The 72,089-nt window shown below is 38.1% G+C and overlaps 1 protein-coding gene across 1 annotated transcript; it reads right to left on the reverse strand.

Annotated features, from left to right (window-relative positions):
• Positions 1 to 19,000: 19,000 nt before the first annotated feature.
• LOC114266771 (Polynucleotidyl transferase, ribonuclease H fold protein with HRDC domain-containing protein) lies at positions 19,001 to 44,799 on the reverse strand. Its single transcript, XM_028207691.2, has 14 exons — positions 43,932 to 44,799; positions 40,413 to 40,562; positions 38,397 to 38,555; positions 38,237 to 38,320; positions 36,401 to 36,480; positions 36,235 to 36,285; positions 35,193 to 35,301; positions 32,984 to 33,066; positions 32,771 to 32,816; positions 32,209 to 32,296; positions 31,932 to 32,101; positions 21,083 to 21,307; positions 20,559 to 20,660; positions 19,001 to 20,054 (listed from the first exon to the last, which is right to left on the reverse strand). Exons 1-14 carry the CDS (start codon positions 44,607 to 44,609, stop codon positions 19,299 to 19,301), a joined length of 2,781 nt encoding a protein of 926 aa, XP_028063492.2. The 5' UTR covers positions 44,610 to 44,799; the 3' UTR covers positions 19,001 to 19,298.
• Positions 44,800 to 72,089: the final 27,290 nt, after the last annotated feature.

Consider the following 72,089-nt stretch of genomic DNA (forward strand, 5'->3'; position numbering starts at 1 on the left):
CACTCTCTTCACCCTCTCTTCCGCCATCGCCCCCAGTCTCGACTCCATCGACCTGGTTGGCACCTTCCAGATGGTGCGCACCCCCATTCCCCCATTAACTGACACGTAGAACCACCGCGGCCGCCACCCCTTGATCGACGTAGGCAGCCCCGCCACCAATCCCCTCCCCATCACCGCTTGTAGGGTAACCCAAGTTTCTTGCTGCCCCGATGCCTTGTAACACGAAAAGAACTCGTCTATCGTCATGGCCTCCCCCCATTCGCCTTAGGCCACGCACTCGCACAAGCCAGCAGAATCTTCCACGCATTGGGCATCAATTGCCCCGGCGCTACCTCCAGGCGATTCAGTACGTCAACCACCACTTGAGGTAGTGGCAACCTCAGCCCACCTTTTAGCGCCTCCTCGTACAGGGAAAACTCCCCTGGCCTCGCAGTAGACGGCCTTTCCCTTGATGTTGGCAGCAGTAACTCTACCTTCGCCGGAATCTGGTACCGTTCCCTGATAACCTCCAAATCCGCCGCCGTGAGTGTGGATTTATCCGCCTTAGTGTGCCACTGATCTGGCTCTACCTGTGATTCTCCCACCGCTTCCCCCACCCCCGCCCCCACCATCCGTGTCTCCGCCCTGTATCGCGCTGCTAACTCCTCCGCATCATCATCCCACAGCGGGTCCACCCTCACATTGACTACTTCTTCTTGTGCCATTGCTAGGGTTTGCTTACAAATCACTTCTGACGCAGGAGCAAGGAAGTTGAGAGAATGCTACACAGGTGCGTCGTACGCAGTGAAGGAATTAACACTTGGATATTTTGAGTTTCTGAAAAAGGTAGGTGAAACGCATTATACCCAACACCCACGGTTTATCCGTATTCCATGGATCCACATTAATTTTCACCCGTTTCAAAACCTTTCAAATCAACCGCCAAAGCCGCCTTTTCAAAACCCCACTCGTGACCTATCGTTTCATTTCTGCTCCAACGCTTCACTTCCCCCACGATATTACCACGTGTATGGCCACGATGCACTGTCCCCTCCCCTTCCCCTGTCCTTTCCCTTTCAAATCATCACAGGGCCCCACCCTACCCCCTCTCCCTTTTTTTTTTGAGCCCCGCGCCGTCCTGGTCGGCACGCCTCTCGGTCGACTCCTCTCGCTCGGCCACCCTCGCGGTCGACACGCCTCTCGGTCGACCCCTCCCACTCGGCCACCCTCGTGGTCGGCACCCCACTCAGCCACCCTCGTGGTCGACACGCCTCTCGGTCGCCCCTCCCGCTCGGCCACCCTCGCAGTCGGCACGCCTCTCAGTCGCCCCTCCCGCTCGGCCACCCTCGCGGTCGGCACGCCTCTCGGTCGACCCCTCCCGCTCGGTCACCTTGGCGACCGTCACGGCTTCCCGTCGACCTCTCCACTCGGTTCGAACTTCCCTTCCTTATTACTATTCCCTTCGTTGGACTAAAGCTGCACTCGAAAATGGGGGACTACTGACACGGACAGGCCCACGAGGCACACGGCCCACAGCAAACCACCCCAAACCCATTGCTTAGGACCAATAGCATAACCCAGTTGGCAAAGCCCAGGACAGCTGGAGACCATCTAGACATGGGGGGCCAATGGCATTTGGGCACATGGCAGGTGGAACACGGGCCACATCAGCAGACAAAGATCTGCAGAGTTATTACCACAACACATCACCATTAATGCATCCCATCACAACATTTATTACGACAACACCTCCCCGTCGGGATAGAGCCCCCTCACCTTGAACAAGGTAAGCTACGGCACAGGCTTTCGGCGGTAGGGGGGCACGTCACAAGGGGCAGTGAAATGATTACCAAAAGATATAAACAAGGATAGAAAGACAAGAAGAAGGTTAAGCTTTTTATCTCTCCATCTCTCTCTCTATATTTCCTGCTTCCTCTACTAATTCTCACGCCGGAGGGTTCACTGGGGGACTGCCCCGTTCCCCTTTGGACTTGCATGCAGGTCATTTGACGGAATCATCATCCTAAACCGGAACCTGAAGAGCCTGGACCAGACCGACCCATCCACCCGGGACGGATAACATCATCAAAGTCAGAAACCAATATGCACTACTATTCTGAGCATAACCAATAAACACACAATCTACTGTTTTTTGTCCAATCTTAGTCTTTTTAGGAACAAGAACTTCAACTTTTGCCAAACACCCCCACACTTTTAAGTATTTGTAGGAAGACAGTCAACCTTTCCACAATTCAAAAGTAGTGTTGTTGGTTTTCTTATAAGGTATTCTGTTAAGAACATAATTAGCAGACAATATTGCTTCCCCCCACAAGTTCTGTGGTAAGCCTGAACTTAGTAACATGGCATTCATCATTTCTTTTAGGGTTCTATTCTTCCTTTCAGCAATTCCATTTTGCTGTGGAGAATAAGGTGCTGTAGTTTGGTGAATAATGCCATGTTGTGCACAAAATTCATTTAATGGTGCATCATATTCACCACCCCTATCACTTCTAACCATTTTAATAGTTTTACCAAGTTGATTTTTAACTTCTGTTTTTTAGAGTTTAAACATTTCTAAGGCTTCATCTTTACTTCTAAGTAAATAAACATAACAATATCTTGTGCAATCATCGATAAAAGTTATGAAATACTTTTTGCCTCCTCTAGTTTGAATAAATTTTAAATCACATACATCAGTATGAATTAATTCTAGAGGTTCGGTTTTCCTTTCAACCGATTTAAATGGAGCCTTAGTTAGTTTCACTTCTACACAAACTTCACATTTATGATTAGGATTAATTTCAAACTTTGGTATATAATCCAAACCAATCAATCTACGCAAAGCATCATAATTTACATGTCCTAATCTACCATGCCATAAATTTGACTCAAGAATATAAGCAAAAGATGTGTTACTCTTATTCATAGCAACTTTCGGTACAACTGTCATTACATTTAACTTAAAGAGACCATCACTCATGTATCCCTTACCAACATACATACCACTCTTTATTAATACAAAGTTATCAGACTCAAATACAAGCCTAAAACTATTTTTACTTAACAAAGACTCGGAAACTAAATTCTTCCGGATGTCAGGTACATGCAGTACGTTGTTGAGGGTCAGTTCTTTCTCTGATGTCATCTTCAAGATCACTTTCCCTTATCCAGCCACAGTAAAAGTAGAAGAATTTCCCATAAAAAGTCGTTCACCATTTGCAGCCTCATTGTAGGTAGTGAACATCTTCTTGTCCGCACATATGTGACGAGTTGCTCCAGTGTCAACCCAGCACTTTTTGAGATTTCCAACCAAGTTAACCTCAGACACCACAGCAGATAGGTTGATGTCATTCACTCCGTCAGAGATGTAATCCAATTCTTTTACATTGGCCTGATTGGTGGTCTTCTTACTTGTACTTCCATGATCCTTCTTATGGCGGCGGCAGTCAGAAGCGCGATGTCCAGTCTTGCCACAGTTATAGCATTTTCCTTTGAACTTCTTGTTGCTATCGCCTTATTTAGGACCATCTCCAGTAAACTTCCTCTTTTTGTTATGTAGTTTATGAACTTGTTCAACCACATTAGCCTTGGACTCAATGGGATTTTTCTCATTCCTCTTTTCATCCTTTCGGTTATCTTCCTCAATTCTTAATCTTACAATCCATTCATCCATAGTCATCTCTTTGCGTTTATGTTTTAAATAATTTTTGAAATCTTTCCAAGCCGATGGTAACTTTTCCACTAAAGCAGCGACTTGGAATGACTCGCTAAGAGACATACTTTCTAAATGAATATCATTGTAGACACCCTATTTTTGACCGTCCTCAAGACTTGGACGTCACCGCTTGAACACTCGGTAATCATCCATGTTTGTGTTCGTCTTGAGTTCCCGGAGGTCTCGGCTATGCGCCTTGCCTCAGGATCTCTCGACTCAACTGTTTTGTGTCTGGTTTTGCACCAAACACTTGTGCTTTGCCTTGGAGGGGCAGGGAATGGCTTGTGGGCCATCCCCACACTCCACCGGCCATGGCTTGAGGCCACCGGCTGTGTTTTGTTGCCACCGGCCAAATGATTGGCCGGCCGGCACTATAGATGGCCGGCCGGCTATCTTTTTTTGGTCAATTGTATTTTTGGCCGGCCGACTACTGTGCATCTGCTTTTGCAGATATTTTCATGCAGCTGGCATGCACTTGCCTCCTCTCCCTCTTTTAGGGGTTAGAAAATTTAAACAGCATTTTCAGAGGGGTTTGAGTTTTAGGGTTAGGGTTCATATATCCTCCATCTCTATATCTCTCTCTCTCTTGTGTTTTGTGTGCGTTTTGTCTTAGTTTTGCACACAAACACCCACCATCACACCTTTTCTTGGAGCTGAGGCCCTTGAGGGTTGTTTTTGGAGTTGTGTAGCTGGTTTGAGCTTGAAGAACTAGCTAGTTCACCATTGGTGAAGAGGGTCTACAAGGGTAAGAAACTTGTCCCTTTATTCCCCTTTTTTGCATTGCATTTTTTCCTACCATGCATCTGTTTTTGAGCTTTGTATATAACATATAAAAGTTCTGATTTTTAGTGCTCTAAATAGTTGGTTAAGGTTGCCTTAAGCTTTGAGGTCGTTTGAACCCTCTTAAGGCTTGTTTGGCCTTTGTTTTGTGCCATTTTGGTTGAGCTCCGGGACCATTGTGTTTGGGCCTCCTCACCACTGAAATCTTGAGGGATTTCAGAGGTGAGGATGGTGCCTTAAGGTCCTAGGAAAGAGAGGGCCACCCCCTCTCCTTGTTGTCCTTGAAAAGGGTCATTTTTGCCTCTTTAGTGAGCATCACGTTTAGGTTCATGTTGGCCATGCCTTGACTGATATTTATGCTTATTATGTCATGATATAGCTCTGTTTTTAGTTGGTTTTGGTACACCATGCTTGCTTAACATACATGCCGTGTAATGCCATGTTTAGGTCTTAACATGCTTTAGGTTTTGATCCTTGTTCTAGCATGATTTTGGCCAAGCTTTGTGAAGCTTTTGTGTTTGTTTTAGCATGCTCAAGCTCTGTTTTTGATTGTTTTGGTCGACCATCACATGCTTAGTATAGCCACCTTGCATTTTGGCTTGTTAGCCTTGGTTGTGTGAGTGTGTAGCATGCATTACTTGCAGTGTTTCAGTGGTTTGGAACCACTTTCCATGTTATTTCAGTCCTTATAATATGCTTGCATGCTTGCATTTAGTCCTCTTTTGATGCTTTAAGAGGTTGTGTTGTATGCTCCATGTTTAAGCAGTTGTGCATGCCTCCATGTGTAGATCATTTAGATGCCATCTAGGTGGTTTTTAGAACTTGCCTTAACATGATTTAGGACTGTTTTGATCTATTTTGGTCATTTGCTTCATGTGTCGTATGATCATGCTTTAGGTCCTTGGACCAATTACATTCTTTGCTTGCTTTGATTAGTTGTTTAGCACCTCTTTTCTATGCAATTTCAAAGCTTAAGGTGCATGCCATTTGTCCATGATTGCATCCTCTTAAGTGTGCTTGAGAGTTACTTTTTGATGTTTAAAGTTTTAAGCCATGTTTGCATGCATGCTTATATATGTAGATACTTGGCTCATAACACATTGTTGCACACTTTTGTGTTGTTGCATTTGGCATGTTTTGTATCCAACATGTTGTCCATATTGCACCTTGCATGTGTGCATGTTGTTGTTACACTTTGCATGCTTGGTTAGTTGCATCTTCGCATTACTTGCTTGCATGCCCATATTGCACACTTAGGCTCACATGCTTAGGATTGCATTGCATTGGCGTGCATGATTCACCTCTTGATCAAGCCATGATAGAGGTTGAAAGCCCCTTGGTTTGTTTATGTGTATTGCATTTCATTTGAAATCAAAATGCACACTTGATTCTTTGGGCCATCATGCATGGAAATGCGCGATTGGTGGTCCGAGAATCGAGAATCATATCCCTTTAAGTCATGAATATGATAAGGGGTGTAATTGGTGCATACATTGCTTGAAATGCATTGCCATGCTATGTTTTGCCCTCTGCTGCTGTCAAAAACAGATTCAGCAGGAAGATTAGGCCGGCCGGCAGTGTTGAGTGCCGACCGGCAAAGAATGTTTGGCCGAGAGCGTAATGTTTAGCCGATGACCATTCTCCATGGCCGATGACCAATTCCTTCAGCCAGTGGTGTTCCACAGCATCCAGAGAGCACACTCTGGGATTTTGGCAGTCTTCAGAGGAGTATAGCAGGGCAAAGCAAAGGCAACTTGTGCATGGCAGTGACTTTCCGAGCGGAGCCGAGCGCGCATTGCATTGGGCCCTCTTCCCGAGGCTATTTACTGCTTTCATTAGATTACTTAATTTGTTAATTAATTAATTGGTCTGTAATATTTAATTAGCTTGTAGGTTAATTAACTTGTATTATTCTTTCGGTCCCTCCGAGCGAGGGCAAATCTGTAATAAGTGTGGGTGCGTGTGTGCATGTCTTCCAACCCCCACTTCTTTCTCCCTTTTACTTACCTGCTTTTGATGGTTAGTATTAGGACATGTTTACTTTAGCATACCTTATGCTATGCATGCGTGCATCATTCATTAGTCTTGCACGCACCAGGCTCGGCTCATCATGCTAACTGCATAAAGTATTTCAAAGCTAACTTGAATACATGCTACTTATGCATTTTCACATGTCATTTATAGACTAGCCGAGCCTACTCTAGCGACATTCTGTATGCGTTGCATTAGGCATTTAAACATGGACTTGGATCATGCATGATTGCTAACATGTTCATGTTTTGGCACGGAGTACTAGGTGAGCACTTTATGCTTTAGCATCTCACATGAGTGTGAACGTTAACATGATAGCATGATTACCATGAGGCTAGATGCTTATTTGATGAACTGCTTGAATGCCTGTGGGTGAAGGTTGGATTGTTTGAGTTGGGATAACTCATTGAAATCCGTATTTTAGCCTACTTGTGAGTAGCAAATTCCAAAGCGTTTTCCAAACAAACGAATATGCAATGTTTTGTTCCAAATTAGGCGATCTAGTCTATACTTGTTTGCTGTGCGCATAATGTAGTAAATCTAGGCTAATAACCGGAATAAGAACACATAACGTTTTCAAAAACGGATATCACGGTTAGTAGAGGCCGATCTTCGGATCGGGCGAGAGGGGGTGCTCATAGCTGACCTTCCCCAATCGTACCCAAGCTCCCGAGCCGAGGCAACTTTGGTGATGACGGACACGTGGCCTTTGGCACCGAGTCAGGGTTTCCTAAATTTCCCAAAACAAAATATTTAGGTGGCGACTCTGTATCTGGCAAAGCAATCCATGTTTGGCACTTCTTTTCAAAAATCTGTTTTCTCAAAACGATTTGTCGGATTTGGACTCTTTTGTTCAGATTAAGGACCGTGACAATTTGAGAGTCCGAACTGTAGTGAACCCAAAAAACGAACAGAACGGGGGCTCACCCTCCCGGGGCGTTCGGGGACGTCTACAACCATGCAAAATTATTTGAAAACTTTGAACTTGAGAAATTACCGTTTGGGAGTCTACCATAACAAAGTCCAGAAATTTACCGACGACAAATTTCTTCGTGCCGGCATCCTTTGTCTTGTATTTCTTCTCCAAAGAATCCCACAATTCTTTTGCTGTTTTCAGAGGACTGTATACATTATACAACATATTGTCAAGGCCATTTAGGATGTAGTTTCTGCACAGGAAATCTGAATATTTCCAAGCATCTACAGCTGCAACAACTTGCCGATCACTTTCACCCTCTTTAAGTGCTGGAGCCTCTTCATGGAGAAACCGGGCCAAATTAAGAGTTGTAAGATAGAGCAGCATCTTCTGCTGCCATCTCTTAAACTCGGTACTATTAAATTTTTCCAGTTTTTCTCCATGATTGATTGGTACATGAACATGGTTCTGGACCGATGTTGGTGTAACAATAGGAGTACCACTACCAGATGCAGTTTCAGTTGCAGTAGCCATAATCTCAGATTACAAAAATCAGAAAAAATTAAAACATAAATTAATTTTCTAGTTACTAAAACCAGAAAATAAATTATAACAACAAAATAATTTTATTTTCCTTGTTACTAAAACTAGAAAAATAAAATATCACAATAATTTTCTGTAACACAAATTAATATTCTGCAATTGTTAATGACACCAGTATATTACTACTAGTTGTCAAAGAAAAGAGACAGTATATTACTACTATCTGTCAAATAGCATAAACACTATTTGTTTTTCCAACCAGAATATGTCTTTATAAAATTACAGAAAATTAAATACAATGAAGATTTCAAAAATGGATCTGTCTTAAGATTGTAGAACAATCTTCACTGTATTTAAATAAATTAAATTCTGTTGTGTACTAAACAACAACCAGAATATAAAGAAATAAAGGAAATGAGAGGATTTGTTTAATTACAAAAATCAAACTCGAAATAAATAAAAAAATAAAAACAGATTTTATTTTGTTACAAAAACAAAATTAAAATCTGATTTAAATAAATAACAATAACACTAAAAATAAATTAAATAACTTACTTGATTTAATTTCTTCGAATTATAATATGATCAAGTCCAGTGTTTGACACTGTGTCCTTAAGACAGATTCGTCCTCTCCACGGTGCTTTCAGAATTTCGACGTCTATCTCCCAGGATGAAATGATCTACTACAAACAATAGCAGCACTACAAATTGTTTGCCCTACGAACACACTAAGTGTTTACACTCTTTCTTTCAGAAATTAAATGCAACAAAATGCAGAAATTTATAGCAGAGGATGGAGTACGAAAATTGGAGTAAAATCCAAATAGGAGGCTAGTCTATTTGTAGATGTAAAGGTGGCTGCTGGTTTTGATTTGACCATGTATGAAACCTGTTGGTTTTGAATTCAAATAGATTTGAATCTGTTGGGTTCATAATTGAAACAGATACAAAAACGGGAAGGGCCCTGTTTGGATGTATGTTAAAAACCAAACTAGTTTATTTCGGGAAAGGCCTTGTTTGGATGTACAGTAAAACCAAACCAGTTTATTTCCGGTTTAATTTGAATTCTGGATTTTATTTTACCAAAAAATAAAATTAAATTCTAATGTTTTTGGCCCAAAAAGATTAGTGTTGGGCCGAACAAACCCAGGCGGACGGACGGCGGCGGCGCGCGCGCGTGTGGTGATTTTTTGGTCCAATGGGTCTAGCCCATTTTGCCCATAACCTCTCCCTTTAAAACACTTGGGTACCCCTTGGGGCACACCCCAAGTACCAAACCCAAGCTTTATAAACCTATTCAAAACTTCTCACCAAATCAATGTGGGACAAGCCATTTTACAACCTTAAGGAATTTCCACCAAAACTCCATTTCTATAGAGCACACTTTGGCTTCAATTTCCCATTCACTCGATAATGGTTTTGAGCAACCAAATATACCACGTGAATTACAGCGCGGCATAGAACGTGTTACCACTTTGACCCGTGAAAATCGACGCACAGGGCCCACCTAAAAAATAGACCAAACATAGGAAAAAATTCTGATTTTATCCAGAATTTTATAACCATTTCCAACATATATAAATAGTGATAACCCATGCTATGCACGGCATATAAAAAAACGTAATAATATATTTTTATACAAAAATACAAATAGTTAAATTTTTGTATGCAAATTATGAAAACAAAAAAGATTAAAATTTACAATTTAAGTCCCACAATTTTATCACAATTTATTTATTACTTTTTAATTTATCACAAATTTAATCATGTAAATTTCAACTCTCCTTATTAAAATTACAAACTTAGATGAACTCAACCCAAGCAACTTGAATCGAGTTTAAAATTTTTTAAAGATCGAATAACATAGTTTGTAATTAAGTGAGAACTTATGCAAAAATTCAAAAATTCAAATTAAATTTGAGTGAACTTGGGCAGAAACACCAAATAACCTGAGCAACCAAAACAAAATTATATATATAAATATGTAAATTATTTGCTGATTTATTTTTTAAAATAATAAATAAAATTAATTAAAAATATAATATTAATGAACAAAAAAAAAACAATATATTTAAGATTTCCAATAAAATTTTTCTTGAAAATATTTAAAAAATACACTTTTAGAAAGGGATCATCGAATTTAATTGATATTAAAAAAAATTACATTTTATAATGGCATAAATAATTTAAATATGATTTTTTACAAATTATTTTTAATTTAAAAATTAAAATAAAATATTAAATAGAATAAAAACAAATTTCTTACAAAATAAAAGTATTTGAATAAAAAAAAAGTAAGAAGAAAATTTAATATGGCATTTTCATTTAATCTAAAAATAATTCTAAATGAACAATAAATTATCACCTATAATCCTATTTTTTTCAAATAAAAAAATTTTAACGAACCATCACTTTTAATAAAAAAAACATTAATGTTGTTTTCTAATTTATTTTAGAAAAAGTAACTTTTTAACAATTTGAATCAAAGATATCTTTATTCTTTATTTTAATTTTTTTAATTGACAACTGAGATAAAACATATATATATATATATATAAAATAATAATCTAACAAAATCCACCATATTTGGTAAGTACTAAAAAAGTTATGTTTTGTTCTTTTGTTTTAAAAAAAAATTATATTAAAAAATATTATTATTCAAGTCCTTATAGTTTAGAATGATATAATTGTTTTTTTATAAAATTTAAAACAAAAAAAGAAAAAAAATAATAGCGATTAATAATTTGAACACATGTATTTAAAACAAATTATATTTAGACCAATAATATTATGACACATGTGAATATTAATCTCATCCTAATTGTAAGGCTTCGTTTGGGAAGCCATGGTTTGGGCTTTTTTGGCTATTTTAGCCACAAAAAACAAAATAGACTATTTTAGCCATAACAAACAAAACATCACATCCAACCCATAATCATTACATTCTTCTCTCACAAAAAAACTCAAAAAAACCAAAAAGCCAAAAAACCCTTTCCAAACCAAGCTTTTAAGCCCAGGCTAAAATAGCCAAAAAAACCAAAAAGCCAAAAAGCCAACCCACTTCCCAAACGGAGGCTAAATAAGAATTTAAATTTGAAATTTTATTTTATAATTTAATAAAGGATGCAAAATTTAAGAAATGAATATTGATCTCATTCCAATTATAATAACATAATTTAAATAAGAATCCAAATTTGAAATTTTATTTTAAGAATATAAAATTAATTTATAAACCAATCATATTGTAACACATATAAGCAAAAATTTAAACAAAATAAAAAAATGAAGAAAAAAAAAAAGAATTATAACTTTCAACCTTAATGAAATGACAATATTTTACAATTATAATAGTACGTAGATATATAGATATATAGATATATATATATATAGAGAGAGAGAGAGATAAATTATGGAATAGATCATTTATTTAAAACTTATATATTATGGGATAAATCATTATATTTTTAAATTTAAATTAATGGAATGCTTTCTATATTTAGTGTCCCTCAAATTTGAATTTTGAAATGGATTAGTATACTTTTTATTTTTTATTTTATATATTTGATATACTTTCCATTTGAAAGTCATATATCAAAAATATTAACTTATTTTTATTATTATTTTTTTGTTTGAATGAGAGTTATAGAGGATTTTTTTTAATTATTAAAAATCAAAAAATTAGAAATTTTAGTTTGAGATATTGAAACTCCCACAAGACTTTTGGTTAGAAACATTTTTACTTATATAATATATAGATAAATAGATAGATTTAATAAGAATATGTATTTGTTTTAGATATTTTTTTCATATACAGATTATTTTTTTTTTGATTTTTTATAAAAATAATTTAACAATCTTATTACTAACCATAGTATATCGGAGAAGTTGAAAATAGTGTAGCAGTGATATGGGAGAAGTCAAAAAGACATGTGAATTGGGAGAAATCAATAAATGCTAAGATTTGTTTTTAAATCAAAAAATTACAATTGAGATATTAGAGTTCCGATAAGACTTGTGGTTATAAATCCTTTTTTTTTTATATAATACTAGCCTATTACCCATGCTATGCACGGGATTATTATAGATATTTATATTTGTTTTAGATTTTTTTAATATATAAATTATATTTTTTAAGATTTTTTATAAAAATAATTTAACAATCTTATCACTAACCATAGTGTACATGAGAAGTTGAAAAGGGTACTGCAGTAACTACACACAGATTGTATCTATAATTATTTGTTTGAGGGGATTTTAAATGCTGATAAGAGGATTTTGACCAAATCAATAAATGCAGACATGTAGAAAGATATGTGGATTAAATGCTGAGTTTTTTTTTCTAAAAATAAAAAATTTAGAAAATTCAGATTGAAATATTGGACCTCCCACAAGTTTTAGGAGTTAAAAATCTCCTTTTATTTAATATATAGTATAGATAAATAGATAGATGTCTTTTATCAATTCTCTTTTCATTAATTGAATGATTTGATCACCTTAATGGGTTTTGTGAATAAACTTTTCATATACTTTATATATATATATATATATATACAACCTATGAAGCACGGATACTTCAAATAGGGTGACGTATCCGTATCGTATCTGTATCGGATACCGATACTCCTTGGATACTCGCGGATACGTATCGGATACTTATTGAAAGTATCGGATACTTTTTAATTATTTTTTCATTAATTTTGAAGTATCGGATACTTAATTTTGAAGTATCGGATACTCCAAGTCATGTTTACTTGTTTTATGAAATTAGAATTGTAACATTTCTTGCATAGTAATATAATATAATACAATATAATTGCAAGTATAAAAATAAGAATATTTTTCTAATACTTTGTTAAGTCTTTCGATAAGAAGAGCATAGTGAGTTGAATAATAAAATTTATCAAATTGATGTATCCTAATTATTTCATTCATGTCCCCTATAACTACATAGAAAGTAAGAATTAATAAGAGAATATAACAATAGTAAATTAATTATCAATAAATAAATAAGCAAGTAAACTTGAATATAATATTTTTCACTAGTGTCAAAGGAAAAAGTATAGGGACAAGTTGTGAATTGTTCTATTATTGTAATATAAATATATTAAACTTGATATTGAAATGAAATATTTGCAAGACCTATTAAAAATTTAAGAAGTAAACAAGCTACTAGCTTAAATTAATACAAAATTCTTAAAGGTTAATATTTTGCTTTATAAAATTATATTGTGGTTTCTCAACGTTCTTTAGCTTATGTGTAACTCACTATTAATAATTTTAAAAAATATATTTTTCACAAACGTATCCTAACCGTACTGATATCTTATTTTTTTCGATTTTGTCGTATCGCCGTATCCGTATCGTGTCGTATCCGTATCTGTGCTTCCTTGTATGCAACTAACAAGAATTATATAATCATATTTGGACAAAGAATTTTGTGCTGAGATTGACCTAAAACTTATGGTGCCCAATGCCCATCAATTTAAAGGGTTCGTTTGGGATGTGTGTTGACTGTGTAATTTTTTGATTTTTTTAATCTGAAACTAAAAGGTTTCATTTGGAATGAGTTTTTTTAATTTTTGTAAGAGAAAAAATATAATAATTATGAGTTAGATATAATATTTTATCTTATTAGACTAAAAAGTCTATTTTATTTTATTTTATTTTTTTGACTAAAATAGCCAAAAATTCCAGACTTTTTCTTTCCAAATGAACCCAAAATTAGTTGCAGTTGGTGTGTGGCAGTATTAAGGTGGGTGTGGAAGTGGGTTTGGTGAGAGAAAAACTAGGGGGAGAGGAAATTGATGCGGTTAAATGGGTTAGGGTGAGGGAAAATAGAGAGAGTATAGAGAGGAGGAAGAAGAATGACAATTAAATGAATCAAACAAAGCAATTAAATCAACATACAAATACTACATATGAATTTGTGAATATTGAGATCGATTCAGATACAAATTCATCGATAAATCTATGAACATTGATTCCACAACTGTGGTTGATTCTCGAATTACATACACAAAAACACTCTTATTGTTTTCTCCCAACTTCTTACCCATGATAACTATATATATATATTATAATTATTATTATAATTAAATTAAAATTACTTTTATAATAGTAGAAAGAGGAAATAGAGTGGCAGGATTATCAGTTAATGGGGATTTTCATTGGATAGAAATAGTGAGAGAAGGAAAAATGATAGAGAGAGAAAGAGAAAGAAGAATGATAAACTTCTATAAATTTAACGATGTGCAAAGGGTATTTTGATCTTAAAATATAGTTTACTCACTTCATGAGTGTGTGAACCTCATAACCTGTTAATTTAAATGGAAAAATAGACGGTGCACTTTGATTCACAAATCACGTGAGGGTTCTGTGATGATTTTCAAATGTCAAAGGATAATCTACACCCAACCTAAAGCATATGGATAAAGTGAAATTTGCCCTTTGAAAATTAAAGTTTCACATTTTGTTTACTTAAGGGAGTTTGGTAAAGTTTACATTTACTGATTTTAGTTTGCAAGAAAAATATTAAATATATTTTAGATTCATTTGTGGTAAATCAAAAAATAACGAATAAGTATGTTTGACAGGTTGGGCAAACGTCTAATCAATCTGTCCAACTTGATCACAAATGAGCAATTTTAATATAACGAGTGAACAAATGCAAATCTAACAATTTTAAAGAAGTCAAGTTTCAATTGAATAGCATATATATAAATTTCAATTCGCAAAACCTCACCTGACCATTTGGAATTAAGAATTCTTATAAACACTTGTATATGTGCATAAGAATAAAGCTTGAGAGCTCGAATTGGCGTCCCCCCGAATCCCCCGAATTGTTGAAACGACGTCGTTTCAGCAATTCAAATTTTTTTTTTTTTTTTTCTTCCTCCAGTCTGAAACGGGGTGAGGGTGAGGGAGAGGGAGAGGGAGAGGGAGAGAAAGAGAAAGAGAGGGAGAGGGAGAGAAAGAGAGAGAGGGGAAGCAGATCGCGTCGCCTCCACCGCCGATCGCGTCGTCTCCGCCGATTGCCGAGCCTCCGCCTCCGTCGCCGATCGCCATGCCTCTGCCTCGCCCCCGCCCCCCACCTCCGCCTCCAGCCCCATTTTTTAGGCCCCCTCTAGTCCTTCTTCCTCCTCCTCCCCCTCCTCCTTCCTCCCCCATCTTCTTCTTCCTTCTGCTGTCTTCTTCTTCCTTCTGCTGAAAAAAAAAAAACAAAACAAAACAAAACAAAAGCACAAACGACGTCGTTTTTGTTTTTAGGGGCATTCGGGGGAGCTCAGTTTCGAGCTCCCTAGCACGACTGATGTGCATAAATAAAGTATTGAAACTTCAAAGTATTCTTTTCACACTTTAGAAAAGCAGAACTTTTACTCCTCATTGTTCAGTTTAAAAAATTAGATTTTTTTTTTCCCCCTCTGAAATTAAGATTTCTTCAATCCACCAACCCAATCCGCATCCTTTGGCCAATCTGCCCCTCTCAGTTGGTCGATTTCGAAACCATAAATCGGATTTTCTCAACCCGAACCTCATTTGGTTAGGTGGTGTATGACTTGCAATCCACCTAAACCTAACATACGAACACCCCTAATGTTTGTTACAATAACGTGTTTTAAAAACTTATTTTGAAAACAAGTGAAACGGATGGCCAGTGGAAGGTAGTTGTAGACAATTAGAGATGGTGATCAAAAGTAATTATTGACCACTGAGAGAGGAGTTTTGGACCGGACTGTACGGCCGAGCTACGGTAACGCAGGTTGGTCAAATCTCATGGCGCCGAGCTGTGTTCTCGGTTGGCGCGGCCCCCGGCTTGTCATGTTCCGAGGGAACCGGCCGATCAGGCATGGATTGGGGTCTAGCCAAGCAATGACCTGGAGGGCATTCGGCTGGATGCGAGATGACGTGAAGCAACCGAGCTAAGGGCAGCCCGGGCCAGACTGAAAACAGGCGAGGGCCGGCGCGCCCTACCTGTCAGCCGTGGTGGCTGGACTGCATATGATTTAGGATGAAGGAAGACCGGAGAAGGGCTGGCACGCTTCATGACCGGTCAGCCAGGATGGATCGGTCACGCGCAGCTCGGTTATGGGAATCCGACTTTCGTTTGTTCCCAAGGGATAGGTCGGCAAGATACAGCTCAGTTGTATGGCTTGTGATGGCAATTCTTCTTAAGAGATAGACCGGTCGTGATACTCCGGTTACGCATGCCACCTGGGCCAATGGCGTGAGGGAGAGGAAATCTGCTCCAGGCAAGCGTCAATACCCTTTGGCGGCTCTGCATGTACTGGTTGGAGGACTAGGCCTTTACACGCGTAAGGTGGTGAGATGCGAACACTGCCACTTGTCCAGGGAAGGACAGTAGAGGTATTGCGCGCACAATCCTGAGGCTGCATGGCCAGCCTAGAAATAGGAAGGGAAGATGAACGTTAGAGGTAAGCAACTTGCACTATCTGAGACATTCTCTCTCTCTCGAATAGCCTCCTTCTTCCTCAAGTGATCTGACTTGATCGTCGGAGGGTCTATCCGGCACACCACCGCCGGGCAGCTCACCGTTCTTTGTGTTGTCAGGTTAGACGCCGTCACGTGAAGCTTGAACTCCAAGGAGTACGGAAAGCAGAGGAGATTTCGCCCCCGTACAACCACCAAATATGATTGTCACTGATGGGAGGCGGTTAGCGATTGACCAAAAGAGTCTCTTATTTTCTCATCAAAATTCTCTCTCCATATTTTGGTTCATGAGTTGACAATATTACTGATTATTGGCTGTCAAATGCAATTGCCACTGATGGGAGGTGGTTGGTAGTGGAGCAAAGGGGTTGTTTCTCTTATTTTCTCATAAAAATTCTCTCCCTCCATATTTTGGTTCACGAGTTACTCCCTCAAAATAGAACACCAGCACATAAACAATTAGTTTCAGCAAGTGAGCCAAAAAGGGTGTTGGTTCTTGTTAGACTCAAATCCAAAATCAAACTAATCTTTGATCAGTTCTAAATTTTTGAACTTGAAATTGAATTAGTTATATATTGAAATTAAACTAACCTAACTCAAGTAAACTTTGATTGAAACTATGATCACACATTATTATTATTTTTTTCTTTTATATATACACGTTACGAAACAATTTTAGAAAATTTGCTTTTATAGTGAAATTGTCAAAGTCCAAATTCCACTATAACTAGGGGTGTGCGCGGTGCTGTTCGGGTAATTTGAGAATAAAATTACAAACCGAATGGCGGATTGACAAATTGCGGTTTGAACAGTTTCTGACAGATTGACAGATTAAAGAATAGTCTAACTGATTATCATACATTTGTATAATATATAATACTAATTTGTATAATATTTTTTATGAAAAATGTTTGGTAGCTCAAAATTTTGTGGCTCAAATGGCTTAAATATGTCAAAATAACGTCGTTTTACACTCATTTACACTCAAAACGACGTCGTTTTGAGTGATTCGAGCCATTTGAGCCACAAAATTTTGAGTTACCTAGCATTGTTGATTTTTTATATATATAACACAAAGTAATTTTACATAATATGTTTCATATATACAACTACTAATTTGTAATAAATTCTATATCTTAAATCTCTCTCATATTCATTTTTACTTTGATATCTCATTAAAAGTTAGAAAATATATATATATTAACTATAGCAGAGCGGTTTGGAAGGCAGATTATAAGTTTTAAAGTTTAAACCGCGGTTAGCGGTTAACGCAGTGCGGATCAATGTGAATCGGTGCAATTTTAACGGATTAGACAGTATTTTACACAACCCTAACTATAATCATGAAGATATCACTAGAAGAAAAAAATTTATTATTATAATGTTGCATTGTATATTACAATATAAAATTAAAAAAAAAACGTGGTAAATTTCCTCCATTAGTGTTTGACTTGTTAACAGGAAACTTTAAATTAATTTTTTTTACCCATAATAATAATTCATTATGAAGAATATGATTGACTTTTTGACAAAAATAAATCATTAGTGACTAAAATGGGTTTTCTGGTGAAAATATATTTGCAATGAACTGGACTACTTTCAATCTCATTTGTATTTTAAGAGATCGACATGATCAATTGAAAAATTATATATAACCTTAGCATTTTCAATTTATTTTTTAACATAATTTGAAACATTGATACGAAATTTTTAAAATTACATGATAAATACTAATATATTAGTAACAATCTCAAGGAAACTAGCAAAATTTATCCAAAAGTATATATATATACCTATATCGTCAAGTTTTCAAGAACCAAACCAACCCAATACCAGTATAAAAATAATAATAAGAAAAAAAAAACCAGAGAAAGACCCAAAACGGAGTGCTGGAGAGCCTCACCCTCTCTCTCAAAGTAATTTTCGGCATCCCTCTGATGACTTTCTGATGTGTCTCCGCCGAGCTCCCAAAACACTTTCAAGGTGCAGATCTGGATTGCTTATATCTAGCAAGAGGGGTTCGAGAGTTTCTCCTCTAATTTCAGTATAAATTTTTAAATTTTCAACATCTACAATGTTTCCATCTTCTTTCAATTCTCCTCCCATATATATTGTTGTGAGTACTCTTACTCTTTAACTCTAATTTCTGACAATGACCAAAGTACTATAGCAGCAGCAACAATGACGTGGCAATGGCAGGTTTGATACAAATCTTACTTTTTAAAACCATATCAGTGAAAAAATCGTTGATTTTTTCTAAGTTGTTTGTTTTCCCTTCCTTTTTTTTTTTTTCAGCTTTGTTTTTTTGTTGTTTGTTTAGCCTTTTTAAGTTTTGTTATTTTTTATTTTTCCAGATCAGTATGTTGTTTACTTTTATTTTAATATATTTACTTTATATCTTTCTCAAAAAATATTTATAAAACTAGGGGTAGTCATGGTATTGTGTTCAAGCCCATTTTCAAGTAACAAACCCAGCCAAGCCTTAAAAATATCATATTGGGTTTGGCATGCCACACCCAATCAATATGTTTTTTTGGGTTGTTTGCCTACCTGGAAAACTGTGTCATCAAACATGGACATCAGAGGACTCAAACAAGAAACAACTTCACCGCATCTCAATTTCAGAATCCAAGAAATGCAAGCCGCCCCGTGGCAGGAGAACTTTAGTGCCTCTACAAAATTATCATCTCCACATAAGCAACATTATGACCATTAACGCTAATTAAATGGTTACCAGTGCACAAGCTTAAATTCTTTTGATTCATTGAAGCGCATAAACTGCTCGACAGATCTTAAAAAGGATTTCAATTTTCATTTTGCAACAACGAATCAACAAAACATACTCATCCTTTTTCTTTTTCTGATGAGTGATTATCATGAAACTAACTACGACCTGCTGCTACGAAAAGTTGCACTTCGGTTCCCGGTTGCTGGAAAAGCCTGGCGCCTTCTACCCTGCGCAAAATCTCCAGTTCGTTCATCATTACGGGAATGACCAGCAACTGAACTCTTTTTCCTATCCACTTTATCAAGTCTACTATTATTCCTATGACCCTCATCGCCCTCTTCCCCCTTTTTCGCTTTCCGATCTTCCCCAAACCTAAACTCTTTCCTTGCAGCTTCGTAATCAAATGGTTTCAACTGTAAAAACCCACCAGATTCTTTGGACTGCTCTGCTTGCTTGGGTTTACTTGTTTGATTTGTTGACTTGAAACACTCTTGAAAGCTGGAGGATAGATCGCAGAGAGACATGGTCTCATCATCTTCCTCGCCCATTTCAGGATCAGACCCTAGAGTTTTGTCTTCCCTGTCCTCCAACAGTTCGTTTTTTATTTCGCCAGTTATTGCTTCCTCAACATTTTCGTCATCTTCTATCAATATAAAATCATCCAAATTAGAGCTTGAGGGGTGAAGAGCAGAAGGTTCATCATTATTCATACTTGCGTCATTGCCAATCAGTATAACATCATCCGAGTTAGAGCTTTTGGCTTTGACGGAAGAAGGTTCTTCGTGAAGCATACTTTCTGATACTTTAGCAGGCTCTTTTACAACTGGTTGTGACTGCTCTGCACTGGCCACAAATGAATGAAATGGAAGGCTTACTGAAGATTTGATCTGCCCCAACTTGAGCTCTTCCTCTTCCTATGGATAAAAAACAAATTAAGTATTTTTTTAGTAAAAACAAGAGCTACACCTAACAAATAAAACATAAATATAAAGACAATTTTAGAGGTTGCAATTCAACAGGCCTTAATTGGCCACCCATCTGACAAGCTCCAAATCAAAAAGTCTGTACTTCTGTAACAATATTGAAGTGGATGAACCTCCAATATTAGCTACAAAAATAAAATAAAACAATCTTCATTGTGGTCAACAGATACAATTCATAATTCATAATAAAGAATTACTATTTGATCAATGAACAGATTAGGGTTTCAGAGAGGTTTGAGAGGGAGAGAACTTGCAACGAATGAACCTCAAACATTAGCTGCACAAAATAAAACCCCATAGTTGTTGGTCAAATATTCAAATTCAAAGTCGAAGCACTATTGCCTATCCAATATGCACCGATCACTATGTCTAGACCAAAACATCTCTAATAAAAGCACCAAAAGACAGCAGAAAAAGCAAAGTCAAAGAAGTCACCTTTTTATCGGAATCAAACTTCCTCTTTGCTGTAGAATTCCCCAGCATTGCCCCAAAAGCACGGCTTGGCTTCTTTAGCACCTGAACAGTTGCTTGAGCACCCTAAAAAATTAATGGTCCAAAGACTTAGTTTAGTAGTCTCCACTAAACATAAATAAATAACATCATGGGTATGTTTGGTTTGATTTTTGGAGAGTAGTTTTTAAAAATTGTTTTGGGGAGAGTTTAGAAATTTTTTTGGTTTGTTTGGTTGTGTATTTTGAAAGTAGTTTTGGAGTTTGGGAATTTGGAATGATTTGATATTTTGTTATAATTGAGTAAATGTGTGTGAGAGAAAAAGTGATTGAGAAAGAGAGAAGAGAGAGAAAAAGTGATTGATTGATAGGTAAGAGAGAGAGTGATTTTGGAAATTGTTTTGGAAAATTTACAAACCAAACAAATTTTTTAGAAAATTTTTCCCAAAATCACTCTGCAAATCCAAACCAAACATACCCCATATCTTTTGAAGTTAATCAACAACTTACTAAATGTGAAGAATTTTCTTGTCCATTTCTGCAAATTCCAGCAGTTCGGCTTCCAAGTTCCAAAGACTCCTTAACATGCACAGAACCTGGGGGGTTTCTAGTCATGCTATCATTTATTGAAATGCCACCACCTATACTTTCTGTCGCTGTTGTGGTTAATCTTGCAGGAGATTCAGGAAGTTGGGTTTCATTTCCATCTGCAGACACCGTGTTTTCTTCAGATGCCTGCATTTTCAAATAGGATACATTCATCAAAACAAAGAATATCAAGGGCTATGTGCCGAATTAAATTAGTATATTATACAATATGCCATATATGTATGTGTGTTTGTGTGTTCAGGACATGTACCGTACTCATAACCAACCTTTGGATACGTATCCCAATACCCAGATTTAGGTTTAGGAATGTTTCACTTGGACATGCACCCACACCTGATATTTGTACCCGAGTCTATGTAACATAGGTTACATTTTATATATTAAGTTTTAGTTCTACTAACTTAAACCCTTTTAACTCAAGTCAAGGTTTTAAATAACGGCGGCGATTACCGTAACGGTAGCGGTAATGCTGATGCGATTGTGGGATGTAATGGCCATAGCGTAACGGTGGCGACAACCGGAGCAGTGCATTTTTTTAATTCTTTGCACAACTTCAGAAAAATATACCGACACGTAGGGGTGTGTGCGGTGCGGGTCGGTGCGGTTTGAGAGAAAAATAGAAACCGTATGGCGGGTGACGGATTGATAAAAATGTCACTAGAATTTGCCATTTTCCTTATCAAAAACCGGCGATTCAGTTGGCAAATAATGACGGATTTGCCTTGGCGATTCGGGCGGATTGACGGTTTATAAAAAATATAATTCAAATTACAAAACTTAAATCAAAGAGTGAAAAAAAAACGAGAGATACCGTGATATTAAGCATCTTGAAAAGTGAATTGGAATCCAACTTTATTTTGGATTATTGACATCTTGAATTCCCCTCGAGCAGTACTATAACACTGTATTCTAAGGTATAGAACAACAAGCAAACTTAAGTAAAAAAGAATTTTTAGAATCTTATAAAACATGATTTAATAGTAGTGCGGGTCGGTGCGGTTTGGAAGAAAAATAGAAACCGGCAGATTGATAAAAGTGTCACTAGAATTTGTCATTTTTCTTACCAAAAACCGGCGGTTCGATTGGCAAATAATAACGAATTTGCCTTAGCGGTGCGGTTTTGGCGGTTTCGGCGGTATTATGCACACCCCTACCGACACGCATGTTTTTATTTCAAAATCACATTTAATGAGGTTTAAAATGATTTTTAGTATTTTTGTTTAGTTTTAAAACATGATCTAATATATATACTAATTTTTATATTAGTTTTAAGTCACTATGGAGAATTTTCCTATTGTCGGATTTATTTAATTTTCTTTACTTCACTAATTATAATTATAGATAACTTTTCCAATTTGTTAAGAAAAAAAATAAAGTACGTTTAATATAAAAAACAATAGTCTCATAAATAGAAATTCAAAATACAAAATGTCAACATAATAATGTGAAAGTACGTTAAATCTATATTTTGTTCAATAAATTTAACATAAGAGAAATACATATAAGTTCATATTCAAATATTATTAAGTAAAAAAGTAATGAAATCTTGTAGAACTTAAAGATTGGACATTCAAAATATGTATAGATAGGATTTTTACTTAAGTTCTATAACTAGAAAACAAAAAGAGAAAATAGCATTATATACAAAATTTATAACAAAAAAAATTAAAAATAGAAGCAGAACGGTCCATAACAGTGCTATAGCGGCAATGTAACAGCTATTGCGGCCTTTACGCAACGGTGGCGACCGTTACAGTCGTGAATTTCTGTCACACCACTATAGTAGCCGTAACGGGTAGTAGTAACAACCACAACCGTTACATAACGGTTGCAGCCGCTTTTTAAAACCTTGACTCGAGTACTTCTCTCCAGATTTCTATTTTAGTTTTAATTCCTTCTCTAGTTTCATCCACTAGAACACTATCATGTGCAAATAACATAAACCAAGGGACTACATCCTGAATGTGTTTAGTTAATTCATCCACGATTAAGACATGACAAGACTGAGGCAAATAGTAAAGACTCAAATTTGACCCTTCATACAATCTAACAGTGATAAAAAATAAATAAATAAAATAAAAAAGTTTTTCCTGTAGGCGATCCAATTATAGTCACAATCCCATCGTACATGTCCTTTATCGCATCAATATACCTTTGGTTACACTATTTTTCTCCGAGACCCACCATGTTATATTTCTACTTAATTTTGATATAAATCACAAGATCAAGGTCAATAACTTGGCCTAATGAAAAAAGAACTCCCCTTTTAGTTAGTTTATTCCCTAATGAACTAGTTCATTAGAAAATTGATTGATTTCCATTTCAATATAATATATCCTATCTTAAACATTTTCTAAATCTATCAAAACCATACAAATATCACCCTTCTCTATGTCCTTTATTAATTTTCTTAGTAACATTGATTCCATAGTTGAACTACCAAACATAAATCAAAACTGATTCTCTAAAACTATTGTTAAGCAGGGAGACCTGCACGTACAGTTTTTAGGGAGATTTGGTCGAAAGACCGGCCGGCGCAATCAGCTGAATGTGTAAAGGCCCCTCAACCCCAGTTCATGTTGGAGGAAAGAAAGCCGATATAAAGAGCTCCATATTACTTAATATTTAATTATACTAAGTATAGCCTTGAATAGAGAGCTAAATGGCAGAAAAAGATTCATGTAGCCAACCTTATTTGATAGGACACAAAACTTGGTTTAGTTTGGCTTGGGTTGACTCATCAACTTAATGTCTCCATAATTGTTATACTTTTTAGCATCTTTTATTTTTATATGCAAGTACCAAAATACTTTTCCTCCACTCGCCATGCATATTTCTAATCATAAAATCTTACTAAATAATTTTGTTAACTAAGACAGCCCCTCCCGGTGCATTTCTGTGTCTCAATAGGTATACAATTTAGTCCTAATTCCTTGCCTGATGTCATTTTCTTAAGTGCAAAAAATTCATCTCAAACTCTCTTATTCAACGATAAAATTTATATTCTCTAATTCCATGATACCATTGAAGCTACAATATTCCTCTCCTACTAAACATTCTAGATGTTTTTCCAAACTCTCTTATTCAACGATAAAACTTATATTCTCTCGTTCCATAATTCCAGCAGGGCTGATATCGCTCTCCTCCAAAACATTCTAAATGTTTTTCATTTAATAGTTTTTCAAAATAACTTTTTCACCTTTCCATAATCTCCCCGTCATTCACTGACACCTCTGAATCCTCACTTTTAATACACATAGCCTGATTGAAGTCTCTACTCTTCCTTTCTTTCAATGTTTTTCATTATTCTCCATCTTTACTATATAATCTAGTATAAAGATTGATGGGCTTTTATAAGATCCAAGGTCATGAGTTCGAGTGACCCAAAAAGCCACTAGAGGTTTGCCTGGTGGTTAACTTCAAGGCCCTATGATTAGTTGAGGTGCTCGCAAGCTGGCTCGGACACCCAATTATCAAAAAAAAAAAAAGAAGAAGATTCACAGGCTTTTAATCTAATTTTTTTTTAAACTCCTTATTACCCAACTTTCATCTCTTAAATTATCCTCATTTTTATTCTTTTACCACTTTTTAAAACATTTTCTTTTGGTTTTTACTAATATGTCATTATTCCACCCAGTGTTATTAAAGGCGATAGGCGCACTAAGGCGCCAAGGTCTCCTAGGGCCTAGGCTCATGGTGCAAGGCGAGGCGCAAGCTTCACCGAAGTGAGGCGCACCTTGTACAGAAAAAAAAATATATAATTTAATATAAATAAATAATTTAGGGTTCAACATAAACAAAATGAAATATTAAACATTTAGTATTTTTTGGAAATTAGGAATTAGGACTAATTTTTCTTCTATCATTGATTTGGGGTTGAATGCCCAATGTATTGGCATCTGTAACAAGAATAGGAATCTTTTGTAGCTGCACCATATTAGGTCAATGGTCATATTTTAAACAAAACCAATTAAAGCAACAATAAAAAAAAGCCCTCAAGACGCAAGCTTTAGGCCAATCAAGCGCCTTATCACAGTCGTCTGGCCTGGAACACTACAAGGCATAAACCTTGGGCTTGGACGGGACTTGGGCCTAGTGTCACAGACTGACAAATTTTGAAGCTGTCCCTCACTAGAAAGCCCTGGGAGGTTCTGGAGATTGCTAGAAGATTCTATAACTCCCTAGAACCTTGTAAAGAATTGTACATAACTCTAGAAGCTGGTACAGAATACTTGTATATTCTACAATAATCTATTAGATGTAATAGGAGAAAGTGTCTAGAACACTCTCCATCCTTGTAGTTCTAGAATGTTCATTATAGCCTATAAAAAGGGGAGGGCCTCATTTGCCCAAACCACTCAAGAGTTGTAAAGCATTCCAGCAATACAATACAAGCATTCTCCAAGAGCTCTCTCTCTAAGTTTCTCTTGTGTGTGCAATCTTCTCCTAGCTCTTTTCCACAGAAGGCTTACTTAGGTGCAAGCAAGGCGTGCATAAGCATCTAAGGCCGCAATATTGGCTTGGAAAAACTAAAGCCGTGACAGTTGGTATCAGAGCCAAGTTACGAAGGCGTCGTGACTAAGGAAGGAAGAGCACTATGTCGGAAGTAATTCACACTGAAGAGAACCGCAGAAGGGAGACTACTACAAACTTGGGCAAGAAGGCCAAAGACAGGTCACGTGACATCATGAGTGTCATGAAGACCCGAGTGGTCAAGGTTGAAGTGGCTATGGCCGATGTCAAGAAGCGGTTGGACCGGTTGGAACAAGGGATAGAGCAACTTGACGGCAAGGTGGAAGGCCAAGTCGAGGAATTGCTTGAGTCCGTGTGGGATACCATCCGGACTAACCATGAGACCCACAAGCAAGAAAGCTATGACTTTGAGGAACGGGTCTTAAAGGCTATCTCTCAACTCCAAGACCAAGTCCAAGAGCTGAAGGAAGGCTTGGAGGAGACACGGGCAGACTAAGCTATGTGCAAGCGAGCTGTAGCCAGTGGTGGCATTACCACTAATGCAGGATTCACTCCAAGGCTTGAGGCACCAAAGCCTAAGGAGTTCGATGGCAAAAGGGACGCCAAGGAGCTGGACGACTACGTTTGGCACTTAGAGAGGTACTTTGAAGCCTTGGAACTTAAATGATGAAATGGCTAAGGTACGCACTGCTTTTTTCTACCTCACTAAGCTAGTTGGGATTTGATGGCGTCGTAAGCATTCCGAAATTGAAAAGGGCACTTGCACTATCTCTTCATGGGAAGAATTTAAGAATGAACTCATGAGACAATTCTATCCTGAAAATGTGGCACATGAAGCTCGACTGAAAATGAGGGAATTGAAGCACACCCGCTCTATCCGGGACTATGTCCAAGAATTCTCTAGGTTAATGCTTCAAATTCCTAATGAGTGATGAAGACTTGCTTTTCAACTTCACAGCTGGCCTTAAACAATGGGCACAATTGGAGCTACAACGAAGGGGTGTCAAAGACATTTCCACTGCACTCATCGTGGCTGAGACATTGGTGGAGTACACAAAGCCGGAATCTTCTAACTCAAAGTTCACAAAGGATGGTCAAGGCAAAGGTAGGGGAGCAAAGTGGGCCAAAGAGTCTAAGGAATATAAAGCTCCAAGAAACAAAGAAGGCGGAGGCAAGCCACCATCGGGCAAGGATTAGAAGAAGGATGCCAAGAAAGACATCAAGTCCAGGGACAACTGCTTCATTTGCAATGGGCCACATTGGGCACGGGATTGTCCTAAGAGGAAGAACCTTAGTGCAATGCTTGAGAAGCAAGAGATAGAAGAGCAAGCACACATGGGGTGTCTTCAACTGCTTAATGCTCTCAAAGCCAACCCAGTGCCAGCGAACAACAAAGACCAATCCTTGATGTATGTGAATGCCAACATCAATGGGAAGGCTACTCAAGTCATGATAGACACGGGGGCATCACACAACTTCATCAAGGATGAAGAAGCCAAGCGGTTGGGCCTCAAAGTCAACAACGGTAAGGATGGCTCAAGACAGTGAATGCGGAAGCCAAGCCACTTAATGGCATAGCTCGTGGGGTAGAGTTACACTGGGTACTTGGCAGGGAAAGGTAGACTTCTCTGTAGCACAAATGGATGACTTCAACATTGTGCTAGGCATGGAGTTTCTGCGACAATTCAATGTAGTGCCACTACCGCGCTACAACTCCATGTGCATTCTTGAGGGTGGTCCATGCATGGTCTCTACAGTGGCCAAGGCGAGTTCGGACAAGAAGGTACTCTCCGCAATGCAAGTCAAAAAGGGCTTCAAGAAAGGAGAGACCACCTATCTAGCTATCCTCCAAGGCAAAAAGGGAGAGAAGGGAGACACTTCAACAGGGCCACCGAAGGAGATTGTCAAGGTGCTAGAAGAATACAAAGATGTCATGCCACCCGAGTTGCCTAAAAGACTTGCACCTAGAAGGGAGGTGGACCACAAGATTGAGATGGAGCCAGGCGCCAAGCCACCAGCAATGGCACCGTACCGAATGTCCCCGCCGGAGTTGGAGGAACTAAGGCGACAACTAAAAGACTTGCTGGATGCGGGCTTCATCCAATCATCAAAGGCACCCTATGGAGCACCGGTGTTGTTTCAGAAGAAGCATGATGGATCATTGCGGCTATGCATCGACTACCAGGCTCTCAACAAGATAACAATCAAAAACAAATAACCTATTCCCTTGATTGCCGATTTATTTGATCAATTGGGGCATGCGAAGTTCTTTTCCAAGCTTGACCTAAGGTCAAGATACTATCAAGTGCGGATTGCGGAAGGTGATGAGCCAAAGACTGCTTGTGTGACTCGCTATGGCTCATATGAATTCTTAGTACTGCCCTTTGGCCTCACCAATGCACCCACTACATTTTGCACATTGATGAACAAGATTTTCCATCCCTACTTGGACCGGTTCGTAGTGGTCTATTTAGATGACATAGTCATCTATAGCACTACTCTTGAAGAACATATTGAACACCTAGGGACCGTGTTCAAGACACTGAGGGAAAATGAGCTATATGTCAAGAAAGAAAAGTGCTCATTTGCAAAGGACGAAGTTTCCTTCCTTAGCCATGTAATCAAGGGAGGAAAGCTTCACATGGAGGAAGGAAAAGTAAAGGCAATCAAGGAATGGAAATCACCCACTAAGGTGATAGAGCTGCGGTCTTTTCTTGAGCTTGTCAACTATTATCAGCGGTTTATCAAGGGCTACTCGGCGATAGCAGCCCCTCTCACCGACATGCTCAAGAAAGGCAAGGCATGGGAATGGACAGAAAAGTGCCAACATGCCTTTCATGGCTCTACCCGATTGCACCAAACCCTACGAAATCCACACGGATGCATCAGATTTTGCTATTGGAGAGGTCTTGATACAAGAGGGACATCCTATTGCCTATGAGAGCCGGAAGCTCAATGACACGGAACGGCATTATATAGTCCAAGAAAAGGAGATGACGGCCATCATTCACTGTCTAAGGACTTGGCGACATTACTTACTTGGTTCCAAGTTTGTGGTGAAGACCGATAATGTAGCCACAAGCTACTTTCAAACTCAAAGGAAGCTAAGCCCAAAGCAAGCACGATGACAAGATTTCTTGGCTGAATTTGACTATGTCATGGAGTATAAGACCGGCAAGGCAAATCTTGTAGCGGATGCATTAAGTAGGAAGGCTGAGTTAGCTGCCATTGTGAAGCTAAAGGGGGAGTTGCTAACTCTGATCAAGGAAGGCATGGAGCATGACAAACTGGCTAAAAGCTTGGTAACAATGGCTAAAGAAGCCAAGACCAAGAGGTTTTGGGAAGAAGATGGCATCCTCTACACAAGGGGGCGACACGTTTATGTTCCAAAGTGGGGAAACCTACGGAGGAACCTTATCAAAGAATGCCATGACACCCAATGGGCTGGCCACCCGGTGCAGAGACGAACTTGAGCACTGTTGGAGTCGACCTATTATTGGCCACAAATGCAGGACGCGGTGGAGCAATGTGTGAAGACTTGCCTTGTGTGCCAACAAGACAAGGTGGAGAATCAAAGTCCGGCAGGATTGTTGGAGCCGCTCCCTGTACCAAGTAAACCTTGGGAAAGTATTAGCATGGACTTCATAGTGGCATTGCCCAAGTCTGACAAGTGCAAGAATATTCTAGTGGTGGTTGACCGCTTCTCCAAGTATGCAACATTCATAGCTGCACCCAACGAGTGTTCAGTCGAGGAGACAACCAAGTTGTTCTTCAAACATGTGGTGAAGTACTGGCGCTTGCCACAGTCCATCATCAGTGACCGAGATTCAAGATTCACGGGCAAGTTTTGGACAGAGCTGTTCAAACTAATGGGATCGGCACTCCATTTCTCTACTAGCTTCCACCTCGAACAGACGGACAAACCAAAAAAGTGAATGCGTTATTGGAGCTATACTTGAGGCATTTTGTAAATGCCAACCAGCATGATTGGGCCAAGCTACTTGACATAGCCCAATTTTCCTACAACTTGCAACGGAGTGAGGCGACTAATCAGAGTCCATTCAAGCTAGCCACGGGGCAACAACCACTCACTCCACACTCTTTGGTGACCAACTTAACAAGGAGTCCATCGGCCTACAAGGTTGCTAAGACATGGAATGAACAAGTAGATGTCACACGATCTTACCTTGACAAGGCAACCAAGAAGATGAGAAAGTGGCTGGATGAGAAGAGGCGGCACCGAGAGTTTAACATTGGTGACTTGGTGATGGTAAAGATCTTGTCTATCCAAAACAAGTTCACCCGAGGCCTACACAAGGGGCTTATGCGCCGATATGATGGGCCACATCCGATAATCAAGAAGGTAGGGAAGGTTGCTTATAAACTTGACTTACCCCCACATCTCAAACTTCACCCAATCTTCCACGTAAGCTGCTTAAAGCCCTACTATGAAGACGAGGAAGACCCGGACAGAGGCAAGTCAAAGAGGGCACCATTGGGCATCACAGCAACTTATGACAAGGAGGTAGAGTCTGTCTTGGCAGACCAAGTGGTCCGATGACAAAACTATGCCCCACGTCATGAGTACTTGGTGAAATGGAAAGGCTTGCCTGATTGCGAAGCAAATTGGGAACCGGTAGAGGCATTATGGCAATTTGAAGAAAAGATACAATGGTTCCATGAAGAAGACGCATCGTCGCCATATTAGGTGGGGGAGAATGTCATAGACTGACAAATTTTGAAGCTATCCCTCACTAGAAAGCCCTGGGAGGTTCTGGAGATTGCTGGAAGATTCTAGAACTCCCTAGAGCCTTGTAGAGAATTGTACATAACTCTAGAAGCTAGTATATAATACTTGTATATTCTAAAATAGTCTATTAGATGTAATAAGAGGAAGTGTCTAGAACACTCTCCATCCTTGTAGTTCTAGAATGTTCATAATAGCCTATAAAAAGGGGAGGGCCTTATTTGCCCAAACCACTCGAGTTGTAAAGTATTCAAGCAATACAATACAATACAATACAAGCATTCTCCAAGAGCTCTCTCTCTAAGTTTCTCTTGTGTGTGCTATCTTCTCCTAACTCTCTTCCAAAGAAGACTTACTTAGGTGCAAGCAAGGCGTGCAAAAGCATCTAAGGTCACACGGTTGGTTCGGAAAAACCAAGGCCGTGACACTAGGCACACGCCTATGCACGCTTTATTGAAGTCGCCTGGCCTGGAACACTACAAGGCGCGCAAACCTTGGGCATGGATGAGACTTGGGCCGCGCCTTTAATAACACTTCCCAAAAACAAGTATTTTTAGATATAAAAGTTTTTTTTTTTTTAAATACCATTTAGATACAAAAGTTTTTTTCCTTACCCTCTGTTTGTGTGGGCGTAAAATGCTTTCCTATTGAAAACGTTTTCTATGAAAAATATTTACCGTGTTTGGTTGCAACCTTAACACTAATGTGCTACCCAACAGTAGCCCTTTAACTACTGGCGACTTCTCTCTCCTATCAGTATTAAACATCTTAATGGGCATCCTAATCTAGCCTATATGGGCATCCTAATCTAGCCTATAGGTCGCCCCCTCCATAGCTCGAACCGCAAAGCTACACCCAATGATCTCATACTCAACATGGTGGCTGGCTTTGATACAAATCATACGAACCCTTTAAGTAGAACTCACCCTTGAAACCAACTTGCAAGGGGACCAAAAGAAGCTTATATTCACAAGGCCAAGCCTCTTTCGTTCCAATTTGGGATAGTGGTTGTATTAGTAGTGGTGCTGGTGCTGGTGCTGGTGGATAGGGTGTTGGAGGTGGTGCTGTGCTGGTGGTGGGGACGGGTGGTGAACATGGTGGTGGTTGGTGGGTTGGAGATGGCAGTGACAAGGCTGTAGTCCAGGAAAACATTTTCCACCTTAAAAAAGTAAAAGAACAGATGGGAAATCAGATTCCTTAATCGTCAGATTAAAATGCACAATATGGAATCATCAATCTTAAATATGATATTTCCCCAAGATGGGAAATCACACAACACAGAGCATGATACAATGAAAAAATAACCCCAAACTGAATAAATAAAAAAATAAAATTGAAACATGCAAGTTATTCAATGCACCCTCACTGCAATTCACATAGTATTTTTCATTTTCAGTGTTATCATGACCCACATACAAGGGCTTGCCCATGATGATCTAAACTAAAAATTAGCAATTTGACAATCTGTTCAGGGTTGATCAGAAGAATCATGTAGGACTTTTGACCTTAATTTGTCTATGCAAGTATTACCGTTTCCACGCGAACCTCCTTTAGAAGCTCTGCAGCAGCTTCAAATGCAGCAGCATTCTGCATTGAATGCCTAATGATGCTGACAATGGAACCAAGATTGCGATCTACATATGGGTGCTTTGATTTCACCAAATGGCGTAGCATGTTGGTGGTGACAGGCTTCTGTTTGGCTTTTTCCATTATTGAGAGAGAAAATATGAAAATGTCATTGTGTGATTTATAAATAACAGTATTAAAAAAAATTATCAAATAAAAATTCATGTAGTTTTCCAAATACCAATATCAAGAAGAGTTTTGTTTGGCAATACATAACCAGTACTTTCATCCTCTGCACGGGCAACAACATCTCTCCATTCACAAAGTGCCTGCAAACCATTCAGATTGTCAAGTAAGAAGGTTAAGCATCATTTGGTTGTTTGGTTTCAAACTCACAATTAAAGTGCTAAAAAAAATTTTGCAAGTGCTAAAGAAAAATTTCCTGAACCTTTTTGTCTATAGAGAACTTTTTTCAAGTTTTTGTTAGAAAATTTTACTTTTCAGGTCTTTCTAGTCTGGAAGGATCTTTTTTTTTTTTTTTATAATTCAAAAAAGCTCACTAAAAAAAAAAAAAAAAAAAAAATCCAAACCCACCCAAACTTTCCCAATAACAAAAACAGTTTTTTTGGCATTTGCAAAACACAACTTTATCCTAAAGAAGAAAAAAAGGTTACTAAAAAAACACTGGTCAAACCAGCCCAAAATATGCAGATAGCAAATCCTCAGTGGTTCCCTTCAGGATTGGAATTATCTCAGGAATAAAGAAAGATCATGCTGATAGCAGAAAAATAAAATAAACTTACTGCAACAATCGCAAGCTGCTGGGCATTGAAACCAGCGCCCTGCAAACTGTATCAACATGACAAAAAATGTATGCTTGATCATTTTCTTTCCAAGTCAAAGGAAATCAAACTATCAACAACAGAAAACCCAATGAGGAAAAAACACTGTTGATGTACATTAAATTCTACAATTCATACAGGTAAAGGGTATCACAAACTGAACCAGTAACGTACCCATATATGTAGAGATATGAGCTATCTGTCAAAAGTTCTTTTTCATAAAGCCGCATGCATAAATCATAACTGCGCTCGTAGACCTGTAAGCCACAACAGTTTCTTAATAATCAAGGTAAAACTGTGCTCCCATGATACAGTGATAGCTTTACGGGAGGTGAGCATGTTGTTAAGAGCTCTATTAAGTGTGTCACCCCCATGAATTGCACACACATTCACTCACTCACTCTCTTTGTTTGTTTGGGGTTAAGTGTGACAAAAGGAGAGATTGTGTGATTGGTAAGGTAAGAAGCACAAATACAACACAATACGAGCATGCTGACAAGACAATTTTAAAAAAGTAAAGGACACGTCAAGGCAGAGACACGACTACAAATAAATATATATTTTTATATATGTACATAAAATAATTACCTTTTTTTACATTACAACTACATTTATCTTATCTTATATCAAAATAGTAAGAAAATCATTTTCCACATTCTACGTATTGAAAAAGAAATGTGAACAAAAAGCCTTAATAAATATTTTAGAACGCTCTATTTATAAACTAATTGGAAGTTATTTTCTTCAAATTCAATGTGTTTAAACCATATCATTCTGGAAAAAATAAATAATAAAAACAAGATTTTTAATTGAAAAACACTATTCAAATTTTTGACAAGAATAACGTGGCAGTGACATTTTTTTTTAAATACAAACCACATTAATGAATTTTAGCTTTAAAGTGATAAAATTAAAAGTTACCACATTATTCAGTATTAATTTTATGTAAACTCCTCCTCCTCCTCCTTATGTTTTGCCATTTTCCCACTTTGGCCTTAAAAAGTTTTTTTTCCCGACTTTGGCCCTTCACGTTTCAAGCTTTTCCCAAAAGTTCTGTTAGTGGCATAAGGACTTGCAGCATGTTATTAGCCCTAGTAGCTACTTGCTTTATAGTTCTTTCCCAGGTTCCTAAAGGTTATAACAGACAAGGACAGATTTGAATAGATTAGTTAGATGCAAGGTCTCTTCCTACTATATGTTTAGTGCAAGCTAGGAAAGAGAATAGATGAGTTTGCAGTTCTTTATTTACTCCTAAAGCTAACTTCTATCCAAAATTCGATTAAAAAAATGCCACATGGCATAAAAAATATATTATTATATTTCGACTTGGGTTTATGTCAGTGGGTTAAATATAATAATATATTTTTATGCCACATGGCATTCTGTCTAATTTTGGGTAGAAGTTAACTTTAGGAATAAATTGGGAAAAACTTGAAACATGAAGGGCCAAAGTGGAGAGGAAAAAAAAAACTTTCCAAAGTGAGAAAATGGCAAAACACAGAAGGGTCAAGTGTAATTTACCCTTTTTTGATTTATCTACTACTCAGTTTCAATTTGTATATTATTAATTTTTTAGAGTCCAAGCTTCTTATTTTCTTGAAAGCAATCTTACAACTAGGACCAAAAGTATCGTATTTTTTAAATCCAAATTTATCACTAAAAGCCCATGCCTTGCATGGGCATTTTCAAATTTCAACTAGTTTACATATAAATGTTTGTGAAATTAAACATAAGAGAGATAGAGAGAGAACTATTCCAAATCAAGTTAAAAATATGACCCTCTATCCTTCTAAGATATACCAAAACTTTAAACATCCTTTGGTTCAATGTAGGCATCATAATTACAAAGCACAATAGACCTAGGATCAGCACAACCCCAAAAACTTTGGGAGATACAGAAAAGCTTATTGACAACCAAAAACAGCAAGATCACAACTCAACCTCTCAAAAATTATAAAAACTTAAAAAATTAAAATAACCAAGCATAAGCTTCCACCATGAAGATGGTGATTAAATTTTTTTACGTTTTTTTATCAGCAACAAAAGAAATTTTATTGATAAGGAAAAGAGGCAAAGTAACAAAGATGGTGGTAGAAATTTACAACCCTAAAATTTTACCAATACAAAGAATATGAAGAAGAAAATTAAGCGATTCAATGAAAAGGTACATCAAACCAAGCACAACAATTATGTCTTGATCTCATAAAGTTGTAGGTAGCTACAATATACATAAATGAGTTTAATAGGAATAAGCACTAAGAGCACTTCATGTTGGTGCTATGTCATATCTAGATTAGCAAGTGAAATAGTTATTAAAATACCTTATGTACTTTCAATATACATGCATAGAGAAGGGAATGTTCACAGCTTATAAAGGTCATACCTCCACCAGCGGTTCATCAGAATCTTCAGACTCAGTCGATGCAGAAAGCAACCTGATTCTCATTAAATCATAAATATGCAACAGGAAGTGTGTGTCTTCTCTGGCATATCTGATAAAAACAAAATATGACAAGTCTGACGATTTGGGTGACACACAGGCCTGGATAAAACTAAAAAATGCATGTTACTTGTCAATCCATTTCTTCTGAGCTGTTGAAACTTGAAATTAATCCATAGGGTCAATATGTTGGCTTTAGGGACGACGCAACGACTAACACGAACAATCAAATAAAAATACTCAAACATGAACTGCTATGATACAGAGGGCAGAATTTGTCGAATTGAATGCCCTACACACTGGAACATGAACGGAGAGCTTTGCTCACTTAAATATTCTTGCTATCTTTTTTAATTCCAACATAAAATTCACATAAAATGGTTCAGATTTAATTTCTAAGACCATGGGGGACAATGAAGACTGCTCAAGATCCTTCCTCAATGCAGAGTTTGAGAAGCAAGAGTGTGAGTGCCAACCTTGAAAACTGCAAGATTCAAAGCACTGCTAGAGCATCTAGAATAAAATTGTATATTCCTCTTATTGATTGTTCATTTGTGCTATTTTCATTGTGCTGAAGACAAACAAAATTTTTGCATAATTCATAAGGAAAAGTCAAGTAAAATAAAATGTTAACTCAAACCCAATGGGCAAAGTAGCATGGTAGAATGCAGGGTGCAGTAACTTCTCCAAGGTCAGTGGATTGTACCATCTTATATACTTTTGGAACCCTGTATTACATGGAACCTTTTACCACTCAATTGCCCACCCTTAAGAAATACAGATAGTCAACTTATCTTCCTCACAAGTAATTAGGACTTCCAAACAAGACATTTGTCCGTATCTTATTCAAAGTACCTTCACATCTCAAAAACAAAACAAAAGAAAACTACTAACCAAAAACAATAAAACAATAGACACAACAAGACGAAAAAGGCAGGCAAGAAATTAGAAGAGCAAGGATCATTGGTCACAAACAAACACGTACCTGAGCATCTCATCAGGTAGAGGGCGAAGTCTCCAATCTGCATTCTGGTATCTGCAACAAGTTGGCTGGTTAATCTTACAGAATACAGGGACTGGATGTAGGGAAGGAATCAAACAAGAGAAAACAGCAGATAAGTGGATGCTTCTATAATTATATATAGACCTACTCTTTGTTAGCGGTAACTCCACAAAAGTGAGACAGAAGATACTCCAGACTATTTCTTTCCAATTTCAATACTCTTGAGGCCTAAGAATTAAGACAAAAATTCAATTTACTCAACCCCAGTACCGTAGCCAAAAAAAAACTTTAACATTTATCTTATATCTGAAGAAAAACAATTAACAAATAACCAAGACCAAGCCGGTCTAGAAGGTAGGGATCTCTTCCATGTCTGTCCAATTAATCACACCACAGTTCACAAGAAGAACAAGTGAGACTAAAATATGAGACACGATAGAACTAATAGATTCAACAAAAGTGGGAAGGTCCTTGAGAACCTGTGATCCCACCAACAAGAAATACTTATTATTGTGAATCACCAAATCAATTTAAATTTTCTGGAAAGTTGCCAGCAAGATAATTGTAAAGGGCCATTTTATCCAACAAAAATTTGATAAAGAAATCAAACTTGCATCCAGGAACAGTTATCTATACAACATGCTACTTTTTATATAGCGAAATCACTATCACATACTTTTAGACTACTTTATGGAGCAAAATCTAAGAGGAGAACAAGGAACAGTTGAAAAGAAGTAAATATCTTATCATTTGTGCAAACCTAGACTATCTCATGCATGAGACACTTATTAAAACCAAACTTATTCATATATTGTAATATAAATCAAAACTGCAATCCGTGAATTCAACTCCTCTCAAACCCTACCCCAGAACTCACTCCAGCATAATTGAGATGCTATTCACCAATCGAAGAAACACTGAAAAGAAAGAAAGAAATCAAGTAAACAAGAATCATTAACTCATCCTAGTTTTCACTATGTCAATGTCTTAGTGGGGACTTGTAAATACTTGACTGATGTTGCTCCAACACACCCACATTTTAAACCCTCAGAACTTTATATACTTGGGTGTCTCAAAGGCCAACTCCGAACTTCTTGGGCAACTGGCAATAGGGGCATTTTTGCAATAGGGGCATTGGATGCACCAACTAGCCATGCCAAAAAAATATTATTATTATATGTGTAGCCAAAGAATAATGTATAGAGTCAATCACTAGATGGCCATCACTTAGGAGATAAATCCAAACATCAGCAGGATACATTTTTATCGTTGTAACTTCAATACTTCCTCAGGCATATTCCAGAAATCTCAAGCCAAAAAAATAGGGTATTGTCCTCAGAGATCTTAGGAATCAGATCAAATATCCATTCTTGATCCATAAAGAAAGAATATCTTGTACTTGCTGCTCACTGGAAAAATAGTTCCTAAGCAATATATCAGATGAGAGTAAAACTTAAAATAACAATTAAGACTCATCACTGCAGAAGTCAAAATGGCTCAGATCTCAACACTTCCCTCCCTAATATTATATTTCACAATTCACAAAAATCTGCCACTAAGTTAGTCATGCTTTTATGTGTTGTTTTCCATTACTAGTCAGCTTCAAAGCAGCTACAATATTAGTTACAATTACAACATCAAGCTCTTCAGCTAATTTCCAGCCAACAACAACAGCAACCCAACAAGAAGTATGCATGCAAATGCACAAGTTTTCATAAAGACCTATTAATAGCTGTGGAGAAGCATCATAAACTCTGACAAGGGGACACATACAAGAAACAGCACAGTCCAAAAAGAGAGGCTAAAGTATTCAGACAAAAAGACGAATAGACACAAATTGTGATTGAACATTAATTACCAGAGCGCACCAACAGGTACATCACAAACAACTTGACATAGCATCTTTCTTGCAGAATGATAAAAACAAAATTAAAGCTCACGTGAAGTTCACATTCCAGAAAAGTGAGTAGTTTCAAATAAAAACCTGCCCAGTGTCGAACATATTGCAGACATATATGCCAAAGTCCCTTTGGAGCCACATTATATCATGATCCGCTCCATGCATGACCTGATAAGTGAAAGTATCATCACAGTGAAGCAAGTCTACCATAATCTCAGAGATGTATCATATGAAAGAGATCTACCTTTTTCTTCATAGGATCTTTGAAAACTTCCCTCAGATGAGGACCAATATGAATGCGAAGCTTTAGCGTATCAACGACAAAATCCTCAGTTCTAGTTGAGACTTGCATCAGACAAGTCAACCCTTGAAAAGATCGATAATGATTATGTTCCAAATCAACCTGGACAATGGTTAAAAATACAGCAAAAAGAAAACTAGATATTATAATCAACCAAACAAAAATAAAATGCATCCCTAATATTAATGTTGTTTTAGACAAATTTCAACACAATTGAAAGGTATTCTTATAAAATCATAGTGCACTGAAAAACCCTAAAAATATTTGAAGCAATTAATAGATAATCATATAAAGGAAAAAGCACACCAAGAAGAGTACAACTGAATCAAAAATCTTCAAAGGTTACCAATGCTTTATGTCTAGTAATCACATATTAGGCAACTTATGCCAAGGAAAACATGCAAACATCCAACCCATCAGGTTCGTCTTGCCATGCAGTGCTATTATCAAAGAATTTAAGTAAATAAAGAATAAGAAGGCATGCTTACAAGCACAAATAACCATGCCCAATGCCACAACATAAATCAATGCAACCCCTCATCCAGTTCACAAAACTTTCAAAAACCTTTTAAAAAATGGGTTTTCAGGCTCCTTGGGATTCCCACATAAGAGAAAACCAAAGTCCTTGATAAGCCGACTACTAAAAATAAACCGAGCTTTGCTTACTATAGACTACCATCAAAACTCATTTACGGCATAAGCTACTATAGAACCTACAGCTCAAAATGATTCTCAACACGGAACACGAGCGAAAAGACCATTAAAAAGCTTAAAATAATGGGAAAATAACAAATGTGAAAAAGAGAACAACACGTCTAACTGCAAGTGGGTATCCTGGTGATACAGCTTTCTGCAATAATGTCTGTGATAAGATTTAAATAAACTGATCTAGACACCAGTATGCTCAAGCTATCAAAAACTAGGTGTCAAAGAAGCAGGGGCAAACTACTTATCTAAGCCTTTTCATAACCAAGGTGCCTTGTATAGTGGAATGCTTCTTTGTTGACCTTTGTATGGAGTCAATGGATATTTGGTTTAGGTGCTTTATGGACACAAATTTTTACCGGGGAGACAGGATAAGCTGAGATGGAATCATGGCAACGGGTTTTTCTCAATCAAGTCTAATTTCTCATTAATTTTTTAGGACCAAGGGAGTAGTTCCCATGAAAGGTTGTTTGGAAGTCAGGAGCTCCATTTAGGGTGACATTCAGTTTTTGGATGGAAGCTTTAAATTCTATTATCACAATTGATAATTTGATGAAGCAATGCTACAGGATGTCTAGCAAGTGTTGTATGTGTTACAAGGTGGGGGAGTTGGTGGATCATTTACTTCTTCATTACACAATAGCAAACGAGCTTTGAGGTTTGCTATTTTCCACGTTTGGAGTTCCATGGGTGCTGCCAAGGTCCGACAATGATGTTTAGGTTGGTGGTACGGTTGAAGGCAGAAGGCTAAGAAGATGGTTTGGATGGTAGCTCCCTTAGTCTTATGTGACGTTTGTGGAGGGAGAGGAATAGGCACACTTTTGAGAAGTTGGAATTAGAGATTCTTAAGCTAAAGATGGACCTCCTGCATACTTTTTTTATTTCTGGTGTAAATGGTCCTTTTGTGAATCCTCTTTTCTTCTCGTAGATTTTATTGTCAAGCTCAATTTCTTTGTTGAGCTTTTGTGACTCTTTTTGTACATGATTGCACCCGTACGGTGTTTTTGATAGAGTAATGAAATACAATACGAATCTTACTTATAAAAAACAAATTAATGAGAAACAAACTGTCAATGATGTCGCATTGCATGGACCATGATTGAGATGCAAAAGAGGCATGGAGCCATCATTTTGATGTAAGTTGCTGACTCTGCCTACCACAAGAGGAGGGGGATGGGGGTTCTAACATAGTAGTAGACTCCAAGATATAATCTAACCTGTCAATTAGAAACAATTCAAAATAGCAACATTTACCGCAAATTCATTCACACCACGTAATTTTGCAGCTAACTCCTTCAAATCTTTGACTTCTTCCACAAGCTTGAATGAAGTAGACTCAGTTGGAGGTGGTTTCACAGGCTCAACAACATTTTTGTCAACAAAATCCAAAGCAGAAAATTTCTCCTACAGGTATGAAAATAACATAGTTAGCAATATGCTTTCTTCTGATATTGGCAATCAATCAAAACCAAGCCCATCATAATTAGTTCATAAAGCGTAACCAATGATGTTTACAAGCCAGACCATTTCAATAAGTAGAGAACACAATAAACAAAATCACAATAAACAAAATGCTTATTTAACCACCCAGCATGTATAAAATCAATAAAATCATCAATAAGCTTCATGTCCATCTAGGAACCAATATCCAAACACATAGAATCTGTAGAGCACCAAAACTGTTATCATGTCCAAAGTGAAGCCTGTAGATGGAATATCCATCATTAGCAAAGAATCTCTAAAGGACAATTTTCCCAAAAAAGTAGCCAAGAAAGTTAGCATCATTAAATGCTCTAAGCAAAGCAGAGTTAATTCTATATTATTCTTCTGAAAAGATAATCACAGAGAAGAAGTATTTCATTAGCAATGTCTCCTCCAATCATGAGGACCACCTTTTTCAAGACTCAAAAATGTCCATCTAACTTGAAGTATTATCACTAAACACAAGTTGGAATCTATGATGGCGACGATTTGGCAACAGAGAACGGCAACCAAACAATGTCATTTTGTCACTAGCAAAATCCTTTGCACCTACTTGCTCCATAGGTGAACAGACGACCCAACCCAAGGAACAACACATTAGAGACTTCATTGAATCTCAATATAGATTTAGGTTGCCTACACAAAGCTGTTCCAGTACATTAACACTAGGAAAATCCTAATAACAGGACAGCCTAACTAAAGAGGTAACCCATTGGCTAGTACTTATTTTTTATCAGCAACAGAAAGAAATTTATTAAAAGAAAAAGGCTAATATAAAAGGAGGAAACAAAAAGCACACCAAAAGAAAAAGAAAATAAGAAAAAACATAAATCCCCACCCTACAAATAGCTCTCCAATCTCTAAAAGTTAAAAAGTTATGTATCCCTTTAAAATAAAGAGCCCTCAAAACCCAAAAAGAAGCCAGATAACAAATCTTTTCCAAAATGCTCTCAACATCTTCATTTTTTTTTTTTTTTTCTAATCATAAGACCCAAAGAAACTGCATGGACAAGACAACTTTAAATAGCCTGTGCTTTTTCATTTGAATTGAATTCTCTAAAAAACACTGCATGACATGTTCTCACAAGAGGTGGAATAACCCAATCTACCTCCGTCAAAACGAAATACTCTCCACCACAAAGATGGAGCTATAAGACAATGCAAAAGAAGCACAAACACTTCTATAGAAAATGCATGTCGTATTATACGCCAACACTCTGCAAACACTCCTAAAAGTGTGTCTAGTACTTCTTCAACATAGAAATGATATTAAAACTGTAATAACAATAATGACCAATTTATCTTCTTCACCTGAAGAAAATAAAATGGTATCATCTACGAATTGTAAATTGACACTAAGGCCTCGTTTGGGAACAAGTTTTTTTTAGTAACTTTTTGACTTTTTGGCTAAAATATGATGGAAAAAAAAAAAAACTAATATATTTGGGATAACTTTTTGGTTTTTTACGAAAAGATGTGCAAAAAGTAGAGAGAAAATAAAATCTTTGACTTTTTTGTATAGGTTGTTGATTTTTTGTTTTTTTTAGTGCCTTGTTAGCTTTTAGGCTAAAAAGTGATGTTGCCAAATGAGGCCTAAAACATAATCTTTCACTCTCAAAAGCCCTATAAACCAATCGACTCAACACCTCAATTACAATAATAAACATAAAACAGCGATAAAGGATCCCCTTGCGTTAAACCCCTAGAAGTTATGAAAGTGTCACCCGGCTTCCCATTCACAACAACCAAAACATTTGAAGAGGCAAAACAACTGTGGATCCATTTACTCCATCTCTCACCAATTCCTTTCTTTTCCATATGATCCATCAAAGGAACTCTCAATTGCCTCGCAAATTTTCATAAAATTATTTCAACAAAACAAGGTCCATAAAAATTTGGAATGATAAAGTTACATCAATATATTATTTAACTTATAACACCAAAAGGGCAACACAATGGAGAATTTGTATTTAAAGTAGATGCCTAGATCAGCTAGATCTAGATCGAAGAAAAGCTAAGTGCAATAGAAAGATGCTTTGTAATTTTCAGGACATGGGAGGTAATGGCAAAATTTTGATTTTCTACTAATCAAAGGTAAAAATGATAAGTCAATAAGTAATCTTCTAATTATGTATGGATCTTGATCTTGAATTAATCTCCCTTAGTAGGATGCTTATGAATCAAATATTTCCTCACGAAGTAACCTCTTGAATTACTTGACTCTTAAATAACCTCCTTGGTTATTTCATACATAAAAGTTGTTACTTTACTTTCACAATGAACAAGAATATCAAATCATATTCTGTATTGCGTATAGGGAAATCCAACACACTACTTGTGGTAAAATTTCACAAGATCCCAACAAAAAGTTTGACCCTTCTTGACAGTGTGGTGAGATATCTCAAGCCACCAACACTACCCCCAAACCCTATACTGCATTCCTTAATGCTGATACATTATCCATACAAGTTGAATACATGTATGTAGAATTACAGTAATGGTAGGCAGCTAACAAAAGAATCCTGAGACAGAAACATAAATTTCAACACAATTATAAGTGAAAAAGAGAACATCTTCAGTTGTGTAAAATCCTGACAGAAGTGGTATGATTTGTGATTATACAACTAAATATAAATTAGCCAATTGAGATGCTTCAGTTATGAGCAGCAAAGACCAAAACATCTGCCTGCTATGAGGAGATATCTGATTTAAGTACAGTGGAAGAATGCGGGCACACATGCAAAACCAAAAGGGGCAGCATGGATTGAGTACGAGAAAACCTAATGCATATGATTGAACAGGGGAGACCAGATAGCAAGGCCCAACAAAATCTGCCAGCCAATCAAAATTAGGCTATCAGGTTCAGAATGGTGCACAATCTACATAATGTGATTTCAGTAAACCTTATATATTCAACATTTTTATAGTTATAGAATAATGCTTTGTTTGTTTAACTACGTTAACGTTAATACCACAGTTCTGATGTCCCGCATGACCCATCTACAACTCAACACATTGCAGCATAATAGAACCATCCCTCAACAACAAACTCTGTTTAGATTGAATATTCAGGTTTTGTAAAATCATTAAATCACTAGTGGACTCACAACATAGAAGCATAACCCCAAATCTCTTTCACATAAATCTCATCATCTAATGCTAAATTTTACACACACAAGATAGATCAATTTCGGCAAAATTTCTACAAACTCATAATTAACACATTTTCTTTTTCTTTTTCTTTTTTATACGTAAAACAAAAATTCAAAATCTTGGTACCAAGAAACAAACCTGTGGATGTATAACCCTAGACCCATCCTCACTCCTCTGCAACCAAACATGATCAAATGGCTGATTTGAATTATTAACAACTATCTTAAACATGTCCTGAGGCCGCGGAATTGTGGGTATATGAAATGGAATCTTTTGCTTCGTCCCCATCGTTTTCCTATCCCTAGAAGCCACCTTCACAGCCGAAGACGACGACGAAGAACTCAAATCTTTCTCCATCAACCGATTCAACCCTTTCTTCTTCCCATAAACCAACTGAAACCCACTTTCCGAATCCACCGAACTCATCAATTTCGACCCTCTTTCCTCTTCTTGCTTCCTCAACTTCTCAAACTCATCCGCAGACACATCAAACCTCTCAAACAACTCATCGTTCACATTGACAAGCCAGTCGTACACATCATCAAATTCATCAGGAAAGGCCATTTCTTTGCCCCATAAATGCGATGAATACCCGATTGTATCGAGCATTAATTGCGATGTATCGGCAATTTCTGTAATCGGGGCATTGAACTCGTTAAAGTTGTAATAAAAGTGAAAATCTTTATTGGATGGTATGCCTCGAGAAGAACCCGAAAGCTTTGCTATCGAAGAAGAAAAAGGACCGGAGAGAGATTGTAAAGCATCGGCCTTTTGCTTTGTGGACTGGGGTTGAGACTGAGACGAACCGACCTCCATGATTTCGATGCTCAACGAAGGTTTTCTAGGGTTTTGATTTTTGCCCTTTTACGTTGGCATCTCACCAGAGCTTGAACTGATCGGATGCGGGCGTTTTGGGTTAGGGTTTTAGTGTCCGTTCGAAGGGGACTTCAACGTGTTAATTGTGAATGAAAATTGATAAATAAATAAATAAATAAATAAAAATATTTATATTTATGATTTTTTATTACGGCATTATGGAGTGTTTTGCTAAGGTAGTTAAAAATTATTTTTTAATTTTTTTTATGAGAGGGAAGTGGGTTAAAAGTTAAAAATTGACAAGTAACTTTTAACTCACTTCCTAAACTAAGGCTTATGTCCATAAGCCTAATTTTATATTTTTTGAGTCACGTGTTAAATTATTATGCTCATAAGATCATGATTTTGTAAAATGATCAAATTGTCCATTCATATGAGTCCAGATCCTCTGTCATGGTTCTCTGCCATGCTTCTTGTAGTGCTTCCAAAACGACGTCATTTTGGACCTCTCTTTTTCTTTTTTTTTTCCCCCCAGCTCCCAAAACTAGAGAGAGACCATCTAAAACAGAAAACCAGAGACGAAGACGAAAAGGGGACGGGCAGTGACAACTGTGGCGGCGAGGCCATATTTAGTTCCTCCGACTCTATTTCTCTCTCGTTGCCAACGACCCAACCATCCCAATCGTTTACATCGGCTTTTCAAGACTCCGATCGAAGATTTCGGATCTTAACCAACTCCCAATCGACAAATGATGAAGCCCCTCTAGTGTTGATCAGTTCAGATGACGACGTTCGGTACATGGTCTATGAATTTGACAAGCTTGAATCGCTCGATAAGCCCTCTAGGCTCTGAATTTTTGTTTGTAATGAATGGGTATGTTTTTAGACATAAAAACTGTGTTGATCTGAAAATTTAAATGATGGGTCTGGGGTTTCTTAATTATAATGGGTTTGGTGGTTTAAAGAGTGTGAGTGATCCTTCTGTTAATGGTAATGGGCATGAGAGTTTGAATTCAAGCTTTTGACATCCAGTTTAATGGTAATGGGCATGGGTTTGGTGGTTTGTCTCTCTGGTTTGAGAGCTGGGGAAAAAAACTAAATAAAACAAAAATGATCCAAAATGACGTCGTTTTGGAAGTACTGCAGGAAGCATGGCAGAAAACCATGACAGATGATCTGGACTCTAATTCCTATGCATATACAAATAGATTAAGATTACCTACGCATACACGCATTCTTCATTTTTCTCTCTCTATTGGTCTTTTTCTCACTCCTCATTGTTCTTTATTGACGCCTGTTTGGTCTTACTTCTGATTCGCTCCGATATCGTCATTGACCTCCACCTTTATCTCCACATTCACAGCAACAGAAGCTCTCCCGTTGCCGACATCGGTATCTCATTCGCCTCCTTCCACGTCGTCAAAGTCACCTCTTCTCTTCACTTATACCACAGGCAGATCGGCAAATAACACACATACATAGATATATATAGATAGAAAAAAAATAAAATAAAAAGAAAAAAATATGTTTACTGCCTCATCTTCGGAAATAGCATTACATTGGTTGAGAGCGTTGAGAGCGGACTTGAACGGTGTAAAAGTTACGAGCTTCACGACTTTATTGAATCAATTGAGGTCAGTCACGGAATTCTGAACTGCCTTAGTGTTCTAACTAATTTCATCAATACCATGGGCTAGAAATAGAGCATACCTGGAAACTGGCTCATAGAAAAGACACAGCACCATTGTAGACTGTATTGAAGAGACTAGCTGGCTTAGTTTCCTCTATCTCCTGTCTTCTCTCTTTCTATTTCAAAACTAGTTGAATCTCTAAGATCTTTACGAGAGAGATCTTATGGAGAGTGGGTTCACGAATCCTTGCAAGATCACTAAAATTTTGCACTTAATAGAGGCAATAAGTGTAAAGAATATTAGCTATGACAAAGATGGTTTCAAACAATTAACAAAGTTATGGTGGAGTAAGTGTCAATATCTTTTTGTAGAGAGAGACAGACAGATAGAGAGAAAAAAAAAATGAAAAGAGATAGAGTTGTTTCAACAGATAAAACAAAGAATGGAATTGTTTCAACAGATCAGACCTTGTTTCAACAGATAAAAATATATATTGTGATTGCTTTATTGAATTGTTATTTTAACAAATAAAAAAAGAATTTTGAACATATAAAAAAATTTAACAGATAGGAAAAAATGGTCTTGGTGAATTTCAACAGATAAGGAAATTAAAGTTTGGTGAATTTCAATAGATAAATTAAAGATATTAAAAACAAATTGACAGATAAATACAAATTTGAACAGATAGATTCAAAAGATTAAATAGATAAAAAAAAGATTTAAACAAATAGGTTAAATATTTAAAGGGCAAAATTGGAAATAAAATATCATCTAAAACAACAAAATGTACTTCTTACTACAATATTTCACGAAGCGTGTACTTCTAACCAAAATATATTATTCAGCGGACACAATGCCTCAACCAATTATTAGATTGGCTTTATCAACAATTTTCTCTTTTTATTATATATGAACATTTAAAATTTTATTTGACCTCTATTGTATTTGAGAAAAATATAAATAATTTATTAAAATTTTATAACTACAAAAAAAAAAAAGACTTATTTAGAAAGGAAAATTAAATTTATTTATTCATTTTTTTTACTGTAAATTATAAATATGCCTCTTGAAATTTGTTTAAAATTTGAATTAACCTATAGTTTTTGAAATTATATTCCACCCCTTCAAGTTCTAATCCTATAACAAATGACTCATTTTATTAATAAATTATTAAATCAATTAATATTTTTAATGATGTTGCAAATATATTTAAATTAATATTTTAGGTAATTTTATTGCAATATATGAGAGTAGTTAGAAATTTTATTTTTTCTGCTAATTTTGTTAAATAAAAATTTCTAACAATAAGGTATTTGTAATTTTTAAAATCACAAAGGGGTAATTTATATTTTAAATTAATTGCAAGTGTTGTACTTGTAATTTACTATCTTTTTTATCCCATTCATTCGAGAAATTTTATTTGCACGCACCTAGTTATCTTAGTGCACAAACTTATTAATTTGATTATTAATTAATTTTCTCAATCCACATTCTAAATGTTTCAATTATACACTTCACTCATACCATTGTACACACACCTCTTCAACCCTCATTTCATACACTTGTTAAGTGACCTACTGCTTCTAGACTTATAGACCTACACTGCTACGGTGAAAACCTTCATTCAAGGCCACATTCAAAGTGAAGTTAAGTGAAGACACAATCCTCCATTAAAGACCTCCATCCTATTGAAGACTTCCATTGATAACACTATTAAACACCCTCCATTGCATTGTTGAAAGTGAGACATCTTTCCATTTCGTTATTACATTTATCATTTTCAAATCTTTGTGCACTTTATTGCCATAAAACCTTCGTTTTTTCTTTGAAGTTTTGCGGTTTGGGGCTTTTGACACTGGTTTTTTGAAATTATATATTTAATTCATAAATTTTCTTTTGAATACAATTGATTAGTTCGACAAATTTGTTCTGAAAAAAATAAAAAATCGAGGTTACTATCCAAATTTAATAAAGGGTAAATTACATTGACACCCTTTGAAATTTGATCCAATTACTATCCACCCTCTGGCGTTTTGGAAATTACATTCTCACCCCTGTGGTTAATAGTCTCATTTCACAAACCCTCCTGCTTATATAAAAGTTAATAACTCTTAGTAGAAAAATAGAGGAAATTACATTTAAAAAAAAGGTAAAGGAAATAAGGAAAAAAAAAAAGAGAAAGAAAAGCAAAGCAAAGCAAAAAAAGAAAAAAGTGCTTGAGTTTAATGTCTTCATTCCGTCTAAATAATTACAATGACAACGGATTAGTGTAATTTCCTAAACGTCAGGGGGTGATATGTATTAAACCCAAACCTCAGGGGTGTAAGTGTAATTTACCCTTTAATAAATTATTTCAGTTCTGTCGTATCGAAATCTGTCAATTTGTTCGACATTTGATTTTTGAAACATGTATTTTTTTCGACTCTGAAATTCCGAATGTTTTTATTTATTTATTCAGACCAAGTTACATACACCACCAAGATTGGGTGGACCTTAGTTTTCTTATGTTTAAAGGATAACAGGATTGAAGTGTTGTTGAGAGTTTGATTTTGTGAATAGGAGTCGAAGCAAATATATGGCGGTACATTGACACTAACATGGAAGCCAATATTATTGACTGAAATTTATGCTCTTATTTTATTCTTTTTGGTATTTTTTTTTTCTCTTTTCGGTTCCTCTTTTCCAATAATTTTATTTTATGGGTGTGTTTATTTATTTTTATTTTTTTATAAACTTCAATACATAACAATAGATTAAAAAAAAAATCTATGCAGGATTGGTATTCCCACACTAGGTAAATAAAACAAATAATATAAATGGTAACTATTACCATTAGTATTGTTAACACAACTAATTGTTATTGCTATATTGGTTGATGACTACAATTTGACTATTTCATTGTATTTTTATTAGAGTATTTTCACCATAAATGCTCTATTGGGTTGACGAGAACAATTTTCCTTATGCAGATGAATGTCGGTCTTAATCAACATCAGTTAATAACAACTTCGAACAGAAGACTCCGTGAATTAGAGAATGTGGACGTGGTCGTGGACGTGGACGTGCTCGAATGCATGATGATGATGCGCATATTGCCATAGATGATATTGCTATAGATGATGACCCTATTGGTGATGAAGATATCCTTACTAAGCCATTTTCGAGAGGGCCAACTAATCCATCAATTCTTAAAAGTTTTAAAAGTCATGTTGCCGCAGCTATTTGGAATGCTGACGATGACGGGGGGGCCTTGAAGTGTCACAATCACTTGACTAAGATTTGTTCGTAGCCGTGGTGGAAACAAGGCAACAACGCTACATTTGCATGTTGCATGTACCGCTTCGTCAACAAAATTGTTGTGTCCAATTTTGTTGAGAAATGGCAACCAGAAACAAACATCTTCCATTTGACTGTTAAAGAAATGACTATCACATTGGACGATATCGTCACTATCCTAAGGCTTCCATTGTAGACAAATTTGTTAGCGTACGTAAGTTGTCAGAAAGGCGGGCCATTGCATTAGTAATTAATACCTTGGGAATTGATAAGCAAGAGGCCAGACATGAGATGTCTAGTGCTTGGGGGTAATTCAGTGAGGCTTGAGTGGTTGAGGGCACGCTTTCATAATGTTATAGATGATGATTTAGTGGAAAAAATTGCATGTGTTAGTAGAGCATATTTGTTATTTTTGTTGGGTTGTACACTTTTTAGTGACAAGACTAGTACTAGGTCCCCATTGTTTATTTGAGTTTGTTGTCCGATTTAATGACCGTACCTTCATATCTTAGGGTGCTGCTACATTAGTATACTTATACAGACAGTTGGAGTACGCTAACAGGCCCAATGTGAAACAAATAGCCAGTTAAATGACACTCTTTGAGGGATGGATTTATGAACACTTTCGTAGATTCTGACCACACCTAAATATGAATTACACTCAAGACATGCCACACATTTACTATTGGACTTCTCAGAGAGAGTCTGGAGAAGAGGCACAGTTGCAGACTTTTCAAAAGGAGCTTAATAGGTTGGGTGTACACGATGTAAGTTAAAAAGTCCTTCAAAGTTGAAACTTTATTTCATAAAAAAAAATTCGGTTGTTATATCTTAAATTTGTTATTGTTTGTAGGTTATTTAGGACCCCTATCAGAGTTGCAGAGATGTCCATCCGTGTCACCAAGTTACGTTCTATCACGGTTGCCTAAAGTATTTGGAAGTAGTTGAACCATATCACCCTGATAGAGTTCTGAGACAGTTTGGCAATGTGTAGACAATCCCTAATCCATCACTTGTGTAACACCTCAAATAATACCTTTTACGGAAATTATACGATAATTTATTTTTGAATACCTTAAGCTAAATTAGTTACCTTATAATATAAAATAATTAAATTGATACTTGGAAAAGAATGTTTAATTTTATAGTTGTATGTGCTAAAATATAATTTAATTTAAAATTAGGGACCATTATGTTTTACAAAAAGTTAATAATGTAATTATTATGGTTTTTTTGGGGCCATAGTGAAATGGGAAAAAGTGTGAAATTCTTTAAATTGCAATTCAACATTGTGTATGGAGCCATGCGTTTGGCATGGATTAGGAGCCATGTGTAAGGCATGGATTAGATGCCTTGTGGAAGCCATGTGTTTGGCATGGATTAGAGTCATGTGTTTGGAATGGATTAGAAGCCTTATGAGAGTCATGTGTTTGGCATGGATTAGGAGCCATGTATTTGGCATGGAGCCGTGTTGTAAAATTTCCTATTAGGAGATGTTTTAGGAAATAGTGGAAGCAAACAAACAAGCAAGCAACAAGAGAAATGAGAGAGTTGAAGTTAAGGCTTAATTTTGAGGTGAGTATTATTATATTTTGAGTTACCATAAATTGTGTTATATAAATTATGTTTTGCAACTTATATTAGTCTTTAAAATATATTATTTGTTAAATGAATCCTATTTGATTAAAAAATGAAACCCATGGATATAGCTGTTTATTTAAATATGTTTTTGAACAATTATTTTGTAAGTACCACCATGGACGTCTCATGTCTGAGGGACTTAAATATTCACTGACCCTCTGTTCTATTCTATTCTGTTGTCAACTTTGTGACCCTCTAAAGGTCCCATCCCAAGCTTGTGGACTTAAATATCTGGCCCTCTGAAGGTCTCATATCTGGGGGACTTAAATATCTATTGACCCTTTGTTCTGTTCTATATTGTGGTTATAATTATTTTGCTTATATGATTTCTGTATTATATGTTCAAACCAAACTATTCTTTGTTTAGCTTGAATAATTATCCATGGTGATTTTTATACCCTTATGCTCTTAGTATAATATTTCTCACTCTGCCATGTGTTTATAGCTGTTAAACACTTTTAGGTGATGAGGCTTAGGGAGGGGTGTTAATTCCTTATTCATAAGTTGGAAGTAGCAGGATCAATGTGTGAGGTAGGCGCAAAACACTTTGTAAGTATAATATAACTCTAGCAATGTAAATAAATAAAAACTCCAATGTATATGTTATAATTAAATAAATATTTTGGTACCCTTTTATTTTACTACGCTATGTTATTAATTTGTTATGACGTCAATTTTTGACTTGTCGCAACATCTAACCTCTGTGTACCGTGTTTGGGTCATCACAAAATTGGTATTAGAGCAATGGTTAACTTTCAAAAAAATAAATAAAAAACATTAAAGTATAGGACGCACGCACAATTAAATAGTGGGATAAGGTGATCAATATCTAAATATTATATTTTGTTAGTCTATTTATTTATATTATTGTTTTGTGTATTTATACATAATTTGAATAATTATATATAAAATAGTATGTGATATCTTATATTTGATGTATTGTGATGTCGGAGTGTCAGCAAAGAAAAGCTGAGGGCATGTTTTTGAGAATAATGTGTGCAATATGTTTTGTGTGAACAATGATTAATGTAAGGATTAGAAATTATTATGTATAAATAGGAATTGTGGACTGGATTTATTAAAACTTTTACTTTGCAGTAATGACTAATAATAGGAATAATACCGAGACCAGTGGAGTCGATACAATAGAAATAATTGTACACAAAACTGTTGAAGGAGGTTGAACCACCCTTTGGGTGGTCGACTAACCGGACGACCAGATGGTTGACAGGCAGTGGTTATTGTTTTGTATGCATAGTGTTTGTCTCTGGCAATATAACAGGACCTTTCAGTCGGTCAGGCGAGTATCTGCGCGGTTGACCGGCGTTGATTTTTGTTTTGTTTCCTATTCCTTCCAGCAAGTATTAGTAGGTGTGTTTAGGTTATTTTTGCTTTGTTTTTGTTTCATCGAGTTGTATTTTATGTTTTGGTCAATTATAGGCTCAACAGCTAATTCAGAACTCACTTAAATGCAACCATTCTTAGTTCAAAATTCAAAACAAAATGTTTTCCATGCTCAGGTGATGTGCCATTCATGTCATTCGAATTTGTGAAACAAAACACATTTTATTAAACTTCAGGAATCAAACCCCGATCAAAATTTTACAAAAGAGAGTTGAAACTACACATATGTACTCAACTCCCAAACAAGAAAGAGGACAGAGAAAAAAGAAGGTGCTCGACGCCTCAATGGAAAAAAAGGAAAAAAAGAAAAAAGAATTGGATATTCTAAATTAGTCTTAATAACCATTTGGTATAATAAATCCTAATTTAACAAAAGCATACTAGTTCGTAAAGTGGTGATTAGGACAAAAAAAGAATTAGATATTATGAAAATTTTAAAATTAAAAGCTAAAAATCCAACCAAAGACCAAAAAAAAAGACAAAGAAGATTGAGATACAAGGTGAACATCAAGTCCAAGAAGAAGAAAAAAAAAAAGAGTAGGCAATAATTCTATCAGAGTACGCAGCAGAAACAAAAAGACAATCCTATAAATCAATTTTGAGCACGAAATTTTAAAACGAGTGAAGATTATAATACCTCGAATAATACCTTTTACGAAAATTATATGATAATCTATTTTTGAATACCTTAAGCTAAATTAGTTACCTTATAATATAAAATAATTAAATTGATACTTAGAAAATAATATTTAATTTTATAGTTTTATGTGCTAAAATATAATTTAATTTGAAATTAAGGATCATTTTGTTTTACTAAAAGATAATAATGTAATTATTATGGTTTTTTTTTGGGCCAAAGTGAATTGGGAAAATGTGTGAAATTCTTCGAATTGCAATTTAACATTGTGTATGGAGCCATGTGTTTGGCATGGATTATGAGCCATATGTAAGACATAGATTAGAAGCCTTGTGGAAACCATGTATTTGGCATGCAGCCTTGTTGTAAGATCTCCTATAAATAGGAGATGTTTTAGGAAGGAATGGGCGCAAACAAACAAGTGCTTAACAAATGAGAGAGTTGAAGCTGGGGATTAATTTTGAGGTGAGTTTTATTATAATTTGAGCTACCATAAATTGTTTTATATAAATTATGTTTTGCAACTTATATTAGTCTTTAAAATATATTATTTGTTAAATGAACCCTATTTAATTAAAAAGGAAAACCCATGGATACAACTATTTATTAAATGTGTTTTTGGACAATTATTTTATAAGTACCACCTCGAAGGCCCATGGCTGGGGGACTTAAATATCCACCAATCCTCTTCTGTTGTCGCATTTGTGGCCTTCTGAAGGTCCCAAACCTGGGGACTTAAATACCTGGCCCTCTGAAGGTCCCATGTTTGGGAGCTTAAATATTCACTAACCCTTTATTCTGTTATGTTTTGTTGTCACCTTTATGACCCTCTAAAGGTCCCAAGCCTAGAACTTAAATATCTGGCCCTCCAAAGGTCCCATGATTGGAGGACTTAAATATCCATTGATGTCACGACTCAACCCCGAGTGCTTAGGGCTGTAATCGCAACTTGCTAATTAATTTTAATTGTAAATAAATTAAATGGCGCAGGCAGAGTAAATAAATTAAATGGCAAGTAAATAATCCAATACTCAACAAGGTTTAAAAAAAAAAACATTCATCGAGACTTTTATTTTTCGTTCTCAATGGTTGGACAATTATTAAAAAAAAAAGCAAAATGTCCAAATTAAGTCATGTGCTAGTCCCATTATACAAGTTTTCCACTTTTCTTTACATTTCATCACTTGAAAGGGAATAACAGCTATAAGCACATGGTAGAGTGAGAAATATTATACCAAGAGTATAGGGCATAAAATCACCATGGATAATTATTTAGGCTAAAATATTGTGCATTATTTAATTTGAGTTGAACAAAGAATTTACATAACATAAATGAATTTCAGAATATGAATAAAACAATTATAACCACAGTATAAAACAGAACAGAACAGAGGTCACGAGAGTGACAATCAGAATAGAGGTCAATGATCCACGACAAACTGAGCGCTACAAAGTGACCAATCAGAGAGGCTAATGATTATTTAAATCCCCCCAAAACATGAGACTCCAATGGTAGTACTTATAAAAAATTAATGTTTATATAATCAATGTGGCGATACATTTTTGAGTGCCAACACGTGGCAAGGTGACGCCGACGTGTCAGCCGAGGTGCCATGTGTCCTGGTCGTTATGCCGAGGTAATCTCGGTTAGGCCGAAATTATCTCCGAAGATATCGGAATCCGAGATAAGTGGATAAGAGATAAGAGGCAAGAGTCCTAGAATAAAGAAAGGGACTTAGCCAAGATAAGGATAAAGCGCTTAGAGAGTTTATCTTTATCTCTTGAGGAGTCCAAAGTAAGTACTGAACAGGAATCCATAGAAGTCAGGCTTCTATTGAGATTAGAATTGAGGTAACTATAAAAGAGAGGCACCCCATGGGTCTAAGGTACGCAATTTATATTCTGTCTAGTGAGTTAAGCACTATTAATTATCTTTGAGAGATATACTGACTTGATCGTCGGAGTGCCCCCGAGTGGACGAACCACCGTCGGAATCTTTTCTTTCTGTTACAGGCTAGCCAAGTGTCATTTATTCTGCCAGTGCTCTCCAGCTGAATACTGGGTTGGGCAGTGTGATCGGAAAATCACTCACACAATTTGGCGCCGTCTGTGGGAAAGAAAGGAGAATAGATGGCCAGTAACGGACAAAAAGAAAAGGTTAGGGACGACACTTCTGCTGGGAGTGGGAGACCAATTGACCTTGATATCACAGGAGACGAATGCAACGCAAAAACTCGTGACCAAAATCACGGAGTAAAAGACGTCGGCCAGATTGGCGATGCACCAAAGAAACCAGATCAAAGTGGGTATTACAACGAGGACGACCTCCAGGTATGGAAGGATAGGTGCCTGCGGAGAGACGAAGAGGTAAGAGATATAGCAAACAAATTGGCAGACCTACAGTCGGTCGTCAATTTCATGATGCAAAATAACATCATGCAGCCACCATTCCCGCTGTAGGACACGCCGATTCCAGCAGCCAATACCCAGAAGGGAGGGCAAAAAACAATCCCCATAGCCCCTCAGCACAACGGGAGCGAAAGATACTCTCACCGACCTTCTAGGGAGGTCAGACGAAGGGAGTCAAGGAGAGAAGAATCACGGAGGACGCATCGCACAAAGGAGCCAGACCCCAAAGGACATCGGCATGTTCAAGGGCAGGCACTATGCTTCGACACAACTCATGAAGAAAGATCGAAAAGGGCTCACCACGAGGCCGAAAATAGTATACCGAAAAAACTAAGTCAAAAGATAGCCGAGCTCCTGGGCGGAGCAAAGAAGACTTAAGAGATTACCTCAAGAGGAAGTAACAGAATGCATACGCCGAGGTAACCTCCCCAGATAAGCCGAGGACACCATTCTCGGTGGAATTAGACAGGTTTGAAGCACCGAAGAGATTCAGTATGCCGAGGTTTCAAATATACGATGGTAAGTCAGACCCCAACTTCCACGTTGGACTCTATTTGAACTCAATGGCATTGTATAGTGGGAACGAGCCGTTGCTTTGCAAAGTGTTCCCCTCATCCTTCGGGGAGATTGCATCAGATTGGTTCCACAAACTACCGAAGGGAAGCGTGAAGACTTGGGAAGGCCTGACCGAGATGTTTGTGGCCAGGTTTGTGACAAACAAGCTGCAGCCATTAAGGGTGGACGCATTGATGGCTCTGAAGATCAGCAAGGATGAAGGCCTTAGGGCTTATGCAAAAAGATACTATGAGGTGTTCAATCGAATACCCGAATGTAATCAAGAGGTGACAGTCATATCTTTCAAGAACGGCTTGAAAGACAATTGTCCACTATGAAAGTCTTTGGCAAAGACATTGCCAAAAAGTATGGAGGAGCTCATGGCGAGAATCGAGAAGTACGCTAGAGCCGAAGAAGACACGTCAGGAACTAGGGAGATAAAATAAGATAAAGGAAACAGCTCGCCGAAATGAGGGCGAGGTAACAATGGAATGAGTAGGCAAAAGGCAGAACTGAGGGCCACACAAGCAGTAACAACTGTGTTCCGAATCCCAATTCCCAAAGTCCTAGATCAAATTCGGAACCAGCCCTATTTTAGAATGCCAGAGAGGACTCCAGGAGAGTTCATGGGAAGAAACATTGGTAGGCATTGTGCCTACCACATTGAAGATGGGAATATAACTCAGGGTTGTAGAGCCCTGAAAACATATTTGGAAGACCTGGTGAGACAAGGACATCTAAGAGACCTTGTCGATGAGACCGGGACAAGGGAAGAACGGGTAGGGTTGCCTCAGGCACCAACAGCCCCACATCTTCCAGCACAGCAACTGTAGGCAGGAGGACCTCGGGTAATCAACGTAATCCACTCGAAGGTCAACGAAAATGAAATCCGAGGAGAGACCCAGAAGGTAAAACACCTACAACATGTCTACCAAGTCGGGGAGAAAAGACATCGGGCAGAAGAGTGCCAGGGACCAATGATAACCTTTGCTGAAGCCGACCTAGAGATGGTCCAGCATCCGCACAATGATGCCTTGGTAGTTTTCCTCCAGGTTGGGAAGTGCCAAGTGAAACTCATTTTGATTGACCAAGGCAGCTCTTGTGACATCATGTATGTCCGATGTTACAAAGAGCTCAGCCTTCACCCAGATGATATGTTACAATCCAGTGGCCCAATGGTTGGGTTCAATGGAACTCCGACATGGCTACTGGGAACAGTAAGCTTGGAGGTGCAGGCAGGCACCAGGAAGATCAAGACAGAATTCACTATCATCAACACACCCTCCCCTTACAATATTATCTTGGGAAGACCATGGTTGCATGCAATGGGGGGCAGTTCCCTCAACATTGCATCAACTATTGCGATTCCCAATAGAGCATGGGACAGAGGAAGTCAGAGGCGATCAGCTGTAGGCGAAGAATTGCAACATGACAGCAATGAAATCTACCTGCAGCATACAAGAGCCAGAAAAGACAGAAATTGAAGATGAGGACGTGGAAGTCCTAGAAGACGTCAGCAAAAAGCCAGCCGAGAAGAGCGAGGAGGCACTGAAGAAAATCCTCGTCCAGGATGGGGATGAAGAACGCTTCTTTCTTCTTGGCTCGGGCTTAGCCGAAAAAGAAGAAAAAGAGTTGGAAACTTTTTTAAGAGCAAATATTGAGGTGTTTGTTTGGACACCCTACGAAATGCCTGGCATTGACCCCGAGGTCACGTGCCACAGACTGAATGTTGACAGGTCGGCCAAACCTGTAATTCAGCGAGCCAGAAGACCGACGTTGATGCACGTCGAAGTAGTAGAGGAAGAAGTAGACAGACTACTGGAGGCCAGGGCCATTAGAGAAGTACACTATCCGACATGGCCATCAAATACAGTGGTGGTAAAAAAGAAGAACGGTAAATGGAAGGCTTGCGTAGACTTCACCAGCCTCAACAAAACCTGTCCCAAAGACAGCTTTCCCCTACCCAAGATTGACCAGCTAGTAGATGCCACTTCAGGGCATTGAATAATGAGCTTCCTAGACGCCTACAGGGGGTACCACCAGATAGCCATATACCCCCCAGACGAAAAGAAGACCGCGTTCATCACCCCAAAAGGCATGTACTGTTACAGAGTGATGCTTTTGGGGTTGAAAAACGCAGGAGAAACTTACCAAAGACTGGTAACCAAAATGTTCAAACACTTGATTAGCCGAACAGTAGAAGTCTACATCGACGACATGGTCGTTAAGACCAAGGAGCCTGAAGGTCATCTCGCCGATCTAAAAGTAGTCTTTGAAATCCTTAAAACATATCGGCTCCGACTCAATACATCGAAGTGTACATTTGGAGTTGGATCTGGTAAGTTTTTAGGATACCTAGTAACTAGAAGGGGCATCGACGCCAGCCCAGATCAAATCAAGGCCATCCTAGAGTTGAAGAGCCCGACGTCGACAAAACAGGTCAGATGCTAACTGGAAGGGCCGCAGCCCTAAACAGATTCATCAATAGAAGCTCAGATAAGTGCAGACCTTTCTTCAACTTGGTGAAGAAAGCCACAGACTTCTTGTGGACAAAAAAATGCGAAGCCGCTTTGGCCAACCTGAAGAAGTACTTGACCACAACTCCAGTTCTTTCAAATCCAGAACCCGGGGAGGAGCTGTTCCTGTACTTAGCCGTTTCAGAACATGCGATAAGTGCAGTACTAATCCGAGAAGAGAAAGGGAAACAAAGGGCTATTTTCTATGTAAGCAAAACCCTAGCCGATGTAGAAACGAGGTATCTGCCCTTAGAGAAATTGGCACTAGCTTTAGTAATGATTTCAAAGAAGTTGAACCATTACTTCCAAGCCCATAAAATTGTGGTGCTAATAGAACACCCCTTGAAGTCTTTACTGCAACAAGGAGACTTGACAGAAGAATAGCCAGGTGGGCAGTCACCCTAGGCCAGCATGACCTGGAGTACAGGCCAAGGACAATAATCAAAGGCTAGGTTCTGGCCGACTTCGTGGCCGAGTTCACACCAGAATCCATCGAACATCGGGCTCCGTTGAGCCAGGATGAGCGATGTCTAACCAAGCAAGGAGAAGCATAGCTAAAGACAAAAGAACAAAGGAAAGAGGACAAACTCAGAAGCTGCAGCATTTACATCGGCGACTCTTTTCGACTGTTTGTTAATGGGAATTCAAACCGACAAGGAGCGGGGGCAGGAGTAGTATTGATATCCCCAGATGGGCAGGTACTAGAACAATCAATTCGTTTGGGGTTCAAGGCCTCAAACAATGAAGCAGAGTATGAAGCACTCATTGCAGGACTGACGTTGACAGCAACAGTGCAAGCAGATGAGGTAATAGTTTTTTGTGATTCACAACTAATAGTTAACCAGACAACAGGCGAGTTTACAGCCCGAGATGAACGAATGTCAACCTACACAAAGGAAGTCATCAGACTGTCAGCCTTATTTCAGAACTGCCAACTACTTCAGGCAAACTGAGTTGATAACAGCCACGCTGATGCGTTGGCCAACCTAGCTAGTGCAGTACAACCTGGAAAAGCAAGGACAATAATGGTTTATTACTTGTCGGGCCCAAGCATCGAACCACTGACCACAGAGCGCGAAGCAATGTGTGTAGACATAGGACCAAGCTGGATGGATGCAATTGTTGTATTCCTGAAAGAAGGAAAGCTACCAGATGACCGCAAGGAAGCACAAAAGATCAGATTGAAGTCGGCAAGATTCAGTCTGACAGTAGAAGGACATCTCTACAGAAGGTACTTCATTGGACCCCTTTTAAGGTGCGTACACTCTTTGCAGGTTAAAGATTTTTTATATGAAATCCATGAAGGAATTTATGGAAACCATGCTGGGGGCAGATCACTAGCTCAAAGGGCCATTACCCAGGGGTATTGGTGGCCTTACATGCAAAAAGATGCAGAAGCCTACGTAAAGAAGTGTGAACAATGCCAAAGGTTTACACCTTTGATACACCAACCAGCTGCTGACCTGAACCCTGTATCCAGTCCTTGGCCATTTGCCCAATGGGTCTCGTTAGGCAATTGCCCCAAGCAACTGGACAAAGAAAGTACTTGCTGGTAACAACAGATTACTTCACAAAGTGGATAGAAGCAGAACCTCTTCCCAAGATCCGAGATGTGGATGTCAAGAACTTCATATGGAGAAACATTATCACCAGATTTGGGATTCCGAGAGCAATAGTTGCAGACAATGGAACTCAGTTTGACAGCAAGCTAATCAAGAACTTCTGTGCAAAGTTCAAGATCACGAACTACTTTTCAACCCCAAGCTTTCCACAAAGCAATGGACAAGCAGAAGCATCCAACAAAGTAATTCTAGATGGGATAAAAAAGAGGCTACAGGCAGCAAAAGGAAAGTGGGTAGATGAATTGCCCAATGTACTCTGGGCTTATCGAACTACGCCGAGAAGATCAACAGGAGAATCCTCCTGTGCCATGGCTTATGGCGCAGAAGCAGTCATTCCACTGGAAATCGGCATCCCGAGAATCAGAACCCAGGGAGTAGAGAACGGAACTAATGATGTACTCTTAGCCCGAGATCTGGATCTTTTAGAAGAAAAAAGAAAGAAAGCTACAATCCAGCTCGCAGCATACCAGCAGCAACTTGCAAAAGCTTATAACAAGAAGGTCAATCCCAGAGAGTTTCAAGTCGGCGACCTAGGACTCTTGTCCCTTATCTCTTATCTTGGCTAAGTCCCTTTCTTTATTCTAGGACTCTTGTCCCTTACCTCTTATCCACTTGTCTCGGGTTCCGATATCTTCAGAAATAACCTCGGCCTAACCGAGATAACCTCGGCATAAGGACTAGGTCACCGACTTGAAACTCTCTGGGATTGACCTTCTTGTTATAAGCTTTTGCAAGTTGCTGCTGGTATGCTGCGAGCTGGATTGCAGCTTTCTCTCTTCTTTTTTCTAAAAGATCCAGATCTCGGGCTAAGAGTACATCATTAGTTCCGTTCTCTACTCCCTGGGTTCTAATTCCTGGGATGCCGATTTCCAGTGGAATGACTGCTTCTGCGCCATAAGCCATGACAAAGGGGGATTCTTCTGTTGATTTTCACGGCGTAGTTCGATAAGCCCAGAGTACATTGGGCAATTCGTCTACCCACTTTCCTTTTGTTGCCTGCAGCCTCTTTTTTATCCCATCCATAATTACTTTGTTGGATGCTTCTGCTTGTCCATTGCTTTGTGGAAAGCTTGGGATTGAAAAGTAGTTCTTGATCTTGAACTTTGCAATGAAGTTCTTAATTAACTTGCTGTCAAACTGAGTTCCATTGTCTGCAACTATTACTTTCGGAATCTTAAATCTAGTGATAATGTTTCTCCATATAAAGTTCTTGACATCCACATCTCGGATCTTGGCAAGAGGTTCTGCTTCTATCCACTTTGTGAAGTAATATGTTGCTACCAGCAAGTACTTTCTTTGTCCAGTTACTTGGGGCAATTGCCCAATTAGATCCATGCCCCATTGGGCAAATGACCAAGGACTGGATACAGGGTTCAGGTCAGCAGCTGGCTGGTGTATCAAAGGTGCAAACCTTTGGCATTGTTCACACTTCTTTACGTAGGCTTCTGTATCTTTTTGCATGTAAGACCACCAATACCCCTGGGTAATGGCCCTGTGAGTTAGTGATCTGCCCCCAGCGTGGCTTCCACAAATTCCTTTATGGATTTCATATAAAAAATCTTCAACCTACAAAAGGTGTACGTACCTTAAAAGGGGTCTAGTGAAGGACCTTCTGTAGAGATGTCCTTCTACTGTCAGACTGAATCTTGCCGACTTCAATCTGATCTTGTGTGCTTCCTTGTAGTCATCTGGTAGCTTTCCTTCTTTTAGGAATACAACAATTGCATCCATCCAGCTTGGTCCCATGTCTACACACATTGCTTCGCGCTCTGTGGTTAGTGGTTCGACGCTTGGGCCCGATAAGTAATCAACCATTATTGTCTTTGCTTTTTTAGGTTGTACTGCACTAGCTAGGTTGGCCAACGCATCAGCGTGGCTGTTATCATCTCGACTTACCTGAAGTAGTCGGCAGTTCTGAAATAAGGCTGACAGTCTGATGACTTCCTTTGCGTAGGCCGACATTCGTTCATCTCGGGCTGCAAACTCGCCTGTTGTCTGGTTAACTATTAGTTGTGAATCACAAAAAACTATTGCCTCATCTACTTGCACTATTGCTGCCAACTTCAGTCCTGCAATGAGTGCTTCATACTCTGCTTCATTGTTTGAGGCCTTGAACCCCAAACGAATTGACTGTTCTAGTACCTGCCCATTTGGGGATATCAATACTACTCTTGTCCCCACTCCTTGTCAGTTTGAACTCCCATAAACAAACAGTCGAAAGGAGTCGCCGATGTAAATGCTGCAGGGTCTGAGTTTGTCCTCTTTCCTTTGTTCTTTTGTCTTTGGCTGTGCTTCTCCTTGCTTAATTGGACATCGCTCATCTTGGCTCAACGGAGCCCGATGTTCGATGGATTCTGGTGTGAACTCGGCCACGAAGTCGGCCAGAACATGGCCTTTGATTATTGTCCTTGGGCTGTACTCCAGGTCATACTGGCCTAGGGTGACTTCCCACTTGGCTATTCTTCCTGTCAGGCCTCCTTATTGCAGTAAGGACTTCAAGGGGTGTTCTGTTAGCACCACAATTTTATGGGCTTGGAAGTAATGGTTCAACTTCTTTAAAGACATTACTAAAGCTAGTGCCAATTTCTCTAAGGGCAGATACCTCGTTTCTGCATCGGCTAGGGTTTTGCTTACATAGAAAACAGCCCTTTGTTTCCCTTTCTCTTCTCGGATTAGTACTGTACTTATCGCATGTTCTGAAACGGCTAAGTACAGGAACAACTCGTCCCAGGTTTTGGATTTGAAAGAACTGGAGCCGTGGTCAAGTACTTCTTCAGGTTGGCCAAAGCGGCTTCGCATTCTTCTGTCCACAGGAAGTCTGTGGCTTTCTTCACCAAGTTGAAGAAAGGTCTGCACTTATCTAAGCTTCTGCTGATGAATCTGTTTAGGGCTGCGGCCCTTCCAGTTAGCATCTGCACCTGTTTTGCCGACGTCGGGCTCTTCAACTCTAGGATGGCCTTGATTTGATCTGGGCTGGCCTCGATGCCCCTTCTAGTTACCAGGTATCCTAAAAACTTACCAGATCCAACTCCAAATGTACACTTCGATGCATTGAGTAGGAGCCGATATGTTTTAAGGATTTCAAAGACTACTTTTAGATCGGCGAGATGACCTTTAGGCTCCTTGGTTTTAACGACCATGTCGTTGATGTAGACTTCTACTGTTCGGCCAATCAGGTGTTTGAACATTTTGGTTACCAGTCTTTGGTAAGTAGCTCCTGCATTTTTTAACCCAAAAGGCATCACTCTGTAATAGTACATGCCTTTTGGGGTGATGAACGCGGTCTTCTTTTTGTCTGTGGGGTACATGGCTATCTGGTGGTACCCCCTGTAGGCGTCTAGGAAGCTCATTCTTCAATGCCCTGAAGTGGCATCTACTAGCTGGTCAATCTTGGGTAGGGAAAAGCTGTCTTTGGGACAGGCTTTGTTGAGGCTGGTGAAGTCTACGCAAGCCCTTCATTTACCGTTCTTCTTTTTTACCACCACTGTATTGGATAGCCATGTTGGGTAGTGTACTTCTCTAATGGCCCTGGCCTCCAGTAGTCTGTCTACTTCTTCCTCTACTGCTTCGACGTGCATCAACGTCGGTCTTCTGGCTCGCTGAATTACAAGTTTGGCCGACCTGTCAACATTCAGTCTGTGGCACATGACCTCGGGGTCAATGCCAGGCATTTCGTAGGGTGTCCAAACAAACACCTCAATATTTGCTCTTAAAAAAGTTTCTAACTCTTTTTCTTCTTTTTCGGCTAAGCCCGAGCTAAGAAGAAAGAAGCATTCTTCATCTCCATCTTGGACGAGGATTTTCTTCAGTGCCTCCTCGCTCTTCTCGGCTGGCTCCTTGCCGATGTCTTCTAGGACTTCCACGTCCTCATCTTCAATTTTTGCCTTTTCTGGCTCTCATATGCTGCAGGTAGATTTCATTGCTGCCATGGAGCAATTCTTCGCCTGCAGCTGATCGCCTCTGACTTCCTCTATCCCATGCTCTATTGGGAATCGCAATAGTTGATGCAATGTTAAGGGAACTGCCCCCCATTGCATGCAACCATGGTCTTTCCAAGATGATATTGTAAGGGGAGGGTGTGTCGATGATGGTGAATTCTGTCTTGATCTTCCTGGTGCCTGCCTGCACCTCCAAGCTTACTGTTCCCAGTGGCCATGTCGGAGTTCCATTGAACCCAACCATTGGGCCACTGGATTGTTCCATATCATCTGGGTGAAGGTCGAGCTCTTTGTAATATCGGATGTACATGATGTCACAAGAGCTGCCTTGATCAATCAAGATGCGTTTCACTTGGCACTTCCCAACCTGGAGGGATACTACCAAGGCATCATTGTGCGGATACTGGACCATCTCTAGGTCGGCTTCAGTAAAGGTTATCATTGGTCCCTGGCACTCTTCTGCCCGATGTCTTTTCTCCCCGACTTGGTAGACATGTTGTAGGTGTTTTACCTTTTGGGTCTCTCCTCGGATTTCGTTTTCGTTGACGTTCGAGTGGATTACGTTGATTACCCAAGGTTCTCCTGCCTGCGATTGCTGTGCTGGAGAAGGTGGGGCTGCTGGTGCCTAAGGCAACCTTGCCCGTTCTTCCCTTGTCCTGATCTCATCGACAAAGTCTCTCAGATGTCCTTGTCTCACCAGGTCTTCCAAATATGTTTTCAGGGCTCTACAACCTTGAGTTGTATGCCCATCTTCATTGTGGTAGGCACAATGTCTGCCAATGTTTCTTCCCATGAACTCTCCTGGAGTCCTCTCTGGCATTCTGAAATAGGGCTGGTTCCGAATTTGATCCAAGACTTTGGGAATTGGGATTCGGAACACAGTTGTTACTGCTTGTGTGGCCCTCAGTTCTGCCTCTTGCCTGCTCGTTCCATTGTTACCTCGCCTTTGCTTCGGTGAGCCGTTTCCTTTCTCTTGTTTTATCTCCCTGGTTGCCGACGTGTCTTCTTCGGGTCTGGTGTACTTCTCGATTCTCCCATGAGCTCCTCCATACTTTTTGGCAATGTCTTTGCCAAAGACTTTCGTAGTGGACAGTTGTCTTTCAAGCCGTTCTTGAAAGATACGACTGCCCCTTTTTGATTACATTCGGGTATTCAATTGAACACCTCATAGTATCTTTTTGCATAAGCCCTAAGGCCTTCATCCTTGCTGATCTTCAGAGCCATCAATGCGTCCACCCTTAATGGCTGCAGCTTGTTTGTCACAAACCTGGCCACAAACATCTCGGCCAGGCCTTCCTAAGTCTTCACGCTTCCTTCGGTAGTTTGTGGAACCAATTTGATGCAATCTCCCCGAAGGATGAGGGGAACACTTTGCAGAGCAACAGCTCGTTCCCACTATACAATGCCATTGAGTTCAAATAGAGTCCAACATGGAAGTTGGGGTCTGACTTACTATCGTATATTTGAAACCTCGGCATACTGAATCTCTTCGGTGCCTCAAACCTGTCTAATTCCACTGAGAATGGTGTCCTCGGCTTATCTGGGGAGGTTACCTTGGCGTATGCATTCTGTTGATTCCTCTTGAGGTAATCTCTTAAGTCTTCTTTGCTTGGCCCAGGAGCTCAGTTATCTTTTGACTTTAGTTTTTTCGGTATACTACTCTCGGCCTCGTGGTGAGCCCTTTTCGATCCTTCTCCATGAGTTGTGTCGAAGCATAGTGCCTGCCCCTGAACATGCCGATGTTCTTTGGGGTCTGGCTCCTTTGTGCGATGCATCCTCCGTGATTCTTCTCTTCTTGACTCTCTACGTCCGACCTCCCTAGAAGGTCGGTGAGAGTATCTTTCGCTCCCGTTGTGCTGAGGGGCTATGGGGATTGTTTGCCCTCCCTTCTGGGTATTGGCCGTTGGAATCGGCGTATCCTGCAATGGGAATGGTGGCTGCATGACGTTATTTTGCATCATGAAATTGACGACCGACTGGAGGTCTGCCAATTTGTTTGCCATATCTCTTACCTCTTCGTTTCTCCGCAGTCACCTATCCTTCCATACTTGGAGGTCGTCCTCGTTGTAGTACCCACTTTGATCTAGTTTCTTTGGTGCATCGCCAGTCTGGCCGACATTTTTTACTCCGTGATTTTGGTCACGAGTTTCTGCGTTGCATTCATCTCCTGTGATATTAAGGTCAATTGGTCTCCCACTCCCAGCAGTAGTGTCGTCCCCAATCTTTTTTTTTTGTCCATTACTGCCTATCTATTCTCCTTTCTTTTCCACAGACCGCGCCAAATTGTGTGAGTGATTTTCCAATCACACTGCCCAACCCAGTATTTAGCTGGAGAGCACTGGCAGAATAGATGACACTTGGGTAGCCTGTAACAGAAAGAAAAGATTCCGGCGGTGGTTCGTCCATCCAGGGACACTCCGACGATCAAGTCAGCATATCTCTCAAAGATAATCAATAGTGCTTAACTCACTGGACAGAATATAAATTGCGTACCTTAGATCCATGGGGGTGCCTCTCTTTTATAGTTACCTCAATTCTAATCCCAATAGAAGCCTGACTTCTGTGGATTCCTGTTCAGTACTTACTTGGGACTACTCAAGAGATAAAGATAAACTCTCTAAGAGCTTTATCCTTATCTTGGCTAAGTCTCTTTCTTTATTCTAGGACTCTTGCCCCTTATCTCTTATCCACTTATCTCAGATTCCGATATCTTCGGAGATAATCTTGACCAAACCGAGATTACCTCGGCATAACGGCCAGGACACGTGGCACCTCGACTGACACGTTGGCGTCACCTTGCCACGTGTTGGCACTCAAAAATATATCCCCACAGTATGATTCATAAGTTAAAGGTTTGAACAAATGCAGTAATGGCAGCAAGTAATAGAAAACATCAAAGAATTGAAAACAGAAGGAACAGTAAACTCACCGAAGAAAAGAGGCCGGTGTAAGAATCGTCGAAGTCAGTCAATGGTTACTGAAGTAGCAGAACGGCAAAAAGCTTCACTAGAAGGAAGAATGAAGGCAGTTGCAGAGCTTGAGGTCTGGAACAATGGCGTATTCAAAGGCTAGTGAGAGAAAAAGCAAAGGAATTGATGTAAAAGTGAAGAGAATGAAAAAGGGAAAACAAGTTTTGTGAAAAAAAAAAAAATTTAAAACGTCGGCAAAAGGAAATTAAATGCACCTAGAGCAACGAGTGCGTCAGACGGCGCACGCAGACAAGATGGTTTTCTGGCGCGTCATAAACACGATCCAATAAGAATGAAACGCGTGAATGAAACGGTTGAAAAGTGATGTTTGACAGCTCATACGAATGAAGGCGCTCATTTGGAATTCTTGTTCTTTAACGAAGACATGTCGGCCAACATAATGACCTCGGCCGAAATACTATGAACTGACGTGCTGGAAGAAAGGAATGATATTGGTTCCATCACCTCCGAATACCGAGGTAATAGAACCTACGGGGCAGTTGTGGGGATATATTTTTGAGTGCCAACATGTGGCAAGGTGACGCCAACGTGTCAGCCGAGGTGCCACGTGTCCTGGTCGTTATGCTGAGGGTAATCTCGATTAGGCTGAGGTTATCTCCGAAGATATCGGAATCCAAGATAAGTGGATAAGAGATAAGGGGCAAGAGTCCTAGAATAAAGAAAGGGACTTAGCCAAGATAAAGATAAAGCTCTTAGAGAGTTTATCTTTATCTCTTGAGGAGTCCAAAGTAAGTACTGAACAGGAATCCATAGAAGTCAGGTTTCTATTGGGATTAAAATTGAGGTAACTATAAAAGAGAGGCACCTCCATGGGTCTATGGTACGCAATTTATATTCTGTCTAGTGAGTTAAGCACTATTGATTATCTTTGAGAGATATACTGACTTGATCGTCGGAGTGCCCCCGGGTGGATGAACCACCGCCAGAGTCTTTTCTTTCTGTTACAAGCTAGCCAGTTGTCATCTATTCTGCCAGTGCTCTCCAGCTGAATACTAGGTTGGGCAGTGTGATCAGAAAATCACTCACATAATCATTATCAAATAATTTCTAAAATCTAATATCCATGGGTTTCAATTTAAGCAAATAGAGTTCATAGAATCATTAACATAAGTGAAACTTTAATATAATTTATAAAAACATAAATAAATCGTGGTAATTCAAGATACACGTAAAATATTTTATGGTGGCTCAAGGTATAATATTACTCACTTTAATATTGATTCTTCACTCTTACTTTCCACCGTCAAAGGCTTTATTTACTTGTTAGTTTCCTTCATTTCTAGTATTTTTTTTCCTTTGTTGTTTGCCTTAAACTTGAGCATATCCTTCCTATTTATAGGGACGCAAAACTGTGGCTTTCAAGCCACAAGAATCCCTCCAGACAGACACGTGTTATAGGCCAAATCTTTCTTAGATTCATACTTATCTCAACATATGCCTTTTTTTTGCTTAACTTTTGTTTTAATTCTATTTTGGCCCAATTTTTTAAATAATTATAAACCATTTTTTTTGATAACATATAATTCCCAATTAAATTAAACTTTATCACATACAAAACCATAAAATTCACTATTTTATTTTACTCTTATTATATATATATATATATACATACACACACATAGATATGTATATTTTTTGGTGTTTAATTAAATATTTGAAGTGTCACAATTGACCCTCTGTTCTGTTCTGTACCGTAATTATAATTATTCTGCTTATATAATTTCTGTATTATATGTTCGAACCAAACTATTATCTGTTTAGCCTGAATAATTATTCATGATAATTTTTATACCCTTATGCTCTCAGTATAATAATTCTCACTCTACTATGTGCTTATAGTTGTTAAACACTTTCAGGTGATGAGGCTTAGGGAGGGGTGTTAATTCCTTGTTCATAAGTTGGAAGTAGCAAGACCAGTGCGTGGGACAGGCACAAAACACTTTATAATTATAGTCTAACTCTGGTAATGTAAATAAATAACAGCTCCAATATATATGTTATAATTAAATAAATATGTGGGTACCCTTTTATTTTATTCCGCTGTATTATTAATTTGTTATGACAACAGTTTTTGACTTGTCGTGACATCTAACCTTTAGGTACCGGGTTTGGGTTGTGACAACTTGGCCCTATGCATGCTTCTCGAGGAGCCATAGCTGCACGCTATAATGTTATTTATGCATACTTGGACATGATTTGAGAGGCATGGGACAATAATTTGTTATCTGAGCGGAGGATGAGTACATTAGTACGACAGTCTTGGGATTGTGTTCCTGGTTACATGGATTGGTACCAAACTATTACCTATATGTATGTTCAAAACCCAACGTGTCGTTCTTAGTTGGACCTGAATATTCATCATTATCAATATCCTAGCCAAGACGCACAAGTATCATCGGTTTTTATTTACATTACAAATTATTTATGTCATGTGTTATAGGTTTGTATATAATGTTGTACTTGTTCTCATAATAAAACATATGCCACAGATATTTCAGATTACTCATCCTTTTGTTGAGGCTAGCTATGAGGGTATGTTGTACTTGAAATATGGCATGTTTGTGGGTTGTGGGTTTAACCCGCACCCGCAAGAACCTACCTGCACTCTTTTTGTTTTTTAATTTTCTTATTTACTTCTTTTATCTTAACCGTTGATTTCATTCATATATCCTACCTAGATATTTTTGCCCAAAACAAAACAACCATTATTCTTTGAACTTATTCTAGCATTACATTTACTAATAGTATTATATCAGCTGAAATTGAATAAATACTGATCATATTATTATTGTTACATAACTGAACTTGTCCCGGATGAAGTGTGATTTGGAATTTTAAATTCCTTAATGAATATGGAATTCTAGTTTAGGATTTTGAAATATGTGCTTGTGTTAGTTTATGATTTGATTTAAGATTTTGAATGATTTGTTTGTGTTACAAATTAATTTTGTTGTGTTTTTAATTTTATAAGTTTTAATTCATTAATTATTAACGTTGGAGTATTTTAGAAAATGGGGAGAAAATGGCCCAAAATAAATATTTACAAAATGGGAAAAAAATAAGGCTCAAATAAATTTTTGAAGAAAAAAGTCCAATCCGTAAATCGCCCGCAACCGTCTGCATATCTGCGAACCCTATCTGCACAAATCGCACTGCGGACAGTTGCAGGTTGTCTTTTTCCCAAGCCGCATAGATGCGGGAGAGTCTAAACCGATCTGTAAACCGTCCAAATCCGAACTGCGAACACCCCTACTATGGATGCACCTATCCCATCAGATCCTCCATAAATAGTCGAATAGACCAGCACTTCAGAACATGCAACACATGTCCAACATACTGGACAAGGCCATGAAACTGGACCTTCAACTGTCCTTTTTACCTAACCAATGAATCTATGAGGAGGTTTAATAGATGCTATACGACATCAACTAATGTATACGATGGAACGATGGGCGATATGTTTTATGGATCGAATTAACTCTCACCAGCCAATTGTCGTATAACAGGCTGAAGAAAACTTGAATTCTCTTCAGCAGATTGGCTCAAAATACTGGACAAACTAATGGTTAGAATAGTAATCAAAATCATGAGAGGTCATCACCTGTGCCTCAGTCATGGTATGAAGCTCTTTCGAGACCACTTGCAAATCAAAATTTACCAGTAGCTACTAGCGAAACCATACAAATTAGTGGTTTTGGGCAAACAGAAAGGAATAATATGAGGATGTTTTCAAATCCCATGTTTGAAACCATGCCTAGCACACAGTTTTTCACTAACCCTATGTTTGAATTTGCACCCAAGGGGTTGAAGGGGTTCCTGCGGTTGGAAAAGAAACAACACCTATTCCTCCTTCTATGGCACCTTTCGTAGGGCAGGCTCCAAGAGGTCAGCCATACCTTCAACAACAACCAGTATAACAAGGACAACCAGTCCTGAATGTATCTATATATGGACCAAGAGGCCTTGAGGCACATAGAGTTCCTCCAAACCCTATGTTTGCTCCTCCGATAGTGGCCTAACCAGCACAAAACATGGTCCCTAGGGCCAAATTGCTGATATTGTTAGAGAGATGTATGGGTCCATGGCTCGGGGGTTCAAGACTCCTCTGTACAGAAAGCCCTACCCAAAATGGGTAGATAGGGTACATGAATACCCAAGGAGATTTAGAATACCAAATTTTGTCATTTTTTATGGAGATGGGAACCAGTCTATGGTGGAACACATTGCCAAGTTTACAGGCCAGTGTGGTGAATTCGCCAATAATGATTACATGGAACTCAGACTTTTTCCAAACTCTCTAACTAGAGCAGCCTTTGTATGGTATATATGTAACAACCTAGATTTTTAATTATTTTGTAGAATTTATACTAATATTATTTAATCACAGTTAGGAAAATATATAATTTATTATATATTATTATGTGTAATTTTGTAAAACTATATAATTAGTAAAACATTTAGAGGTCAAAGTATAAATAAATAATAATAATAATAATAATAATAATAATAATAACAATAATAATAATAATAATAATAATGGGTGTGGTAGTAAAATAAATAATTAATTTTATGTTAGTATATAATACAGTGTAATTTAATTGGGAATTAATTTATTTATATAATTATATTAAAATATTGGGTCAAAAGGTAATTATCTTAAATATCTATTAAGGATAAGAATGAATCTATATAATTATGAATTAAATATGAGGGAAAGCGACACCTAGCCACGTGGAGGCCACGTACGCGCTCTCTTCTCCCTATAAAAAGGAGAAGGTGTTTCACCTGGAGAAAGGAAAAAGAAGAAAGAAAAGAAAACAAAGAAGAAATAAAGGAAAGAAAGAAAGAGACGAATAGAAGG

Source organism: Camellia sinensis, chromosome 12, assembly GCF_055761805.1.
Source record: "Camellia sinensis isolate YWXY chromosome 12, ASM5576180v1, whole genome shotgun sequence".
Classification (NCBI taxonomy): Eukaryota; Viridiplantae; Streptophyta; class Magnoliopsida; order Ericales; family Theaceae; genus Camellia; species Camellia sinensis.

What these genes read in the sequence shown, in the direction of transcription:
- LOC114266771 (XM_028207691.2), bottom strand. Translation starts at nt 44,609, where the DNA reads ATGGAGGTCGGTTCGTCTCAGTCTCAACCCCAGTCCACAAAGCAAAAG. An exon ending in AAGATCCTATGAAGAAAAAG is followed by an intron (nt 38,321 to 38,396) that starts GTAGATCTCTTT and finishes TTCACTTATCAG; the next exon opens with GTCATGCATGGAGCGGATCA. An exon ending in CAAAACTCTTCTTGATATTG is followed by an intron (nt 32,102 to 32,208) that starts GTATTTGGAAAA and finishes TAATGGAAAAAG; the next exon opens with CCAAACAGAAGCCTGTCACC.